At 41.8% G+C, this 70895-nt stretch overlaps 3 protein-coding genes, 1 long non-coding RNA gene and 1 other non-coding gene across 11 annotated transcripts in view; 1 reads left to right on the top strand and 4 right to left on the bottom strand.

Moving 5' to 3' along the window:
• Positions 1-523, bottom strand: part of Tex261 (testis expressed 261) — a 9437-nt gene extending 8914 nt beyond the window's left edge. The window contains exon 1 of the mRNA XM_005322131.5: positions 334-523. Coding sequence (XP_005322188.1) covers positions 334-403 — 70 coding nt within the window. The 5' untranslated portion in view covers positions 404-523. The remainder of the gene's footprint in view (positions 1-333) is intronic.
• Positions 524-14410: 13887 nt separating this feature from the next.
• LOC120885021 (uncharacterized) lies at positions 14411-16352 on the bottom strand. The gene is made up of 3 exons (XR_005727504.2): positions 16016-16352; positions 15023-15162; positions 14411-14853 (listed from the first exon to the last, which is right to left on the bottom strand). It is a non-coding gene; the product is annotated as an uncharacterized LOC120885021 (long non-coding RNA).
• A 3957-nt stretch (positions 16353-20309) lies between these two features.
• Nagk (N-acetylglucosamine kinase) lies at positions 20310-29598 on the top strand. Of its 5 annotated transcripts, none has more exons than XM_005322132.5 (10): positions 20310-20412; positions 22415-22499; positions 22651-22749; positions 23532-23673; positions 24457-24567; positions 25253-25365; positions 27003-27090; positions 27988-28085; positions 28519-28597; positions 29289-29598. In XM_005322132.5, exons 1-10 carry the CDS (start codon positions 20330-20332, stop codon positions 29477-29479), a joined length of 1089 nt encoding a protein of 362 aa, XP_005322189.1. In that variant the 5' UTR covers positions 20310-20329; the 3' UTR covers positions 29480-29598. The 5 variants fall into 5 exon arrangements, with proteins under 5 accessions (XP_005322189.1, XP_040126992.1, XP_013212673.1 ...); XM_040271058.2 differs by lacking the exon at positions 20310-20412 and adding an exon at positions 20435-20837; XM_013357219.4 differs by lacking the exon at positions 20310-20412 and adding an exon at positions 20435-21190.
• A 3963-nt stretch (positions 29599-33561) lies between these two features.
• Positions 33562-69870, bottom strand: Paip2b (poly(A) binding protein interacting protein 2B). Of its 3 annotated transcripts, XM_005322133.4 has the most exons (5): positions 69677-69870; positions 68932-69035; positions 44566-44714; positions 40657-40833; positions 33562-39387 (listed from the first exon to the last, which is right to left on the bottom strand). In XM_005322133.4, exons 3-5 carry the CDS (start codon positions 44701-44703, stop codon positions 39331-39333), a joined length of 372 nt encoding a protein of 123 aa, XP_005322190.1. In that variant the 5' UTR covers positions 44704-44714; positions 68932-69035; positions 69677-69870; the 3' UTR covers positions 33562-39330. The 3 variants fall into 3 exon arrangements, with proteins under 3 accessions (XP_005322190.1, XP_077885167.1, XP_077885168.1); XM_078029041.1 differs by lacking the exons at positions 68932-69035; positions 69677-69870 and adding an exon at positions 63187-63285; XM_078029042.1 differs by lacking the exons at positions 68932-69035; positions 69677-69870 and adding an exon at positions 48574-48649.
• Positions 47570-47780, bottom strand: LOC120885119 (small nucleolar RNA U3). Its single transcript, XR_005727634.1, has one exon. It is a non-coding gene; the product is annotated as a small nucleolar RNA U3 (small nucleolar RNA).
• Positions 69871-70895: the final 1025 nt, after the last annotated feature.

Here is a 70895-nt window from a genome sequence, read left to right as displayed (position 1 = left end):
GGAAACAAGGCAACAGCAAGTGTTGGGGAAAGTTGGGCAAGCTGGGCCCGCGAGGATGGGAGCGGTTAAGCGGCAAGCAGGCGCTAGGAGGGCACTTCAGTCAATCTGGCACTGCCAAGCGGACTTTGTGACACCTGGCAGGACGCGCGGTCAGGCCAACCGGCTGGGCTTAGCCGAGAGTGGCAGGACATGGAGGGCTGGGGGTGGGAAACGACGAAGGTCGGGGGCGCTGAGCAGGGACCCCCAACTCGCTCCAGACCCCCCGCGATGCGACCCCTGGCAAGTCCAATGCCGGGGCGGAAGCCCGCAAGGGCCAGGGTCGCGCACTCTCACCGACGGCCAGTGTGATGAAAGCCACCTGGATGAAGAGCGACAGCCAGCTCAGCATGTACATGAACCACATGGCGCCCCCACCCCGCCCGCCCCGCGGCCGCCGGGACGGGCCTGCGCGTTTGGGCTCCGGCAACACGGAGCCACCGCCACTGCCGCCGCGTCCCCGCCCCGCGGACGGCCTACGGCTGTGCGCGGCCGCCGAGAGGAGCCCGGCCCGAGCGCCGCCCCCGGCCAGGTCCGCACTAGCGCCGCCCGCCGGCTCGGAGGACCAAGCGCTGCTGCCGCCTCGGCGCCGCTCTTGCTCTCGGCTGTTTCTTTTTCCAGCTCCGCCGCCCAGCGGACGCTGAGCTGCCGCAAACCGCGGGACAGTCCCCAGGAGCTGAGAAGAGGAGGCACTCTTACAGCAGCTCAGAGTGCAAGTTGTCCACTAGGCCTTCTCTCGCTATCGCAGGTAACAAGGACGAAGTTATTGATTGCCTTACAAGTGCCGGGCGCTGTGCAAAAGGCCAGGCTCCATGTTGGTGACGGAAATTGATCCAATGATGCGAATCATTTTCTGCATGGAAGTTTGGGTTACCTTGCTCCAGGTCACACATCTATGAAGTCTCACAATCAGGAGTTGGAGTGCTTTTAATTGGTCACCCTCAGACCTAACTCGACCTTTATATAGAGGCTCAGTTCTTTGGGGGTCGATTCTTTCTGTACCTTTGTGTCGCTTGCACCTTGCTCAATGCTGAGAACGGAGGATGCTAACTGCATGGTCTGCGCTTACCAACCCTCTGGGAGAGTTGCTGAAGGAACAAGAAGAAGGAAGTTCTTGTTTAAAAGTTCCCCATCTAGTGGCGGAGACAGGCGTACAAAATAAAGTGTGTATAAAAGGATTCTGGTATGCTTTTTCCTATTAGCATCACATTTTGATGCATGAAAAAGTCAAAATTACCATAGGATCCAGCAACTCCACTTTGGGGTACATAAGCAAAAGAATTGAGAAAGTAGAGACTTTGTACACCACTGTTCATAGTGGCATTAGTCATAATAGGCAAAAAAGTGGAAACAACACAAATATTCACTGATAGATAAAAGGATAAAGAAAAGGTGGCATGTATATACAACTGAGTATTCTTTAGTCTTATAAATAAGTGAAATTCTGGGCTGGGGATGTGGCTCAAGCTGTAACATGCTCGCCTGGCATGCATGGGGCACTGGGTCCCATCCTCAGCACCACATAAAAATAAAATAAAGATGTTGTGTCCACCAAAAAGTAAATATTAAAAACTCTCTCTCTCTCTCTGTCTCTCTTTCTTTCTCTCCCTCCCTCCTTCCCTCTCTCTCTTTAAAAAAAATAAGTGAAATTCTGGCATATGCTACAACATATGTATGTGAAACTTGAAGATATTATGTTAAGTGAAAAAAAGCCAATTACTTGAGAAACAAACCTTGAAGATATTATTTTAAATAAATACACCAAGCATTGTATGGTTCACTCCTGTGAGATTCCTGTAGTAGACAAAATTATAAAGACAGAAAATAGAATGACAGTTTCCTGGGGTTGGGGACAGCGGCCAATAGGGACTTATTGTTTAGTGGGTAGAGTTTCCATTTGGGGAGGAAAATTTTCTGGAGATGAATAGTGGTGATAGCTGCAGAACAATAAATGCACACTTACTGTTACTGAACTGTATACTTTTAAAAAAAACATTAAATTGTAAGTTTTGCATCATGTATAGTTTACCATAATGAAAATACATACATTTTCCTATGAAGAGAAGGAGTGGAGTTCAAGAGTGGAAGAAAGCATTCCCACTGTATGTCTTTTTATATCCTTAAAACACTGAGCTATGTAAATATATCACCTATTCATAGTTTAAAAATTAAAAATGTCCACAGTATACTAGATCTACTAGGATGTCTCAAATTTTCTGTTGTTACCCAATCACTTTGTGAGAAAAACCAGTGTGGTACTTGAGAAGGAAGAGGGTTAACCCTGGATCATGTGACTTGATCGTTCCTGATTGGCCCAACAGGATAGCTTCATTCTCAGATCTTTTCTTCTAGACAGTTTATATTTGAGACACAGAAGCATCACAGAAGCATCAATGAATAGAGGCATGATAAATTCTTAATTGATCTTTAAATATCTCTCCAGAAAGGAAAAAATAGAAAAGCATCCTCCATCCCATTCCAGAAACTTGAGGTTCCAGAGGGTGGGAACATTTACCCTAGACTAAGCCAGCCAGCACTGTTACTCTAGATCTGGACACTTTCATTGTCCCACAGTTTTAAGATTGCAGACTGGCCATAGGAATCAGAACTAAGGAACCAAATTTTCTCTGAGACAGGAAGAGAGAGCCATAATTTCCTGAGAGCCACGAGAAGCAAGCAGTGAGAAGTAAAAGCAACTGGCTCCTATCTGTTCCATCCAGCCCAACAGGACAGAGCAGAGATTAGAAGGCTCCTTGGGACCATGCCTAGCAGGGAGTCAGGCTGGGGAGCAGCAAGCCCAGGCCTTGCTTAAAGGAGAGAAAGAGAAGAGAGCAGGAGGGACCCACACTCAATTCAAGGGACTTATTTCAACAATGACAGGATTTGTAGATTCAGAAGTCCTAACCAGATTGTTAATTCAATCTTTGACAGGGCCCTAGTAACTACACATATTCTTTTAATTTTTACTTACATTCATATGTTACCATGTAATATCTGCATGTGGGGACCAACTCCCAAAAAATCTCATGAGGGGGCCTGGGGAAAGCTAACTATGTCAACATCACACTTCTTGACCTTTTAACTAACATCAAGGACAGAAGATAAGATGTGCTAGCAGTCACAGTGCTCTGTGCCACCATTCCGATCTAGTATAGGAAATAGTACTGAGGCAGGCACATAGGGTTAAAAATTGGTGATAAGAGTCAAGTGACAATAAGCCCTGCAACTCCAGAAGCTAAAGTAAGAGAATCACAAGTTTGAGGCCAGCTTAGGCAACTTGGTTAGAACCTATCTCAAAATAAAAAATTGAAAGGGCTGGGGATGTATATCAGTGGTACACCACCCCTGGATTCAATCCCCAGTACCAGAAAAAAAAAATTGGTGATGATTAAAAGAAAGGCACTGCATGCTCTATGTATAAGATAAGTGGCAGAAACAGGAATAGAAGATTGAAGTTCAAGTCAGAGACAAAAGGAAAGGCCTGCATGCTTTATGCTTAAGCTGAATGGTAAACCCTACCCAACTACTTTCTTTGTTCAAGATAAACAACAGAAAACATCAAACATGATGCAAATATGTCTGATCACAACACCTTGACCTATCTAACTGTAATCCTCATTTAAATGAATTTCTGTGTTAAAAGATATGCCCAGGACGGTAGTTAGGGGAGACCTAACACAATTTTAGACACATTTTGAAACGTGTAAACATTTTTGATCAAGTTTAAATTGGACAGATACAATAAGAAATTGCCCCATAGCTTATGTATATCTTAATTTGTAGCCCCTAAATGTATAAATGCTATTCACCTCTTGATTTGTCTGCTATTCTGCCTGTGAGGATGGATGCTTGCCTATGAGGTAACCATCTTACTTAACTAATCAATGTAACAAATGATTCTTTCTAACCCTCTCCATGTAAAAGCCATGTTTGATTTCTATCCTGAGTGAGTTAAAAGCCAGTGACATTACTACTATTGTCTCCATCTTACAGATGAGAAATGGAGGCACAGAAAGGTTCAAAGTCACACACCTCGTGCTTAGAGGAGATTTGAATGTGGGAAGCCTGATTTCAGATAACATGTGATTTTCCTTTGTATCCTCAAGTCACCAGTCTTTGCGGTCAGGTGATTCTGCCTGTCTACACAACACGTGCCTTTTGGCTTGGTCCTGCCTTATCTCTATGCGTGCTGCCTGGACTCCTGAGCTCACCCTTTCCTCTTTCTTCTTTATCCTTGCAGGAACTAATGAATACACCAGAGGAGTCCAGTTTTAGTCACCTCTGGTTTGGTCTCCAATGTTTTCACTATTTTGTCTTCTCACATTCCCTCAAAATTCACTGCACTCAAAGCCTGGATGGGCATTTAGTTGGATCTGTGGTCCCATGGCTCAACCCAACAGGCCAGATCATCTCTGGGGTCTAGAACGACGTTTGTGTGGAATAAGACCAAGATCCCATGGTCAAAGTTCCCATCACCTGGCTGTGTTGGCTGCTGCCCTCTAGTGGCCATCAGAGGAGCTGGCGCAGACCACAGCTAGGGTAGAGTTAGTGGCCTCCTGGAAGAGTTTTGTAGAGATAATTGAGGCCTTACTGCCAGTCTTAAGAGTGAAGGCCAAGTAGGGAGGCCCTGAGAGCACACACACACACACACAAACACCCACATCACACCCATCACATACACATTACACACAGCTGTGGTCAGGATTCACCTCAGCTTCTGGGCCTGTGCTGCCTCTGACTGACCAGGTAATTGTTGTTGTTCAAGACTCCATGAAGTCAGACACAGGCACAAGACACCATGAAGTCACCAGGCATACAGGCTTGGAGATCCAGGCCCTTCTTTCCTTCTAACCCTTATTCTCCTTTTGTGATTCTTGCCTAGACCTGACCTGTCTCTGCCAGCTCCCAGCCTTCCTCACAGAAGTTGGGGGTTGGGCGGATTTCAGGAGACATGTTCCTGCCCATCCCACTCCACACCCAATACATACCACCATGTCACAAGATGTCCTCTTTTGATGTCCCCATATCCCAGGGGGTATTTTTTCCTGTAATGGTTCATGTAGTTAGCAGGTTGGTTTGGTATTCCACAGCAGGGTAGGATAGCCAGAACAAAATTGTAGTAAGAGACAAAGCTCAAACCATGAAAAGCAATGACGGCGGCTGTGTCCACATCATCTGTATGTCTTAATAGTCTGAGCTTCCCGACCCCGACCTTGTTTCTACACTATGTTTCTGCCCCCACTCAAGCAGCTGCTTCCCAGTCTGGGTACCCTCCCCCATCCTGATCACATGCTTGGGGCCCCAACTCAGGTGTCTGAGTTAAAGAGCTCTCCAGTGACAAGTCCTCAAAGGCTCTATTAATTGCCTCAGTTTTATCTTCAGCTAAGCTGCCAGGCCTGAGAGGAGACATGACGAGAAAGAATCTGATGGGGGATGTAAGACCCCAGCAAGTTGTTAAATCAAATTTCTAGACACCGAGAGATCTCTGAAATAAAAGGATTTATTGAGCTGTAACAAATGCTAGTCTGGAAGAAAGGAAGAGTCCTGGGACAAATTCCCTAAGCCAGGAGCAGCATGGCGAGGTAGCAGTTGGGAAAATATCCATGAGATCTAAACCAGAGTATTTTATAATGAAAATTTTGGGAAAAGAAAAAATCAATTGCTTACCCTGGAATTTCCTTGGCTATAGATAAAAAGGGCAGAACAACACGAAGCAGACAAAATTTTGGAGGCAGTAGTTTAATGTGTAAGGAGAACTTGTCATTCCTGGACAGGTCGGGGTTGTCAGCAAAGTGTGATGGCTCCTTGAAGGTTGTCCTCTTGGGGTTTTGTGTTAAGGGTTTCAAAATACTCTTGGGGATGTGGAGCAGGTTCTTTGTTTGACCTGAAGGGGTTAGCGAAATAGTTTCTCTTACCTCTTTTCTCTTACATTCTTAGCCTGTAACTGTATTTAGGACATGTCAGAATTTTTCTCTAACCAATATTCAGTCCTCCCCCCTACACACACACACACACACACACACACACACACACACACCAGAGCTCCTGAGCAGCACTGTCCAGGTCCTGCAGCCTGGTGGGGTGGGTTAGGGTGGGGGAGCAGCTGGCTGGTGGAAGTCCAGCTGGCCTGGGCTTGGAGGGCCTCTTGGAAACAGCCTTATTAGCCAGGACAGCAGAGAGGCATCACAGTCGCTTCTGTCATTAGCATAATGCAGACACTCCAGACCTGAGTGTCTCCTGGCCTATATGCAAGCAGCTCCAGGTGGTCTCCTCTGACAGGAACTTCTGATGAGAAGAAAAGGGAATACTCTTGCTGACCAACTGGCCTCCTTCCTAGGGGCACAAAGGGGAACAGTAGATCAAAGAAGTAAGAAGGTCCTGGACCAGGAAGTAGCCAGTGCTACCTTCCACTTCACAAATCAAACCCAAGGTCAATCTATATATGAACACCTAGCCCACTTCTCTGCCAGGAACTCTTACTCATTATTCAAAACCCAGTTCAAATATTGCCTAAGAAAGTCATGGGAATGTGTGTATCTCCATGTCCCCAGATCCCAGCATGGAGCCTGGCACAGAGAAGTGCATATATGATGGGCAAGAGCCATCCTGCCTATAAGGCTGGCCCCTGCAGCTGAACTTCCGCCAGGTCACACTATCCCCCTTGGAAGGGTGGATCCCTGACCCAAACTAGTGAAAGGGTCACTTGCTGGAGAGGGTCCCTGTGAGAAGCTGGATTGGCCTGTGTGCAGTGTGTGACATTCAGCCATCACAGTGGCAGTTGTGAGCTCCACAGCCACCACTTATGCCATGTGGGTAACAATAGCAGTTTGTGTTGAGAAAGCCTGAGCTGACGTGCGTGAGGAGGAAGTGGACATTGGGTGTGGTCTGCGCCTTCTGATCACAGTTCCAGGCCTTTCCTGTCCCAGCTGTCTCCCACTCTTGGCTTCTATGACACTGTTGAGGATCTGTTTCTTGCAAATTACTTGTCCTAACTTCCCCCAGAGAGGAGATTTCAGGGCTGAACAAATACCCCTAGTTATCTAAATCATGTCTAAGTGGAGCCTGGTGGTTCTCAGCCCTAACCATGAGCAGACTCCCTGGGATGAGGTTCAGTGTCAGCAGATTTCCAAGTCCCCACTTCCACAGGGTTCCCACAGGGCAACCAGGTGGAAACCACTACCCAGGGGAAAGAAGAACACAGGAGGCATGGATCCTCTGGAGTCCTGAGACCTACACCGACCAGGCCTCTCAGGTTGGGCTACAGAGTTTTTGGCAGTGGAGGGCCAGCATGTGTCCAGCCTGCCTGTCCTCATTTTCCTTCCAGCTCTTACCTTGCAAAAGCAAACCCTGGAGCTTTCCAGCCCTACTGCCCACACAAGATTCTCCAGATCATGACTCTGAAACCTAAAGAACCTTGCCTATCTTGTCCTCTGCCTCCTGAACAAATCTCTTCCACTCCTACCCTGGCGGCACTCAATGTGCCCTTCTCTTGGCCTAACCAGTTATTACAGTCTTTCAATACACAATTAACATCCTTGCCTCCAGGAAGCCTTCCTGGTTGCTCCATAACACTCTAACCCTTTTCCTCTCTGGCCTATGTCACTGAGAGTCAGCCTCCTGACTCTCTTGCTTCTTTAGTTAATTTTCCAGGCATTTCCGTCTTGCTTCACCAGCCAGCCTGCAAGGCCCTGTGGCCATTCATCCATAACCTTGCCAGACACCAGGCTTGGCACGAGGCAGGTGTTCAGAAATCTCTGGGCCCCTTTCTCATCTCCCTGCTCCAAAGAGTCAGCTGAGGATGCCAGGTGAAATAGGAGTAGGCTTTCTCTTATACACGCATGCAAATGTGGCCAGTGGGAGTTGCTAAATTGGGAGGGAGGGCAAGATCACCTTTTAATTTCATCCCAATCTGGAATCTCTGTGCCCAACACACCAGATGAGCTGCCCATCACAGACTTCCGTACATTCTCAGAGTGGACAATGGAGGGATGTGAGTCTGAAGCCACAGCCAGTGTAGGAGACCAAGATTGATGTGTGACTGGTTTTAGGGCCCTGACTGGCTAACTGCATGGCTGTGTGTGTGTGTGTGTGTGTGTGTGTGTGTGTGTTGGAGTGATGAGGACAAAGCTAAATGCAAACTTCTGCCAACCAATAGCACAGAATGGCATCTCCCAACAGCCACTGGAATCTCCTTGCTATGGCCTTCTGCAGCCTTGACGAGAGTTGAGCTAGCAGCTTCTCCTCCGAGAGCCTCTGGGTCAGCTGGGGTAGAGGCACAATAGACTTCAGAGACTGACAGGTATCCAACCTCCAGACTCTCACTTACCCACAACCATATACTCTGCCCCAGAAAGGCACTACACAGAGAGGCCCCCTGCAGCTGGCAGTGCAGAGGGCAGAGGTAGCCATGCAGGCAAAGAGGCACACAAGGACTTGCTCAGACATGGAAGCAATCAGGATGGAAGTGGAATAACTTGTACACAGATACACACAGATCAGGCAAACCCACAGACACAGGACCCAGCACAGATCTGGGCTTCACACCTGACATCCTCTGTAGACTTTGTCTGGATTAGTAAGGCAATGACAGTTTTTCCTCACCTCCCTTTTCTTACATCCACTCACCTTTTCTTGAGGCCTCCTGAAGTGAAGCCAGCCCAGGTCCCCCTCTCCTGGAACTCAGGGCTCTCTGTTCTGGGCTGTGCTTGGTAGATGAAAGTCAAAGTAGAAGATGGCCTTCCCTGCCAACGCTGGGTCTGGAGCCTCCACACACAGGAGGAGGCTCAAGGCAATCAGGGTAGGTCATCGACACCCCCACTGCTTTCCCAGGCCCAGCCTTGGTTACAGCATTTGCCTGGGACTGGCCCAGTCAGGACTCTGGCTCCTGAGGGGAAGTCTGGCCCGAGAGAACCCGGTCTGGGGTCTCCAGTGTCCCGCTCAGGATTCTGGTCAGCCTATCCCACCATCTGCCAGTGAGTCCTATAAGTCAGGGCACCCATGGATGGCCTTGCCTTTAGCCATTTGGAAGCAGCTTCAAGGCCAGTTTCAGGGTGGTCCCAGGGTGGGGCCTGGCTATAAGAATTGTTCTCTCTGGGCATCTCCTGGAGCTGGGCACCACATGCCACAGTTGGATCTGAATAACTGCAGGTACCCTGTGGGGACAGTCCAGGTGCTGAATGTGAGAGCAAGGCAAGCCCCTGTGTGCCGGGCTATGGGATTGGACTAAGGGAAGGAGTCAGAGCTGGATCTCAGAGCCAAGCCTGGCGAGGAGTTTCTTACTGAGGGCTGTTGCCCCAATCTGGGTTGTCAGGTGCCACACCAGATATGGCATCTCTTTTTTCCTCCTGTCCACACACTCCACCGGGTCCCTATAGTAGAATTCCAGCTCATCTCACTCTGGCCCTGCTCTCTGCTCTTGTCTACAGCTCTCCTCCTCCAGAGTCACCAGGCTGTCTCTCTCTCCATTATTCAGATCACCTCCTCAGAGGTTAACTCCTGACCAGACCAGCTTAGTAGCAACTCATCCCACTTCCGCTTAACCTTTCCTTTAGAACTTCTCACTGCCTGACAACACAGTAGATACTTCTGTCTGTCCCACCAGAATGCAAGCTCCACAAGAGCAGGGACTTTGGCCTACTTAGACCCAGATTTCCCAGTGCACACAGCAGGCATGCACTAAAATGTGCTAAAGGAACACGAGAAGGCACGCCAATGACAGGCAGGTCCTAAGTGACAAACGTGTGTGAATATACACTCAGCACACACCTGCACACACCACACCAGCACTGGCGAGCAGAGGCATGCGTATTCTCGTGTCTCACTAGGCTCAGCTCCCCAGAGCCCAGGGGAAGCGTTATCACCCATGTTCCCCCAACCAGGCAGCCTCCAGCTGGACTCCACTCAGCCCTCCTGGTGCTAACTTGGCCTGACACGCTGGCTGCACATGGGGCCTCCCGTGGAAGCTGTGGCAAGCCCACCACCATTGTGGTGGCTGCTAATTGGCTCTGTGTTGGGCCTTGGGTCACCGCTCGGTCAGCCATGGCTGATACCTTCTTCCCACTTGTCTCAGGAAAGGCGCGGCTGTCCCTTCTGCTTAGGCCTCAGCAGGCCATTGAACCGCACATGCCCAGCCACGTGGGACCGGCCTGGCCAGCTAGCTTCTCTGATGGTGGCTGGCCCCTACCCTATTCACTCTTGAGAGATAGCAGAAATAACCCAGTGGAGTGGGCAGTTGTCTTAGGGTAAGAGAGAGAGTCCAAGCCAGGTGTCTATTTGTCATCTGACTCAGCACCTGAGATTCCACTACTATAGGGACCACACTCCAGTCCATCCTTGCTCACCTTCAGGGTTTCTCTTAAAGTGCACATCCCCTACTTGGGTACAAGAGGAAAAGACACGGTCCTGGAGGGTAGGAAGAGGGAACACCATTAATTGGAATCTTATAATCAATTCTCACCTCCATTATATCCATCTGTCAGGTCCTGCACGTGATGCTGTTGTGCCCCTGACCTCTATGTCAAGGTATTTTCAGCAAACTATTTTCAGAGTAGAAGCAGCTGCCCTCACCCACCATCACACCCACCATCACACCCACCTCTGGGATGTTAGGGCTCTGGGGATCTCAGTGTGGTTATTCCTCAGCCAAGGCTCTGACCCTCAGTGGGTGCTGGCTTATCTGACTTTCTTCCCAGTAGGAGTTGAGAGTGGACAGTGCCTGGGATGTGAGAAAGCTTAAGGCCTTACTTGATACAGGGGGAGGCTCACTCCACTCCCTATTTTTCAGATCCCCAAGGTGTACCCCTTAACAATTTTATCAGGGCCCAGGCATATTTTTTTTTAATTGTTGGTGGTGGTAGTACTCAGTGACACTCAACCACTGAGCCACATCCCCAGCCCTATTTTGTATTTTATTTAGAGACAGGATCACACTAAGTTACTTAGCACTTCACTTTTGCTGAGGCTGGCTTTGAACTCACCATCCTCCTGTCTCAGCCTCCGGAGCTGCTGGGATTACAGGCATGCACCACCATGCCCTAATCTTCTCCTGGTTTGGTACTAGAATAAATACATCCCAGTCTTCAAACAATTCTCAAATCCTGCCTCCTCCACAAAGTCTCCCCTACTGCTGTCTTGCCTGACTTGCATCCTGTGGTTATATCTTTGCTCCGTCTGCCCTGATCAGGGGACTGCAGAGCTTAGGGCAGATCTGGGCTGTGGTGTGTCTCTCCTGCTTTTCCTCCTCTGGTGCTCCAGCTTGTGGGGCAGGTCATGACTGCAAAAAGCACTTCATCAAGTCAACAACTCCAATGGCCTCCTTCTTGTCTGCTGGGGAGGGCACACAGAAGCTGTTGAGTGATACTCCCGGGTCTGATCTAGCCCTTGCTCTGGATCTGGAGAGCTGAAAGCTACTTGGCTTTTCCTGCTTAAGGGCCAGAAAGGGATGGGGCAGGCCAAGGCCTTGCAGAAACAGCACCTGTGTTGATGCCAAACAGAATCCTGGCTGCTCCAGGGAAGAAATTAAGAGGAAGGAGTGGAGGGGTGCCAGCCTCATTCTACTCCCTGACAGGGCTCAGCTTGGGTCCAGCAGGGACAAGCTGCCTCGAGGGTATGGATCCCTTGCTTCAGGTGGTTCAGCCCAGAAGGAAACAAAAGTACACTCCTAGAGCTAAGTGTGAGGCTTCTGGGGAGTTAAAAAGTTTTATGGCCTTTGAGTAGGATTCAGCCATTTATAAATCAATGGATTATTAAAGAAAAAAAAGAGAGGTCTGGTGTACTGATTCACACCTGTAATCCTAGTGACTCTGGAGGCTGAGGCAAGAGGATTGCAAGTTCAAGGCCAGCCTCAGAAACTTAGTGAGACACTACCTGAACATAAAAAAATAAAAAGGCTAGGGATGAGGAGGGGGTTGTGGCTCAGTGGTAGAGCACTTGCCTAGCATGTATGAAGTACTGGGTTCTATTCTCAATACCGCATATAAATAAATAAAATAAAGGTCCATTGACAACTAAAATATATTTTTTAAAAAAGGCTGGAAATGTGGCTCAGTAGTTAAGCACCCCTGGATTCAAGTCCCAGTACAAAAAGAGATAGATAAGTAGATAGATAAATTGAAAAAGAATAAAAATTCTACTTCTATTTGGATTTCCTTGAAATCTGCCCAAGGGATCATTGAGTTGGGTATAGAGCCTTCAGGGCCATAAACTTGGGGATACCATCGATCTATTTCTCCCAGAGTTTTCCAAACTGGAATTTAGAGAGTCTGTGATATATATTTGGCTGGGGTGGTAGTGGTGTTGTTGGAAACTTCCCTGAGAGACAAGACCCTCTTGACTCACAACCTTGCTTCTCTAGTCAATAAACAAAATAGAACAGGAATGGGGTTCTCTCCTTTGGGAGTTTTTCTGAGCCTTAACCCTCTGATGGGCATCATGATTCTTTAAGATAAGTGTAGGGCAGATGGATTTTCAGTGTCCCCCCAGGATCATAAGAACCATTGCTGTGAAACTACCAATTATCTCCCAAGGGAACACTATTTGGGAAACACTCTTGAACTGTTCTGTGTAGTAATATCTCATTCTATTATTTGCAGTAGCATATAATTCCTGCCCTCCTAAATTATTGGAAGACAATTTTATGAAACCTAAAAACATGACAATGCGTGCAATCCCAGCTAATTACCCTAACCAGCAGGAAATGACAGATGCTCTTCAGAGTTGATGCCAAACATAGGCTTTATCTTCATTTTCCAGATTCTTCTGTGAGGCTCAAGGCCCACAGACAAGGAACCACAACTTTATGACCTTTATATACAGTGTACAGATTTTTGTTAAAAAAGATACTTCATCTATATCATGGAATACTACCCAGTAATTAAAAGGAATGACTTCAGAGACATGCAATCCTATTGATGAATCTCCAGGGAATTATGCTGGGTGAAAAAAGTCCACATTTCTAAACTGTGTGTGTGTGTGTTGAACCCAGTGGTGTTCAACCACTGAGCCACATCCCCAGACCTTTTTAAAAATATGTTATTTAGAGGGTCTCAGGGTCTCACTAAGTTGCTGAGGCTGGCTTTGAACTTGTAATCCTCCTGCCTCAGCCTCTGGAGTTGCTGGGAGTCCCAGGTGTATGTCACCACACATGGCAATTTCTAAACATTCTTAAAATGACAAAAATTTGAAACTGGAGAACAAATTAGTGGTTGGCAGGAAGGGAGGGAAGGGAGGAGTGTTGAGTATAAGAGGACAGCTGGAACGGTCCTGATCGGATTACTCTACGCATTGACTGTGGTAGTGGACACACAAACCTACATGTGATAAAACTGCATAGAATTAAGCACCCAAATTCACAATTATAGAAATGGATACAGACAAGAATGGAGAAATCTGAAAGATTGATGGGTTATGTATCTATGTCAACATCTGGGTTGAGGTTTTGTACTATAGTTGTACAAGATTTTACCATGGGAAAAACAGAAATCTCTGATATCTCTCACAACTGCTTGTGACTCTATAATTGTCTTAATAAAATTACAATTATTTACTTAAAAAAAAGAAATATAGACTGGGTGCCATGGTACCTACCTGCAGTCCTACTACTCAGGAGGCTGCAGTGGGAGGATACCTTGATCCCAGGGAGACCCCATATTAAAGAACAAACAAAAAAGAAACTCAAGGGCTGGGGGTGTGGCTCAGTAGTAGAGTGCTTACCCAGCATGTATGAGGCCTTGAGTTCCATTTCCAACACCACCAACAAGAAAGGAAGGGAGGAAGGAAAAAAAGAAAGGAAAGAAAGTCAATTTTTATAAAAGTAGGACCATGGGTTCCTCACATGTGTTAATGGACAAGCAAAAGCATGGGAGAAATGGCCTCCCTTTGCCCTCTCCCTCCTTGAGACCTCTTTCAGAAGAGATCTGTTCTAGGGGAGTCCACCTCACTTCCCTGAGATCTTCACTCCCTTTCCTGGGACACATAGTGTTCATGGCTCAGAGACCTCCATATTTAGCACTCCAACTAGGAACCAGGGAGCTGAATCCTGACAAAGGAATGGGACAGGCCAGCGAGTGGAGGTCAGTGCAGACAGAACAACTTAACTCATGCGGCCTAAGGAACCTCAGACGCCAGAAACTGGACACCAATGACCAAAGACCTGATGGGAAAAGAGCACATATCAGCCAATGCCTGTAGGAGCTATGGTACTGTTTAACCCTGAACTTCACATGGCACCCAGGGGACCCAAGAGGAGAAAGAGAGGTGTTGGATCTTAGTTGTGAGTGAAATGGCTGTAAATGATGAGATTAAGCTTTCCACTATTAGGGGGAAATGGAGAATTAAGACAGAAATCAAGTTTATTATAGGAAAATAGTTACATTTTTGTATCCCTGAATTTGTAGACTCTAAAAAATTGAACTCACTACCAGGTAGGCACTTTTATAACTGTACTTATACACAGATAGACACAGGTATAGATCACTGACATTCTCATGTGCATAAAACCTGTACCCAGTGGTATGCTGGTAAATGTTCAACAGGTGGTTCTTGAAAACAGTCATAGCCAATAACCTGATTTGTAGCAGCTATTGATTTCTGTGGTATAGACATTCCCACAATGGTGATTTCAAGCTACAGACATATCTCTTAATGGAGTTAGAGAGATGTACACAAAACTAGGTCTTTGTGAGTTGGTGTGAGCGTGCTCCGGTGCAACACCAGAGCTCTGACACAAGTCACATTTGCACATTGATGCATCTGCCCAAAGGTGCCTAGATGTGTAGGATTGCTCAGGTTTCCTGGAGGATGGAAATGCTAATTCTAATCCTGTAGAAAAATACATAGATGTTATCTCAAATACACGCGTCTGCAGACTCAGTCATTTACAACATATACAAAGACAAGTACAAATATTTAAGTAAATATGTGCCTGTCGACCTATAGATTCACACAGGCTGAGGCATGCACATAAAATCCTATGCAGACACCCACATACCCAGGAAGGAAGAAGGAATAGATCAGCGTGATGTGCTCAGGTTGCTGCCCCAGTCTGAGGTTCCACACCCTTCAGAACCACTTCAGATAGAGGCAGGTAAAGCCCTTCCTTCCCTTCTCTTCCTTCAATGGTTGAGGAACCTTGAGGGGAAGAATGTTTATGCCATTTAGTTACACATGCTTCTGCACTCTGGGGACCACATATGCCCTCCCCACCTGGATTGGCCTAGAAGAACCCTTCCTTACTTCCCCAGAGGCTCCTTCCTCCACTCTCTTTCCTTGTGAGATAGTGAAATCCAACCTTTCTTCCCTTCCTTGTCCTGGGTCAGAAGCAGGAGATGTCAGTATAATTCCACTCAGATCCCTCCCTGTGGTTCCTGCTTTCCTTACGCCCTTATCACTTCCCTGTTTATCTCTTGCCCAGGCCATTGCTTAGCCTTCTAAGTATCTGTCTCCACGCTCCAAACTCTCTGCTCCCGTTTGGCCCATTATAAGGAATCTGCCAGTAAATCAGCACAGTGCTGAGGTCACATATGTATTGGCAACTCTTAGGGCTAGATCCCATTGAGGCGTCCCTGATTAAGACAGTTAGGGACCACCACAGGGACAAAAGGCAGATGTACTCCCAAGGCCTTAACTCATGATCTACTGCTCATTAAAAGTATTACAAAAACGGAATGAGTCTGAGCCCTCAATTATAACAGGGACTTAGAGAGGCAGCCTTTGCTAATAAGCACTGACTTCACTTGGACCTGCTGATGACTGATGGGTAACTAAAAAAGGATCAAGCTTGGCATCTCTGCCTTCATTTTGTATCTAACTCCTTTATTACCTTAAACTGTAGGTCAGATTTCTGCTCACCTTTGTACACAGGCGTGGTAAGCATTTAAGGAGGGTTCATTTAAAGCTGGTAATTGCCTCCTTCAAGGCTGAAGACACCAAGATAACAGTAAGTGGGTATTTTTGAGATTTGCAGGGACATTCTACTACTCACTTTTACAACTTCCTTCTGCAGCAGCACCTGGAAGTCTTCAGACAGTGTCGTAAACCTTCCAGGAACAGTGGAGCCTTGCAGAGAGGTCACCCCATTAGAAGAATGACAGTAAGCAGAAACAGTCATCTCATGGGAACCAAATTGCCCCTTTCCAGGTTCACAGGTCTGTTAATCATCCTGCAAAACAAATGGAGATTGCTCCCTCAAATGATAAGGATTTCTCCTTTCTCTGGAGCCACAGACAACTCACCCCCAGCAACCCAATAAAAGGAAGGTCTGTCCTTCCTGATTACCCACCCCCCAGTGCTCTCTCCCTTTTCCTTGAGGTACAGCCCCCCCCCCAACGAATTTTGCCTATGTATTCATATTCCCAACTGATTCAGTTTCATTTCTATTGTTACTGGGTCAGCAGTTCTCATCTCCAACATCATGCTCCAACATCATGACCACATGACCAATTCTTGCTTCCTTAGTTCACAATTTCACTTCTCTTTATTTTTTTCAATGTCTTTCTCTCCCTAGTGTTCTGCAAATTGTGCCATGGAACTTGCTTGTTCTTTCCTTCAGTTCATAGTAGGGCATTTACTATACCACATGTTTATGGCACAGTACTTTATAGTTTACCAGCATTCTTTTTTCCCCTGCCTTATTTATTACATTAGAAATAAATTACCTTAAAATATTTAGACTCCTACCCCCACATGTAAGCTATTTCAATTTTCTGTGTGTGTGTGGTACTGGGGATTGAACCTAAGGCCTTGTGCATGTGAGGCAAGTATTCTACCAACCAAGTTATACCCCCAGCCCTATTTCAAAACTAAATGGCACACTTATAAATAGCTCAAGGTCAAGGAAGAAATCACAATAAAAGTAAATAAAAAGTGCTTTGAACTAAGTGATAATAAAAGCTTAAAATATCAGGATCTCTGGGATGAAGCAGTACTCAGATGAACATCTATAACTTAAAGTACTTTATTAGAAAGAAGCTAGAATAACAATAAGTGATTTTCAAATTATATAGTGGGAAGAAAAAAATAAGAGTAAGACCAGAAATATATGAAATAGAGAAAAAATAATACAGCTAAAATTTGATAAAAAAATAAGCAAGTCTATTCAAGAAAAAAGCAAGAACATAAAAATTAATATCAATGGAAAAGGAGCTATCAAAATAACACTACAGATGCTAAAAATATATTAAGGTCATATTATAATTGTATGCCAACATATGTGATAGCTTACATATCATCTACCAGCATTCTTGAAACAATTTTTGGAGCTCCTGTCATGTGCAAGGTACCGGAGGTTAGCCCTGGAAATACAGTGTTGAGCAAAGAGAAGTGTTTCATGAGCTGTCAGAAGGATCTGTTAAGACCTTTGGGGCTAAAAGTCCTCTGTTCCAAAATAAGTGGATTTGGCATGAAAGATATGTTTCCACTGTCCTTCTTAACACCTCTGACCTGCCTCCCCTGAAACTATGGTCTTCTAGCATCACACGGACAAAGTAGGGAAGATAGAGAACAAGACTGTGGCTTATGGATGTCTAAAGGAAATTACCGACCTCGTGAGTATCATAGGAGCCACTGCTGGGATGCTGCAAGCCCAGTGCAAAGGAGCTTTAAGCTTTTATAAAGCTATTTAGAGTTAATGAACACCTTCCTGTACTGCAACACCTTTATTTCTTTCTTGTTATAGTAACTAACCACACCCATAATAAACACTATTATTTTTGTAAGTTTAGGCTAATTTGATTTCAGAGCCTCAGTTTTCACTGATAACGTGTGGCTGGAAATCTCTTCCTTGTCATAAAATTTTAGGATGAAAACAAATTAAGGTATATAAAGAACTTTAAGGATTATAATGTGCAACACAAATGTATAGCATTATTAGTCTTTTATTAAATGCTACTTTCTTCAAACCAATCACATGACCAATACTTATTTCAGAAACAAGCAGTCAGTGACTTTGAACTTGTGTGATCTCCTGACATCATGCCCAACCAGGAGAGGTGACTGAAATACTCTGGTCTGGATGGATAGGAAACAAGACATATAACACAGTTGCATAACAGAATGCACTGCACGCTATAAATATGAGCCACACATGTAATTTAAAATTCTCAACCCGTATTTAAAAAGATAAAGACACTGACAAATTTGAATAATATAAAGATTTAACCTACTATATCCAAAATGTTATCATTTTGATATGTAATTCACATAGAAATGATTTGTGAGATATTTTTACATTCCCCTTTGACTGTTTGATCATGTGTGTATTTTATACTGACAACATATCCCATTTTGGACTAGCCACAATTCCAGTGATCAACAGTCACATGGATACTGTGTAGGGCAACAAATATAAATATAAATGTTAAGATCAAGTGGTAGTGCTCTCGCCTGGCTGGCATGTGTGAGACACTGGGTTCGAGCCTCAGCACCACATTAAAAAAAAAAAAAAAAAGATCTGTGCAACACTTTAGTGTTTTCCAAAAAGTTTTTGACATTTAAACCTCACGTATCCAGGGTAGGTGTAGGTTTACCATTTTCATTCTGTATATATGAGAAGCAGCAGAAAATTATGTGTAATTCTTTCAAACATCCAGCTACTAAATGATGAACTCAATCCTTGTCTTCAAACCTGGGCATTTTCCTCTTTGCTTTCTTTTCTAAACAAGCAAACCAAGAGCAAATTGGAATATTATCACAAATGTAGGTTCCAAGACTCATTGCAATGGTACAGAAAAGGAATCCATTTTTCTTTTTTTTTGTATGCGGAATTGAATACAGGGGTACTTTACCACTGAGTTATATTCCCAGGCCTCTTTTATTTTTTCTTTTGAGTCAGTGTCTCATTAAGTTGCTGATAGTCTCATTAAATTACTAAGGTTGTCCTCAAATTTGCAATCCTCCTATCTCAGCCTCCCAAATCACTGGGATTACAAGTATGCACCACCACGCAATATTAGAAAAAAAATATTTTTTCAAAATTCACCAACAATTTTGCGTCGTGTCTCTGCTCAAACTCCTGCCCAGTTTGAAACTCACCAGAATCTATTAGCTGTTATTCTAAAAATGTGTGTGCTGGATTAAATACTTCGCAGCTACGAATGAAAATGTCACAGGGCAAGAATTTTAAAACCTTTATATTCTCTATCATGTAGTGATTTACTTTTTATTCGTTACTTAGTTCTTCAGCATCCTGAATGTAGGAAATGAAGATTCTTCTCTTCCAGTTTATAAAGCACAAGTATGCCAAATATTCATGTCAAAGGATAACCAGACTCAGCCATCTGGCTATCAGGTAGAGAGTCCTGTTCAAGATTACAAAGATGGCAAGCACGTAAAGGTCAGGGGCTGGACAGGGATAGGCTAGCTCTAGAATTGTGCCTTAAGAAGTACCCATTCCTAGACTGATGTTCCCGAAGAGACTGTGCTAAGGGGTGCCCTACTGGAAGACAGAGTTGGGCGTCGGGGACACAGAACCACTCTTAGGAGCCCAAAGGGCCCGGCAGTGGCCAGCTTCTCTCTCAGACCTGGCCAACACTTCCTCCTTCGGGCTACCAGTCCCTTTCCTGACGCTGTGGGAGAACCGGTGCGGAGTGGTGGATGGAAAGTAATAAAAGGCCTTTAAAACTTTATCTGCTCTTCTGCGTCCTCGTAAATACCCTCCACGGATAACTAAATTAGGTCGGCAGTAAGAGCTGACTGTTTCCTTCTCAGGACAGCCTGGAGGGTTTTTCTTGTTTTGCAAAAGGCTTCTACTTCCTCCTGGTTTCGAATATTCACACAAGCGCAGCTGAAGATCTAAGCAGGTGTTTTGTGCACGCGTGTGATTTTCGCCATCGCCAGGGTCCCACATTAATTTCCTTAGGACGCCCCGGGACCCCAGGTTTGTGCGCGGAGCTCCCGGAGCCCTGCCGTGTGTGTGCGTCACCGTCAGCGTAACCCTGCACACAGCCGACGGGAGCATTGCGCACGCGCAACGCGGAGCTGCCAGCAACTTCCGGACGTCCAGGGCCGGGGAGGGGAGTGACGAGTGGGGCCAATTCGCGACGCCACTTTCTGACTCCAGCACTGGGGATCCAGTACCCATCCTCGGAAGCAGGGTCCGGGAGGAGGGAGGCCCGGCCGGGACCGGGAAGAGTCGCTGAGGAGCACAGAAGCCCAGTCCGAGGAGTTGCCCTGCCCGGGCCAACCAGGGACCAGGGGCGGTTCCCAGAGCCACGCCCCCTCGCGCGCCCCGCGAGCCAGCTAGACTGCGCAGACGAATACGTGACGCGGGGCGGCGCCGAGCAGGAGGGAGGGAGGGAAGATGAAGGAGGGAGGGGGAGCAATCGGCGGGACCAGCGGCGGCGGTAGCAGCAGCATGGCCGCTCTCTATGGGGGTGTAGAGGGGTGAGTGCGGCCCGACGCCGGGAGCACGGGAGGGGCGGCCTCGGACATTCCAGGCTGGAGGGCGGGGCGGAAGGTCGTGGCCAGCAGGGTGTGCAGGTAGCCTCGCACCTCAGGATCCGGCCACTGTGGGCTTCTGGGTTGCAGGGCCTTACGGAGAAAGGGTGTGTCACGTGCAGGGCCAATCTTAAGTGCGAGGCGTTGTCCCTTGCAGGGTCTCGGTGAGTGCCAAGGCCACACCCCAGGGGGTCCTTTGTATTTTACAGTGGAACCACGCCCCTTTCGTCCACAGACAACTCACTGGACAGCCCACTCGGCGGCGTATTCCCTCTGGGAAAGCAGCTTTTTCCTCATTCCCAGCTCCAGAAGGAGTTTTTGCAGAACAGGTGTCAGGTGTGAAGTTTCTGGGTTGGAGATAGCAAGCTGGAGTGAGTGGAAGCTGGAACAAAGATCTTTGCCTGAGGGTATCTGGGAGCTGGAACAGTTGCGGACACAGTGTTCACATGTTCTGGTGCCCATGCCCCAAAGCTTTCATTTCTCTTGGCACCACAGGCACCTCATGCTGGTTTGAATCTTCTGTTACTCTATTTTTCTGCTAAGAATCTTGTCTGTAGGACTTTCTGTAGTAGCTCTGCCCTGGGTATAACTTTGGGTAATACCTCTGCCCTCTCTGAGCTTCAGTTACTGAGGACAAAAAGGAACAAGATGATTGATTACCAAATTTCCTGCCAGTGACAAGATTATGTGAATCAGAATGTGTTGACTCAGGATATAATAGAAGGTGACTTATTTCAGAGCTTTTGAATCTGATTGAATTCACTTCAGTGTATGCCATATCTCACTGCTGACTTACCCAAAAGTCTTTTCACATGAATTGTGAAGGTTGATCTCCCCCATCCTGTACCATCCTGTATTTGTAGCACTTTTTTTTTTAAAACCTCAGTCAGTGTAGCAGTTTGCATTCATCCCTGTAACATTCATCTATAAGCTATAACCCATTTTTTTCAGTTTGTCAAGAGATTGTTTTGGATGTTGAATCTACCACTCCACATGCATTGACTACTGTTTGAAACCTCGTGTCTTCTTTGAATCCGATGAGAAGGTCTTCAGTGTCCTCTCCTAAGATATTCCTAAAAGTACTGATCCATAAGGAAACACACATCCCATCACCACAGATCTGCCTCTAAACTACCATTTTCCCCAGTAATCAGCATTAGAGGGTTTAATTGATTGTATGTAAATTCTCCCTGCCATCTGGTGATCATTTCTTATAAAGATGTCTTGAAGACCTTGGCAGGTGGAGCTGGGTCTTTTTTTTTTTTTAAAGAGAGAGTGAGAGAGGAGAGAGAGAATTTTTAATATTTATTTTTTAGTTCTCGGCGGACACAACATTTTTGTTGGTATGTGGTGCTGAGGATCGAACCCGGGCCACACGCATGCCAGGCGAGCGCGCTACCGCTTGAGCCACATCCCCAGCCCTGGAGCTGGGTCTTGAAAGGCAGCCTTTAGTAGTTATGAGAGGAACAGAGAGATGTGCACATTTCTTTAGCTTTTTTTTTTTTTTTGTTAACTAAATGTTGTCTGTGCCAAGCTGTGTGCTAGTTATGAGGCTAGATAAATGATCCAGAGCTTGGGCCAGTGGAGCTGTTAAATCTATTTAGAAGTAGTCACAAGCAACTGAACACATGCTTGATGCAGAGGAACATTTTAATAGTTATGGGGACACTGTGAGGGTTTAACTAACATAGCCTTAACTAAGTGGGGTGGGCCACACATCAGAAAATTTCAAGGCCCAGATGATGGATATTCAAAGGGAAGCTGAGGGAGAACTGTGTTTCAGTTTCAAGACAAACACCAAACCACAGAGGTGGGTTTGAAAGTGGTGATTGGGATTACTGAAGCTATCTCTATCACACTGGGCTTTGCCTGCAACAGGGACTGCACTGGCTTAGCTCTACTGCAGGTTTTTTCTAAGCAGAACTAAGTGCCCTCTTGTGTTCTGTAGGGGAGGCACACGGTCCAAGGTCCTTTTACTTTCCGAGGATGGGCAGATCCTGGCAGAAGCAGATGGACTGAGCACAAACCACTGGGTAAAAAGCCACACTGAGGGGACCAGAGGGCTTGGTTCTGATTTTATTCTCTAATTCCAACTGAGGTGGTGTCTGGGATTCATAGAGCAACTGATAGGGATGACATAGGTCCTGCAAGCCTTTGTAACTCCTCTTCCCTTGATTGGGCCAGCTAATCGGGACAGAAAAATGTGTGGAGAGGATCAACGAGATGGTGAACAGGGCCAAACAGAAAGCAGGGGTGGATCCTCTGGTACCTCTGCGAAGCTTGGTGAGTCTGGGGTAGAGCCTTGGAATTAAGCCAACAGGAACACTAAGACAGGTAGCAAGTTTAGATTGGATGAACTTGATGACCATGGATGAGAAGGCCTCCAAGGTCTAGTCCCTGGTGTTGAAACTCGTGATCTTACTCATTCTCATGGTTTCAGCTGCCACCTTCAACCACAAGTATATTGAAAGAGAAGGATTGGGGAGAGCCACTGAAACCTTGGTTTAAATCCCAGCTTTACCACTCAGTATCTGTTTGATCCTTAAGAAGTGGGTCTTACTTTCTCAGCCCGTTTCCTCACTTGGAAAACATTGCTAGCAGTAGCTAGAGTTATTGGGAAAAGTACAGTGATACATCCCAAAAGGGTTATCACAGAACTGACCCATATGCACTCATTATGTGTTAGCTATTCTTACTCTCAGCTTAGATCTTCCTCCCAAGTTGATGCAGCTCTGGCTACTCCTTGTACACATAAGTGAGATGTTGTTTGGACACAGCCAAACCATCACCCCTTACCTTGTTTCTCTGCCTGATTTTTCTAAGAGCATTTTCTAAGCTCTAAACATAGCATTGTTAAATTCCTCTTTCCTCTGTTCATCCGCAGTCTGGGCTGTTCTTGGAGCCAGGGCCTTCTGAGGGGTGGTGGTGTGGGATGGAGGGACTGAGGCTGGATGAGCAGGGTATAGCCAGACATAGAGAGCAGGAGGCAGGCATCAGGAGGGTCGGGATGAGAAAGGCACTGTGTCTGGAGCTCTGCTTGCTTGCTCATCTCCCATGTGGCCCAGGGCCTATCCTTGAGTGGTGGGGAGCAGGAGGATGCACTGAGGATGCTGACGGAGGAGCTGAGGGACCGATTTCCCTACCTGAGTGAGAACTACTTTATCACCACGGATGCTGCAGGCTCCATCGCTACAGCTACGCCAGATGGTGAGGAGGTGGATGGAGGGGTGAGGTTGAGAACTGGTTTTTTCTTGGGAAAGCCCCTTAGAGGTAGCTGGCAAAACTAGTATTGCAGTATCTGGAAGGAAGTCTCTGTGTCACCGCTCTTCACCCAAATCCTTTCATGATCAGTTTAAGCCTCTGCCAAAGCAAAACTTGGAAGATAGAAGTAAAGTGGGCAAGAAATGTAATCATGATGGTAAGCAAATCAAACATAAGACTTCATTGCAAAGGAGGGAACCCTTGGTGGCAGCCAGTGAGAAGCAGGCTGAGGGTATCCTAGAGCACAGAGAAGAAAGTTGGGGAGCTCTGTGATTTTGTAGTGCTAGATCACAGGATTGGCATTTGCTAGCTCTACCATCCTGGAGAAGTCATGGAACTTTTATATTTGTAACTTTTATATTTAAAGTGCTAACTAAATATTACTATAAGAACAATGTCTAGCACAATCTATGGCACATAGTAGGAACTCAGTAAAGCAGGTAGACTCACCTGAAGACTGGCTTGGCAAGGAGCCACATTCCCTTAAGGAGATGTAGACCATGTTCCTCAGTCCCTAGAGACAGGCTCTATGATTGCAGTTTCTCCGAGGCCCAGGCCCTCCCCTTTAGGCAGGAAACCTACTGGGCTCAGTTTTCTCCCCTGTAGGACTGGGTGGTAACCCTTTTGCCTGGGATATGTGTAGTTTCTGTCCTATCTTCTTCCACAGTCGGAAGCTGTTGCTCTGTACAGAGCCTTGGCCACACTGAGCCTTCCCTGCCCCTTCCCCAGGTGGGATCGTGCTCATCTCTGGGACAGGCTCCAACTGCAGGCTCATCAACCCTGATGGCTCTGAGAGTGGCTGCGGCGGCTGGGGCCACATGATAGGAGACGAGGGCTCAGGTGAGCTCACACTGGGCCTGGACCCTTTCCTTCCTGCAGCTCCCCATCTTCTCCCCTGCTCTTGGCCTACTAATCCCTGGGGTTTTTCTGGGGATAGCCATTCCAAGTGCAGGGTAATGGCTGACAGATCATAGAGTTGCAATTGCTGGACTAACTGCTGACATTGCTCTTCACTAGTGATTTTGCTCCAGGGTTCAGATTCACATCTCAGCACAATGGCTGTGGCCTACCTGTGTTGACTTTTGGAGATCTTAGGGAAGAATTGAGATTATGAAAGATCATAGATGCCATACCAATCCACTTCTGGGATAGAGATAGAAACTCCTCCCACCATGGCCTCTTTACGGGTAGCATGTGTACATTTTCTCAGGGGTCCTTGGGGCCCAGCTCGAGTTGTGACTCTGGCACAATTGTGAGATCTGATTGACCCTGTCTTTGTGTAGGAGATGCTGTGATACAGATTCACCTGTTCTGTCTTCCAGCTCCAGCTTGCTTTTTTCTGGGTCAGTCAGATACAATTTCATTCAAAGCACCTCCTTCTCCCCAGCATCCCCACCCCCAGGAATCAGGAAATGTAATTTTCTATAAAACCCAAGCAGATCACTAACCCTGTCTGGGTCTGAGTTTCCTTCCTGGTGAGCTCCAAGAGATTGCCCATCTTCTTAGCACTCTCTGCTCTCTGCAGCCTACTGGATTGCACACCAAGCAGTGAAAATAGTGTTTGACTCCATCGACAACCTAGAGGCGGCTCCTCATGATATTGGTTATGTCAAGCAGGCCATGTTCAACTATTTCCAGGTACTTCCCTGGCCCCAGTGAATGTGTCCACCTAGGGTAGGGCAGTGGGGGACTCTGAGACAGAGCAGTTGCAGGAGAGGGATTGGGTGGGCCAAAGTGGGTCAGAGCTGCAAGGTGAAGTATAGGTAAGAACAGAATTTAGAATGCTGAAGACAGTGCATTCCAAAGGTATCATGAGAAAGCTGTGGTTTGAGAACAAGTGGTTAGCCAGGCTTCATTCTTGGGCAGCTAAAACCCACTGAAACAGCTTTCTAGGCTAACATGAAAATTGCAAGTGAGGTCAGGAAGGAGAAATAGCAGGTAGAGTCTGAGCAAGATCCTTGAATGCTGATCTGCTCTCTGGCCTTTATGGGTCAGGAAAGCCTATTAAGAAGGGAGCAGAGGAATTTCAGAGGGAGGCACAGCCACCTACCCAGCACACTGGGGACTGACTCCTCATCTATGCTGGGCTCAGTTGTGGGTTGAGAGAAACAACTGCCTTTAATGGAGCCAGAGATGAAAGGTGGGAGGATGTGGAAGGAAGAGGAGAAGGAAGACAAATTTATTTAATATCTCATCTATCTGCATGAGGGCCAGTCTGTCTTTTGGGGGTCACTTAGGCAAGCTGGACCTAAAGCTGAGGAAGGCGATTAGAGATATTGGAAGGTAGGGCATGTCTTCTTAAGGCTGAGGGATTGGTGATTAAAGAGTAACCCTGTCCTGTGCCACAGTGAGGAATAGGGAGGGACCAGGAGAAAACACCTCCTTAGCAGTTTAGTTGTCTCACCCAGTCGATTGTGTCTCCACTCCACCAGCACGTCTGCTGCTCCCTCTTATATTTTTTCGGTCATTCTTAGAAAGTTGTTACCAAGGTTTGCTGTGAGCTCTGGCACATGCTTGTAGGCATAAGAGGCTGAGGCAGGAGGATCATGAGTTAAAAGCCAGCCTCAGCAACTTAGTGACGCCCTGAGCAACTTAGCAAGATTCTGTTCCAAAAAATAAAAAAAGGGTTGGGGATGTGGCTCAGTGGTTGTGGTTAAGTGCCTCTGGATTCAAAAAAAAAAAAAAAAAAAAAAAGAAGAAGAAAAGAAAAGGAAGTTGTTACTAAGGTTAAATAAGACTGTGTATAAAATATATATGTAGGTACTCAAATTTCAGCACTGCTTCCCTTTACTAAAATGTGTCTGGGAAATCACTTGAGATGTTAGGGGTAGGCAAGTTTGTTGGGGAAGAAGGACCTTCTGTGGTCACATAAGTTTGGGAGAAGCAGATGAATTTCTTTTTTGCAGTACCTCTTGGAGCCTCTGCTAACGTATGTTGTAACTCTCCCAGGGACAGTTGCAATATATGGTATTACTTAGATTCCTTTGACCAAAGAAACCTTTCCAAGAGCACTTTAAGGAACTATAGAACATGCTGTGGTGATTACATATCTGTATTCTATACTTCCTGTAAGTTAATTGGTAACAATGAAGTTCATGCTAGGAAAACACTTTTCTCAAATGAGAAATCTCACATCCTTATACTTTCTAGAGCTAAAACATGCTCCCAGAATTATTCTAGCTCTTCAAATAGTATAAATTAGGAAGGGCAACTTAGGCGGGCAAATGGGATTTTCTTTTACATCTCATAGCCGTCTTGTGGTGTTTGTCTTTCAGGTGCCAGATCGGCTAGGAATCCTTACCCACCTGTACAGGGAGTTTGACAAAAGCAGGTTTGCTGGGTTTTGCCGGAAAATTGCCGAAGGTACTGAGGTGGGGTAGGGTTTTGTCGGGCTTTGTTTCCCTCAGACCTGCCTAATTAGGGGTGAAACTCATATGGGGGCTAGACACCAATTTCCCTCTCACCAAGTGACCTCCCTGTTTTGCCACCTCTGTCCTTGGTGATGGCAGGCAGAGGGCTTGGGGTGGAGGCAGAAGGGCTAGATAGTTGTACTGACTGTTGTTTTGTATTGTCAGTGTTTCTCCTTGACAGCTGGCAAGCTATATGCCAGTTTCTGAGAAATGTATGAAACCATTTTCATTTAGACAAATCTATAACATTTTTTTTAACCAGTTACATCCAAAGAACTAGGGGATTAAGGAAACCTTGGGCATATTTTGTTGGGTGTCAGAAGCTCAAAATATGGCTTGCTTATTTAGATTTTGCTTTCTGCTCTGTTAATTTGGATTCCATAGCCTCGGGGTACTCTTGGGCTCTTTTAGAGCCTGCTAGACTGAGCTCCTTCTCCCCAGTAACAAGGAAGGGGCTAATCAGTGGTAGACTGCTGGAAGCAGGGTGGGGCACTGACCAGATGTCAGCCAGCTTCTTAGCTGAGTTCCTGGGTCCCCAGAGCTGAGATATTTATAGGGATAGACTCAAAATAACTCAGTGTAACTAGTAATCTGGTGGTAGGGTGCTTTGGGGCAGAGGGCTGTCCTTCCCAGTGCCTGGTAAAGCATTTCCTATAGGGTACCCTTCAAAGGTGCAGTGGGGAAGTGGAGAGTGCTGCCATGAGACTTGCTTGCCCCCATGCCAGTGGTGGGGCATCTGTCCTAATTCAGACTTCAGCCAGCTAGAGGTGCTGCCCTGTGATGGGGAGAGTAACCGGGACAAGCTGTCCCTAGGTGTTCACCAACCCCCCTTTCCCTTCTCCTATCCCAGGTGCCGAGCAGGGAGACCCCCTTTCTCGCTACATCTTCAGGAAGGCTGGGGAAATGCTGGGCAGACACATCGTAGCAGTGCTGCCCGAGATTGACCCGGTGAGTGGAGGTGCTGCTTCCCTTTTGGTGATGGAACTGCCCCATCAAACCCTGCATCAATTAGAAACTATTTTAGATGAAGTTATGAGGTGAGAAAAATTTGCTTATAACATAAGAAAATCCTATGGTCAAGTGCTTCCCTCTGTAACTGGTGTGTTACTACCTGTATTTACATGTAGTAAATGGGTTTAATGTCTGTCTGTCCCCTTTCTATCCATTCCCCTTCCTTTTCTCTTTCCTATTTCTGTAGTTGTTTGCCCCTTTTCTCTTCCCTCCCCTGCCTGCTCTTCCTGTTTCTCTTTCCTTGAGTTCACCTTATTCTGTTATTGACTAGAGGGAAAGTCTGGGATTTGGGGTTGGTCTTAGGAAACCACCCAGCAGCTCCAGAGATGCTTGTTCAATCCACAGCATCCATTTTTGGCCCTCTACCCAGGTCTTGTTCCAAGGGAAGATTGGCCTCCCCATCCTGTGTGTGGGCTCTGTGTGGAAGAGCTGGGAGCTACTGAAGGAAGGTAAGTCTCGGGGCAAGGGGAAGGGAAGGGCAAAGGCAGAGAATGGGTCTGGAGTGGAAGTCCAAGGAAGCTGCCTGTTTTAGGAAAAACTGATACCTGTGCCCTGAGGCCAAGACAGGCCACTGATGCCTCAGGTTAAGGCCCTCAGCCTTCACTTTGCCTCTGTCCCATCCGACTTCCACAAACTAACTATATATTTATGCTGGGGATTAAACTTCGGGCCTCAGACTTGCTGTGCATGTGCTTTACCACTGAGCTGCAGTCCCAGTTCCTTGAGGTCCTGAAAACGTGTTATATTCCAATGATTTATTAAATAACCTCTTTTTAAAAGTTAAAGTGAAAACTCAGAATCAGAGCTCCAGCATATGATAAACGAGGTAACATCCCTAATCAGCTTAATCCTGGCCAGAAGAAAGAAACTTCTTTCCAGGCAGCCTCCTTTCAGGAAGTTGCTCAGCTCCCATTAGATATTCTGCAGGGCTCAAGGGCCCCTATTGGAGTTCCCAGCATTGGAGCTGAGAGGAGGGCAGGCCTTTGAGGCTGCTGGCTGCATGTGCCCTGGGATCCACTGTGTCCTGGGGACTTGGCCTGTTGGCCCCTTCAGCATCTTCACAGAAAGACCTTAGCATCTTTGACCCCTTCCCCTCCTCCTGGTCTCTTCTCATTTCTGTCCTTGCATTCTTCCTTGCAGGTTTCCTTTTGGCGCTGACCCAGGGTAGAGAGATCCAGGCTCAGAACTCCTTCTCCAGCTTCACCTTGATGAAGCTGAGGCACTCCTCCGCCCTGGGTGGGGCCAGCCTAGGGGCCAGGCACATTGGGCATCTCCTCCCCATGGACTACAACGTCAATGCCATTGCCTTCTACTCCTACACCTTCTCCTAGGGGACTGGTCCAAGCTCCTCCCATTCTAAGCCTAGTGGACATTGGGTGCTAGAAAGGAGGTCTTTTCTTTTTTAAAAACACATATAGAAGAAAATAAATGCACTCTGCCCATTCCCCAATTGGATTGTGTGTTCAAGCACCCTTGCTGTTATATCCTCAGTGCACCACTAGCAGGTGTCCCAGAGGGCTTAGGAATGGTTTTGTCCATAGTTGAAAGCCCCACCTCCAGGGACTTGGTCTGTGATCTGCATCCATTCACCATGTTCTTGGACAGATAATTTATCTGTGCCACCTCAAACACATCCCCCTTGCCTTACCATACACATTAACCTGTGACTTAAGTTTTCTCCTGTCAAAAGTAGGTAATGATTCCTGCCTAACCCCTATTGGAACTAAGTAATCTTCCCCTGAAGTAACCACAGGCATATTACACCCTCTCCTGAGATTCTCAGTAGGATTTAGGGACAATACAATTCTAGTTCAAAAAATTTTTTACCTCACTGGATTTGGTAGTTGTAAGTAAGCAGTGCATTTTTCAGTTTCTTGTGTGAATGAATTCTTGAGTTTATGAAGATTGCTGAGGTCCAAGAAGGCCAACTAGGGATAGCCTACCTGCCTGTTCCTGTTACTAGCCTGGCTCTGGTTATGGCATGACATTTTGTTTGTTGTGTGGCCCTGGGAATAATGAGCATCTGTGAAGAGCAGACATGGTTCCTGTCCTCTGGATTCTGTAGTTGGACTAGTGAAGACAAACCTAAAGCTTCCTGTGCTGCTGCCTGTGCTACAGTCTTGATCCATAGTGGCTGCCTCTACAAGTGTCCAGAGTGTACACTATTAGAAGACATCGATCACCTCCTGGATATCAGTTCTCAAACTTACATGCCTCAGTTCTAGAGTTTATTTTAAAATCAGGTTTCAGTCTTTTTCCCTCCTCCTACATACCCCCTACCTCAAGAGGTCTGACTCAATATGTCAGAGATGAGTGCGTGAGGAATTTTTTTTTTTTTTAATAGTCTCATTATGTTGCCCAGAGTGACCTCAACCAAGATCTCAAGCATTCCTCCTTCCCCAGCCTCTCAAGGAGCTGGTCATATACCACCATGCCAACCTAGGAATTTTCATTCCTACTCAATTGTCTGGGTGGTTTTTGCCAGAGGTCCAGCACTGTACTTGCTTATTGCTTCTGAGTTCCATTTACACTCTCAGGGGATCTTAAATCTTACCTGTTTGTTCACAGTACGTCATTCATGTGGAACAGAATGGCCACAGCTCTCTTCTCTTGCCCAATGTAGCAAGCTGGTGCTTTGAGCAATAAGAACTCAAGCCAAGTCCCTTCAAGGGACAGAGCACAACTTCACATCCAGCTGCCACCCAATTCTTTGGGTCTAGCACTTGGCAAATTGCTAGTACCTCACCTTGTAAAAAGTCTGCAGAGAACAAGGATATAACAGAAGTATCTTTGCTATATCCCACAGTCCTAAAAATAGCTGAGTTATTGAGTGGTGAGCTTGATTGTATTATTATTTTAGTAGTAGGGACTAAATCCAGAACCTCACATGTTAGGCTCACTGAGTTGTATCCACAGCCCTTTTTTTTTTTTTTTTTTTTTTTTTTTTGAAGACCGGGTCTTGATAAATTATTCAGGGCCTCATTAAATTGCTGAAGGCTAACCTTAAATTTGGAATTCTCCCGTCTCAGCCTCCTGTTGCAATTACAGGCATGAGCCACCATGCCCAGATTTTTTTTTTTTTTGGTACCCAGGGACACTTTACCACTGGGCCACATCCCCAGCTCTTTTTTTGAGACAGGGTCTCAGTAAGTTTTTTAGGACCTCAGTAAATTGCTGGGCTGGCCTCAAACTTGTGATCCTACTTCCCGAGTCTCTGGAATTAAGGGCATGTGCCACTCACCTGGCTTGTTTTTTTGTTTTGTTTTAATGTGTTCTTAGGATTAGGTTCAAGCAGTGTTTTGGTAAAAAATTTATAAATAATGAGACCTACTTATGTTCTTCAAATATGACCATCACTCTACTTGTGTAGACTCTATATAATTCCAGTTGGACAGTGGAGGTTTTAGAAAGGAGTAGCAGCATATCTTGACTTTCTTAGTCCAAGAACATGATTATTGAGTAAATGTTAGTTGAAAAAATGAAGCCAGATACACTAGTGTCCACCTGTAATCCCAGCAATTCCTATTGAGAGAAGAGAATTGAAAATTGGAGACCAACCTCGGCAACTTAGCAAGACTCTGTCTCAAAGTGGAAAGGGCTGGGGATGAAGCCAGTGGTAGAGTGCCCTGCATTCAATTCCCAGTATTATACAAAAAACAAATGAAAATCTCTCCCATCCCCCAAGTACTGGGGGTTGAACCAAGGGCCTCAAACACGCCCAACAAGTGATTTACCACTGAACTATATCTCCAGTCTCTCTACCCCATGAAGATAATCTTAAAGTACCTAAGGTCAGATATGCTCCTAGATTCTATTCACATTTAGTAGATGTGATAAGGTTTCAAGCAGGGTGTGGTCACATACCTATAATCCCCTTGGGAGGCCGAGGCAGGAGGTCACAAGTTTGAAGACTCAAAAAATAAAGAGCCGAGGATGTGGCTTAGTGGTATAGTATGTTTATCTAGTATAACAACAAAACTACACAAATGTGATAAGGTTGTTTATTCTCATTAGTAAGACACTATTACACTAGTTGCGGTACAGGAGCTTATTTTTGTGTGAGTTTCCTCCCCTTTAAACATATGCTTCCAACAAGATACCGGGAGCAATTCATGGGATTTTGCACTACCAAGGCATCCAAGCCTATAACAGCCTCATGACAAGGCAAGAAAGCAATGACCACTGGACTTAAATAAGGCTGGCACTGCCTTCATCTGTCTGATGTTAGCACAGCTCATCATCCAGACCAGTCAGCTAACACTCATGTCTTCCAGGTGTGATGAAGTGCTCTGAGTGCTAAAAATGACTCGGCCATTTTTTAGTTAGCACAATTCAGAGCTGTACATGTAAAATATATCCACACTTTAGTACACTACACTTACAATTAAGTTTAGTGCAATTTAAAAAATGAATATACCATCCACATCTTCAAAGATGTTACAATCTAATATATCAGCCCTATACTTATAACTTAGAAACTAAGTTATAAATAGGCAAGGCAACTCAGATTTTTCTCCCTAGCTTTGGCAAGAAATCAGGGCTCAAAGCAAAACCCATGGGCTCATAATCTTTTTAGCACCTAAATTAATCTTTGAAAGAAAAAAGTACAAAACACCAATCATCTCAATAGTCGTCCCCACTAACCCTGTAGCCCCAGTGCCTAAGATGAAGCTTTGAATGTAGTAGGCGCTCAAACTTGTTTAGTAGTTGAAAGAGAGATAACAGAATCTTTTCACTTTTTTTAAGGTAGGAGTTACCTTTGGCTCAAACAGAAGTCAACTCTTGTTTCCTTTCTAGCCCAAGAAGTCCCTTTCACCACCTGTTCAAAGTGTACTTACTGCCACTACTGGCTGAGATGTATTAAGAGCTTTCACTCACTTTTTTTTTTCTTTTCTTGGTATCAGGGATTGAACCCAGGGGTACTTAACCACTGAGACACATCCCCAGACCTTTTTGTATTTTGTTGGAGACAGGGTCTTTCTAAGTTGCTTAGGGTTTTGCTAAATTGCTGAGGCTGGCTTTGAATTTGTGGTCCTCCTGCCTCAGCCTCCCAAGCTCCTGGGATTATAGATGTGTGCATCCACACCCAACAATATTAAGAGCTTTCAATGTGCTAGTCAATATTATAAAATTCTAATTTTCAAAATAGACTCAGGGTAGGTGTCATACCTTTACCAATAAACAGGTTCAGGCCTAAGGGCACTAAGAAAGTGGTGAAGGTGGGAGTTCACTCAGGTCTGAATCCAAGCCCATGCTTTTACTGTTTTGTAATCTCATTTGGAAGGAATATTATTCAATTGAAACTGATGTCTTTAGACATTAAAAAAAATAACTCACATACCACACACATACCCCCCTACATTATGATACATAGTGAACCATCCCTAGGAAAAAAAGTACTAAGGCCAGCAAATGCACTTTATTCTCATTTATTGAGATTTTCAACAGCTGCCATTTGGTTTGTATAGCAAACTTTTAAAAGTGACTTCTATTTTTTATATTTTCATGAAAATTATTTTCTTCAATTTTAAAGCACTATCCCTCCTCCAAAGTAGTATTAATAACTGCCATGTAACGTTTATTTAGAAGGTGAGGGGAAGCAACAATAGCTTTTAAAACATTTATGAAACAGCGACAAAGTTCCAAAGTCTCAACCTGGGCCAGCCGGGGGTGCTATGCTGTCCCCAGTACCATCAGTACTTTACTTGCCATCCATACCAACAGGGGTGCCACACACACACCCTCTGACCTTCTGGGGCTTCTTGTTCCACAAGCTCCACTCTCTCTACTTCTGCCGTCAGCCCTCCCTCCCTCTCTCCCTCCCTCCCTCCTAATGTGTCCAACAAAGGCAGTACAACTTTTAATACACGTTCAGCTTTGTAACTGGAGACATGCTACTTATTTAGGAAGTTCACAGATTCCCCCATCCATTCTGGAGGAGGAAAAACATCCAGCACAGCATAGATGGTTTCACTTTCTTCTCCACTGAGACACATGCTCATACTTATTAAATGGATTTATTAGATGCTTCAAAAGTCCCGATGTGTAGTAGACAGCACAAAAGTTTCTTATAAAAAAATGTTGCAAAATTATAAAAATTTCTGCAGCACTCAAGGCCCCTTCTGTGGAGCTTCTTAGTGACAAAGCTGGTTCTGAAAAGTAATTCCTTTGACACGCACAGTAGCTTCACCTATGAGTCCTATATATCTATGTTCAAAGAGTTCCATTTAGACCACAGGAATCTGAAATCCAAGTTCGTCAGGCTGTCTGGCTAACAAAATGTACATACCCATCAATGGGATACTACTCAGTAGTAAAAAGAACAAGCCACCAAAACATGTTCTATGTAGTGGATGAGCCTCACAAACATTATGTTAAGTGAAAAAACGCCTGATACCAGAGACCACATGCAGGACTCCATTGATGTGAAATGTCAAGAAAAGGCAAATTTATACATGGAAGTGGTTACCTGGAGTAGGAACAAGAACTAACGAACATGAAGATCTTACTGGGAGTGATGAAAATGTTCCAGAACCAAGTAATGGTTATGGCTGCACCACTGAGGAAAGTTATTAAAACCACTGACTTGTACAACATTTGAAATGGGTGAATTTTATGATATGTAAAATAGGCATCATTAAAGTTGTTTTTTTAAAAGACTCCCTACCTCCCAACTACCCTTCAAGCATTAAACAATTTTGAAGAGCTCACAATCAAAAGAACAGGATTATCACTTACACAGTAAAACATTTTACTATTTTATAGAAAAAAATAGTAATTGTAAAATAGTAAAATGTTTTTAAATTTTATTATCTTAATAGTATGTGTTTGCCCAACAATGAGGAAGGCCCTGAATTTGAGCCCCAGCAATATAAAACAGAAAAAAAAATTTCAATTTTCTGTAGAAATAAATAATCTAAAACATTTATTATTTAAAAAAAAAAAGCCAGTGAGAAGGTAGATTTGAGGAAGTAAGTAAGCTCAGCAAATTTTGCAAATGAGACTTAAAAACAAAAGCAGCCTTTTAAAAATAATTTCCCCCCGCCAAATAAAGATGGTGTCTCTGTTCTTTTAGATTTCTCTCACATCCCCTGGAAGCAGGAAGTACAAATCTCTTGGCTAACACCCTACAGAGATCAGTAAATCCAGCTGTCTTTTTCTCATGACTTCCCTAAAAATGAAACTGACTGGGAACAGCAATGGGGGTTTAGAAAGTGAGAGGAGAAGGCCAAGTAATATGCAAGACACTTGAGTATTTCCTTGGGTAGATTTCCTGCTCCCCTGTCCCTGTCACCAGTAGCATGTTCAGTATGGGAGATTAAAACAAGGGAGAAAGAAACTCTAAAACCTCTCTTTCCAAACTGTGACCAAGTCTGTGGATGAAATTCACAAGACAGCAAATCAGGGTCAATCCTGTTCTCTCTGCCCATTTGCCAGTATCCTAGAGGAGATGCACAATCTTTACAAATGGGTGAATATCTCCAAATCTTGATCAAAAATTTTCAGATCTCTAGTTCTCATATCTCAGTTATCACCTAAACCAAGAGATCATTAGCCTGTAATGCTGAGTTGCTCACTGAAGAAGGCCTGCTTCTTCCAGCCACCAGAGGGTGGATGTGGGAATGCTGTTTCTGTGGGCTACCTCTTCTCTCAACTTTGCTTTCTAACCTGTTAATTACCAGCATATTCATGTGACCTCACTATGGCTCAGCCTCTCTTAAATCAAGATAAAACTTTTCGACATTATAGCAAAAAAACAATTTGGAAAATGCTTAGTATTTCACTAAAACATTTATTGTAAGCTACTGTTAGCAGGGTAAATTTAAAGACATCCCAACTGTTTTGACTTTGCAAATTAAAGGTGCTACAAAAATCCATCCTTATCTTTATGATCTTTCCAGGTCTGTCCTTATATGATTCCCAAAAGTAAACTAATGTACACAGAAACTGGCCCGAGGCTCAGAACTGCCATGTACCCAGGTCTAGGCTATATCCTTGAATTTTCTGTTGCAGTTCAAATACCTTGAGAAACTCGAAAGATGTTCCTTTATTGTTTTTTCCCATGAAGAAAAAGAGGAATTATCTCCTTGTAGTTTTAGAGTCAAATAAATAATAACAGTAATCTAATAAATTAACACTGGGACCAGCCAGATTGGCAACTGTTAAAAATACTCCATTTCTATAAACTGTCAAACTTCTAGTTGCCAATTTTAAAAGTAAGAAGACAACAGTGGCTTAAATTCAACATCAAAACTATCACTCATAAACACAAGCTTTGCCTTGCTTGCACTCAGACCTCTTCTGGGGGAAAAATCTGAGATGGAGGCTCTCAGCACTTCCCCAGGGAAGGGCCTACAAGATCCACATGAATTTTCTGCTAAGAAATTGGCAAATTAGGGCTGAGCCTGTGGCCCAGGGGATAATCCCTTCCTACAACCCCAACACATTTGAGAACATGAAATAAATGATAAAAAGTGTTGGGCCACAGGAGGAACCAGTGGAAGCACAAGTCCTATATATTACATAAGGGATCACCTTGCACGCTGCTTCCTGATCTGGAGGGCAGCACATTCTGCATCTGAGGGGGGCTGAAAAATCCTGCCCTTAGGTTCCAGACTCATCTGGTTGAGTTTCCTTAGTCCAGACCCAATATACCTTGTGACACTGTGCTGAAGACAGACATTCAAAACAGCCAGCACAGCAGAAGAAAAATGAGCCTCTTGGACCATGCCTAGTAGTTCAGTCTACCTGACATCAAAAGAACAAACCTTCAGGATGAAGAAATGGTTACTCTGGATCCCTACAGAGCTTTCCTGATGGGTAGCCAAAGGAGAGTCCATTGTCCTCTTTGTGAAGATACAAGGATCTTGAAAAAGGGTCTTCCTACAATGCCAACACATTCCAACAGCCTTCAGCATTTTTGAGTTTAGATGGGCTAATGGAGACTAGAACAAGCACAGTAGCCCCAGGAGAGAGATTTCCCCTATTTATGTACTTCCAATGCCTTCTCTTTATTAGAGGCAACATCCTGGCTGAAAACTAAAGCTGGAATAAACAAGGTTTTTTATTCAGAGTCCTCCCTAAAATAAAATTAACAATTTCATTCTCTTGAGGTAGAAGCTTTGGGAATATGCATGTTTGGCAATACATGTTCCCGAAGCTACTCATAGTCCTATGACATGTGAGAAAGACCATTTTTCAAATGATTCCACCCTATAAACTTAAATGAGGAAAGATATGGGTTTGTATTTTAAATCTGGTATTAGTGTAAACCCAACAATTTATGAGGCTGAGGAAAGAGGATTCCAAGTTCAAGGCCAGCCTCAGCAAGTAAAGAAACCCTGTCTCAAAATAAAAAATAAAGGACTGGGGATGGTAGCCCAGTGGTAGAGTACCACTGGGTTCAACCCCTTAGTACTGGAGGAAAAAACCCTGGCATTTGCCTGTGGATCTTCAAAAAATCAACAAGGGAGGCTGGGATACAGCACAATGGCAAAGTGCCAGCCCAGCATGCATAAAGCCCTAGGTTTGATCCCTGGCACCCTCCCCGCCCCCCCCCCAAAAAAGTCAACAAGTGAGCTCATAAGAAAATGGAGAATTTCTTCAGCTTTCCAGACCTAGTCCTTTTCTTCCAAACTCTGTCCCACATCCACATACTGAATCTCTACCGACTTTATTTCAAGTTATGTGATCTTGCCCTTATAGGCCTATCACTCAGCAAGCAACAGTTATACAAAATCCACTGCATCCTCAGATCTCTGTCAGTACTCATCCTGGGAGAAGAGCCAGCACTAGACATGCTCTTTCACACACACTACTACCTCCTACGTTCTCTGTACACAAAAAGCAGCTCCTGGTGCCCACTTTAGTCCTTAGATGTATCAACAAAAACCCTCAGTGAGTTATAGGTAGGAAAGACAACAGGAGCATACCCAGAAAGGTCAACCTAGAAAACTCAAAAGATTTGGTGTATGGGAACAGTAAAATGTGAAACAGCTTTAACTATCCTGGAGGGTTGTGGACACAGTCATATGGGTCTAGCAGGACTCCTAGGTCATTTTTCAATTCCTCTGCATACTTTTATAAGGTAGGAGAAGCATCCAATCTGTGAGCTGAGCTTCTTACTCATGTCCTGAAAAATATACTTCCTTGAAAAGGTGCATAAACTTTTCTGAGGGAATTAAGATACTAGGAGAACAATGTTGATGGGACTGGAGAAAAAATTAAAAAACTGTCTGAATAAACTTTAAGACACAAACAACCCAAGATGCTACAGTAAACAAAAACCAGGATTTAAGGTTGAGTCTCCAAACTCGAGCTAATGGCCAAAACAGAAGGCTTCTCACATGTTTTGGTAACATAACTTTTCCTAAAAACAAAGTAGGGCTGGGATGGAAAGCAGTTATGGGCAGAGACAGCTGAGGGCTGAGGTCGCGAATCAGCCCTGAGTGCCCTTTCACCTGTGAATGATGAGACTGATGGTAGCTGTAAACAAAGGCTTAAGAAGAGGACAACAGCAACCACAGGACTCTAGTGACAATCGCCATCATAGTCCACTCCTTCTATGTACAACTTTCATCAGAATGAAGAGTTACTGTAAACTAAGAACTTTAAGTCTGTTTTTACTTGAATGGGGTTCAGAGCAGAAAGACATGGCTCCACAGGCCATTGGTACTCCCAGTTCACTGCAGAAACACCAGGGAACAGGAGAGCTGGGCTCCAGATTCTGGTTTGCACCATGTGTCTCCTCTGCTTGTCCCTTTTCCCATCCAGCAAGACTTCGCAACAGTCTTTGCAAGTAGCTCTGTGGGTATTTCTTGCTCCTGGTAGGTACACAGCAGGATGAGAAGGGTATTTCTTAAAAACTCAATATTCCTTGGTCAGCTTATTTTGTTTAAACACAGACAGTAGAACATTCCTGATAAAGGAAAAAATAAAATGCGATTTCCTTAATTCAAAAAGAGCTAATTAACAACAAAACAGGAAACTGCTCCAAAGTCAGTAGAACCAAAAGGAAATACTCAGAGGCTTGTAGAGTCACAGTATCCAGTTAAACCGAGGTTCCCCTTCCCGGCTGTACTCCCCTTGCCCACCCCACCCGCCTCTAGACAGCTCTGCCTTTTTGTGCATCACTATCCCCAAATGTGGGGACAGGCAAGTCCTCCTCAAAGATTCTGTTGGCTCAGTACTTCACTCCTGGAATAAACTCCTTGGCATCTGGGTTCAGGTTACTTTTGCTCTGAAATAAGAACAAGAGATAATAAAATCCTAAGGCAAGCTGTACTTTAAAACTTATTTTCTTCCTACTTAATTTTTTTTTTTTTTTTTTTTTTTTTTAGTACTAGGTATTGAACTCAGGGCCTCATTCATGCTAAGAAGTGTTCTACCACTAAGATACACCCTCAGCCCCTCCACTTCCACTAATACCATTACCTTCCCCTTAGCCTTTATGACAAAAAGAAAGAAAATTCCTTGTAACTCTATTGTTGTTTGGCTGCTCTCAATGGCTCCTGACATACTTAGCCCATACTTAGCTCATTTTCTCCTTCCTGTTTGAGATTCTGTTCCCTTCCTGATGCTTCTCACAATTTCTCAGAGGCCTTTCAGTTCAACTCTAAAAAGAATTTTCATTTCACAAGTATCTCAACTTCGTGAAAATCAGAACTCCATGAAACCGGTCTTGGTTACCATAATTTCCACTTTTCTTCATTTTTATTTCTTTGGTTATAAATATATTCACACCTCTGTTGTGAATACCCCAAAACTCAGCAAACTTCAGGGCATAATCATTTGAGACACAAGTTGGGTGAAAAACATAATGCATACAGAATTCTGACGTTACATAAACATGGAAGGCAAGACATTTATTTATCTGGTCTAATTATAAGTGGCAAATGACCTCTCAGGAATATACTCCTTCTAAAATGAACAGGCAATTTTTATGATACAAACATTCAGAACTTAGGTTTATTAAATACAGACTTGGGCGACAGTAAAGAGGAAGATATCAGCAAGTGATCATTTCAGAGCCTGTTTGGAGGTTCTAGCAGGGAAGCACAGCTACTCTAAATTCTTGACCAGAGAACGGGCTTCCTCTACTGGGGAAGATCATCCTCAGTTTGCAGCTTCAGGCAAGACACACATAGAGTAGTGAAGGAGGAAGGGACACCATCTAGTCAGATCAGCAGAAACAACCCTGGTGATAAATGAGGTGACATGTCACAGCCAGACGGCCCTCAACAGATCATGTGAAACCAAACCTGATCTTGAGTATTCAAATTTATCCTTCGTCTGAATAGTTTTATGAAAGCCCACTGGCAGGGCAGGGGAATGAAAGTTGGCATCATGTCTTCACTGCACCCTCTCATCAATGCCCATCTAAGTGGTGAAGAAACAGCAGCTCAGAGGGCTCCAGACACTTGCAAAAGATTGAGGGCCAGAAAAAGTCTGTGACTCCAAATTCTACATTCTTTTTACTATCTTGTGTGGAAATACACATGGTTCTTACCAAAATATCTTCAGAATTATGGTCATCCCCGACGGACAGTCCATTTAACTGCTGCTGCAACTGTCCCATGGCCTGCGGCAGGTCTCGTGCTGGAATAAACCAGTCTTGGTCTTCCTCATCCAGCATCTCCTGGAAGCAGCGGTCCAAGAAGTCTTGCTCCTGCAGCTCCTCCTCCACCTGGCATGCAAAGGGAGCACCTCAGATATCCTATTCAGGGGACACATCCCTACCAGGAAGCCCCCAATCCTTCTCTTCAAAGGTTATTGCTCTGAAGCTAAGATGAATTTGTATGAGATTTAAGAATTAAGATGCTTGTTATGATTGGTTAGGAAAAACACGATTTTTAATTTTTAGCTGAATTTCATCAACAATAAAAAAGAGAAATAGTTATTAAAAATTTTAGGTCTTTGGGCTGGGGATATAGCTCAGTTGGTAGAGTTGCTTTTCTTGCATGTACAAGGCCCTGGGTTCAATCTCCAGCACCACAAAAATAAATAAATAAAATAAAGGTATTGTGTCTACCTACAACCAAAAAAGATATTTAAAAAAAAAAAATTTCAGGTCTTCACACATCTTGTAAGACCTACAATATGTACCAGGTATTTTCCACTTCTATGGCCTTGTGGAAAATCATTTTACAGCTTAAAATTCTTTTCTCAGTCTTGTTAAGAAAGAAATTCTTAAATTTCCCATTTTATAGGAAATATGTAAAAGATACAGAAAGTATATAATTATTGTACTACTTGGATAGTAGAGATTAAATCAAAACTAATTCTTAGCTCCTGGCCCACTTTTCTAGTAATGAGATCCTCAAGGCAGAAAAGTAATTTCAGAACCTCAGAAAGACACAAAAGATACTTTGTGGCTGGGTACAGTGGTGTTTACCTGTAATCCCAGCAACTCAGGAGGCTGAGGCAGGAGGATTTTGCAAGTTCAAAGCCAGCCTCAGCAAAGGTGAGGCACAAAGCAACTCAGTGAGACCCTGTCTCTAAATAAAATACTAAATAGGGCTGGGGGTGTGGCTCAGTGCCCCTGGGTTCAATCCCTGGTACCCCCATTCAAAAAAAATATACTTCGTGGCATATCACTAGAAAACCAACCATGTCATCAATATAGTATTCTCTCAAAGCAAGAAGAAATGCATGAATATTTAAACAACTCCATATTTCTTAAACTCTGCCCCAAACTAAAGCAATAAATACATCTAGAATATTTTACACTTCTTTGCAAACACTGTTACTCATAGTAAGCTCTGCAGATTTTCCAGTGACTTTAACAGGCTTCCTGCCTCACATCTGGCAAATTCCTCGCCTGTATCCTGATGACGAACTCACAGCTCACTAGCGCCACCACTAGAATGAACATCAAGCAAAAAATGATTTTTCAAATTAGCCTATACAACTCACAAGTCACTGGTGGTAAGATTTAAGGAAAGGATTTTAACTTTGTAATTAGTCACATTTTTAAAAAATGTCAAGTGAATTACATAGTTATGAAGTTATTAAAATAACCACAACAAAATATTTCCAAGCCACAAGATTTAACATGACTTTGTGTTTGAAATTTCCTGGAATTTTCTTGCTCCATTTTTTATATATTCCCTTTCTGAAGCATTTTACTTCATATATTTCTCTTTCTGGGGCTTACTATGTAAAACTATTTCCTGAATTGTAGCAGTAAGCTGTTTTCTTTGTATAAGAGTTGGGAAATTAGGGCTGGGGTTGTAGCATTGCCTAGCACATGTGAGGCACTGGTTTTGATCCTCAGTACTACATAAAAATAAATAAATAAAATAAAGGCACTGTGTCCATCTACTTATAAAAAAAAAAAAAGAAAAAAGAAACAAAAACAGATGAGAAAGTAATACCAAATAAGTAATACCAAGACTTAATACCAAATATGAAGAATACCAAACAAGAAGAAAAAAGCACCTTAATTCAACACTCAGACCTGAATGGAGATTACTGACATTTTGGAATGTACCTATCCTACTCTTACTAGACACCATGGGAAAACAGCAGGAGCTTAGAGTAAAAAGTCCCCTGATAATTAGAAATGTACCTACAAAAGAATCATAAGATTTAAAAATTCAATAAGCATTCTTCATCTCTTTCCACAATGTAGACAGGGAGTAAAAGCACATTTTATACACTACATATAACTGGTTTTTTGCCTCCTCCAACCCTTAACAATAGGCGCCTTTTCTTCTTAAAAATTCCATGGAAGCCAGGCAGAGGGTATAAACAAGCCATTTACAATAAACTGGTATGTTTAATCTTACTTCTTCCCTTCTTTTCTCAGTTATACTTTCTGAAGATGACTGATACTATTTTTATTGGAACTTAATTCTTTCTCCTCTCACAGCTACATTTCAAATTCTTTCAGCATCAAATTCAATGAGTTATCAAAAGATCAATGTCTCATTCCTAGTTTTGGGAGCTTGTATGGTGTTCTGCATACAATGAATCTTGAGTTGAACCTCAAGTGAGAAGACATTGGATTCTATAGCTGGTAACCCAGATATAATATCTTCTAGCATATGTGAGGCACTTTCCAATAAGAAATCTGAGAAAACAGAATAAGATGAAAACAACTTGACTGTGCTTAAAAACTGTATAGTTCACCATGGTCAAACACCCTATAGGGGTGTAAGCAGAAATTACATCAATCAGATCTGAGATCCTAAATCTTCCTGCCCTCGAGGAGTTCCCAAGTTTCTCTTAAATACTCAATCCCCTGGCTTGACATCACATACCAATTGGAAAATAATGTTACAAAACTAGTATTTCCTGTAAAATATTAGGGTTGGGAGAATTCAAGCAAACAATTGTTTACCTGCTTAGCCTTTCTAAGGGCCTGGCAGGATATAACTGTCACTGCTTTCCTAGTTCTGAAACAAGTTATAATTTTTAAAGTTTCTAAACTATCTTTCCTCAACCTCTTTGGGTGTGTGTGCATGTTTCTGTAAGCTGCTAGGTTTCCAGTACTTTTCCAAGTACCCTGCCTCAGTTTGCTATATTCTTAGATACAGAAGCCCACATCTGGCCTACAGTGTAAACATCTGGCTCTTAAGTCCCAGTCCTAATCAGCAGGGTTAAGAGCATGTCAACAAGTATTATCAAAGCCAGGACAAATTGTTTATGCTTTCAGCAAATTTTTTTCCAGTCAGAGGCTAGTTAAAGGCAGAGTCATACAGGTCAACACAAAAGCTAAATGCAACTATTCCAAAATCCCATAGAAAATATATTTATTTTCGCTTAGAGTTCTTAAACATCTATTATGTCTGCATTTATTTTCAAAATGAAGCACATTTCACATTTCCAATAAGAAAATAATAAAATCAATGAACTTCAAAGTACAGAAAAGCAAGCTCATTACCATTCTATTTCTTATTGTTCCATAGTATAAGCACTTAATTTCAAGATAAAAGACCTTAGCTAGCTGGGTGGGATAGTACAAGCTTGCCATTCCAGGTACTCAGTAATCCCATCTGCTTAGGGAGGTTGAGGCAGAGGATCACAAATTCAAGGCCAGCCAGGGCAACTTAAAGAGATCCTGTCTCAAAAAAAACAAAAATGCTGGGAATGTGGCTCAGTAGTAAAGCATTCATGGGTTCAATCCTCCATACAGGTGTGCAAGGGAACCAGTGACACCTTCCCCTTTTTTGGTGGTACTGCGTATTTGACCCAGGGGTGCTCTCTACTGAACTGTATCCCCTGCCTTTTTCCCCCTTGAGACAGGATCTTGCTACGTTGATGAGGCTGGCCTCAAACTTTCAATCTTCCTGCTTCAGCCACCTTGAGTCATTGGGATTATGTGTGCTCCTCCACACCCAGCCATTTTTATTTTTACAGAAAATATTACAGCTATTGAGTTTCATGTATCATTAGCTTCTATTTCTTTCTTTACCTGTCTGTCGAAGTCCTCTTCATTCTCCATCCACATATATTCTGCAAATGGGTTTTCTTTTTCATCATGCCCATTTAGTCCCTGGTCCTCTTTGGATTTTACACTGGGTGGTGTATTTGCCACATTTGATCCATTCATTATGACAGACTCTATAGGAGCAAAAGAAAGGATAAAATGAATACAAGGATCAAGAAAATGTAAACCCACAACATTTAAGTTCTTTTAGAAGTTTCTGAAGTTCTGAGCCAAAGACTTAAATGAACAGAGACTGTTAAGACTATAACTGTGGGGCTGGAGTTGTGGCTCAGTGGTAGAGCACTTGCCTGGTATATGTGAGGCCCTGGATTTGATTCTCAGCACCACATACAAATAAATAAAACAGCACCACATATAAATAAAATAAAAGAGCCATTAAAAAAAGACTTATTGTTATCAAGCCAATCATATCCTGCAGTTACCAACTATACAGATGTACAATTCTTTTTTTTTTTACATATTTTTTTTGAGAGAATGAGAGAGGAGAGAGAGAGAATTTTTAATATTTATTTTTTAGTTCTCGGCAGATACAACATCTTTGTTGGTATGTGATGCTGAGGATCGAACCGGGGCCGCACGTATGCCAGGCAGGTGCACTACCGCTTGAGCCACATCCCCAGCCCCAGATGTACAATTCTTAAAGAGTTAAGGAAAAAAAAGGGTCTAGGCTTATTTTTTTTTTCCCCTAGGCAAGAGGCATAGGATAGGGTGGGGGTAAGGAATCTTCCCATGCCAAATTCCTGAAGGTCCTAGAACCTAATCCAGATCCGCTTCCTTAATGATTAAACAGGAAAAGAGAATGTATTCTTTTTCTATTTCTTAATTCTTTTTGTAGTCCTGGGGATTAATCCCAGGGCTTCACACATGCTAGGCAAGTGTGCTACTACTAACCTTCATCCCCAGCCCGAGTATGCATTCTTAATGAACACTGTAAGCACCTGCTCCTTATTCTGATTCTCAAACTTTGTGTTTCATTAAATGTATTTCAAAAAAATAATACGTGTTCATTGTATGATAAGCAAAAAGTAGAAAAAAAATCACCAGTTGTCCAACCATCTAAAGTTAATAATAATTAACAATGTGGTGGTGCACAGAAACTTCCTGACACCCTGGCATGTATGTAGATACAGACATACACATGTTCCCCAAATTTCCATTCTCAGCAGTAACAGGATCATGATGCATTAAGCCCCACCATTTTTTTCTCATTTGTGTTAATATAGCCATAGGTCTTTTGGAGTATGTCCAATGTTTCTGTATTGTAAAGTTTGGATGAACTTCTGGTATTTATTTTTTTCTTATGATTTCTTTAAAACTGCTACATTGAAGAGTATGTTCCTTAAATGTTTAAGTATCTTGAGTTATTGCCACCCTCCCAAAAGAATTTAAATCCCCCCAGTAGTGTGTAAGTGCCTGTTTTTCACATTCATGAATACTATTATTTTTAAACCATTCCTAGTCTCATAAGAGAAAACCTGCATTTTATTGTTTACACTTGTTTAATTTTTACTGAGGCTATGTATTGTGAAATGTTTACTGGCCATTTTTCTATTAAGATTTATGGATTTTCCTTATCTTTGGTAAGAATACATATTAGTTTAATTTTTTTAAAATTAAAAAATATTTTATAAAAACAAGTAAAATAATTACTACATTTGTTTATTACTATTATTTTTTGCAGTACTGGGGATTGAACCCAGTGGCTCTCTACCACTAAATTATATCCCTAGCCCTTTATTTATTTATTTATTGTGGTGCTGGGAATTGAACCAAAGACCTTGCACGTTAGGCAAGAACTCTACCACTGAGCTATACCCCAACTCTTATTTTTTATATTTAAAACAGTCTTCCTAAGTTGCTGAGGCTGGCCTAAAACTTGAAATCCTCCCACATCAACTTCCCAGGTCGCTAGAATCACAGACATGCAACACCATGCTTAGCTATATTTGCTTCATTATTTTTGGTGGCCATATTTGCTAGCCTTCATCTTTGCTTACAGCTTGTGTGTGTATGTCAGTCTACGACTCTTAAAGGTGCATATGTATGGAAAAAAAAGAGTTTGCTTTGGCTTGTAATCCATTTTGGTGTTTTGTTATCACTGAGAATGTGTCTTTTTTCTACTCTTTATCTTAATATTAACCATTCTTCAAAAAACATTGCAGTCTTCACTCACTTTTCTTCTCTATCCTACTGTACCTAAGGAGTACCATGTTAAAATTCTTTCAGTTTTTTCTGTTTCATGTGCATAACCTTTCTTGTTCCAATTAGATCTCAATTCCTGAAAAATAAGACTTGAGGTGCATATATTTTGTAACTTACCACAACATTAAAGACTCCATAAATACTTGTGGCTTAATTGTGCTTTGGCAACTTTCTCTCTCTATCCCATCTTGCTTCCACCTAATTCCTTGGGGCTTCTTTATAGTTTCTTAACAAATTATTTCCCTCTTGTCTCCATCTTGGCAACACACCTAAAAGCCTTTCTTTGCATCTGAGTATACTAAAAATTTCTTACTTAATCTTCTTTAGTTTCTGCAAAATTTCTAAACTGTTATGAACATTAGAAATCTACTCTTGTAGTTGGACATGGTGGCATACCCCTGTTAATCCCAGCAACTAGGAAAGTTGAGGCAGCAGGATTGCCAAATTCAAGGCCAGCCTGGGCAACTTATCAAGAATCTGCCCATAGAATAAAAAGTAAAAAGGGAATGTAGCTCAGTGATAGACTGCCCCTGGGTTCAGTTCCTAGAACCACTAAAAGAAAAAGAAAAACAAATAAAGCCCTAATCTTGTAAAAAGGCAAGTAGAACTGTGAATAGTAATGAATACATGGAAAAACAATTCACTGATCCTTCTGAAAGAATTCATTTAAAGCAGAACCCATTAAATTTACTATAGGTTTAAATAGGGGACCTGGTAAGAAATATATCCGTTTAACATATTTATTTATTTATTTATTTAAATGGAAACCACTCAGATTGCATTCCCTCCCTCTTGTTCTCCAAAAACGAGAGAAGAACGATCATCAATGGCAATAGGCAGCTGCAGTAAAGCAAAACCAAAAGCCAGCTTCACGCTCAGAAGGGAACGCTACGCCTCCTCCTCAAGATATATTTTAGATAGTTAGAGACAAAATAAGACAATATTTATTTCAATACAGGATCTTAAAAACAATTCTACAGGGCTAAAGGAGGAATCCTGTTCTTTATTTTTACTACTTCCATTTGCAGCATAGAAATGACAGAAGCAAGTCAGCTTTAAATGCCAGAGCAACTGCATAAGTAAGTGTGGTATTCCTAAACACAGACTCTTACAGGTTCTCTACTTTTCTGAGTAGCAGGTTATCCTGTATTGTATTTCCAAAGATTTATTTGGCTGTTGTTTACAATCAGCATTTCTCCCCATCCATGTGGAAATTGTCCACAGAGAATCAGAGTTCAGTTTTCTAAAACATCTGCCTTTATCAAAAAAATAAATACTAAGTGCATATGATCATAAGGAAAAAGGGAAGGCAAAAAAAGAACAGAATACCCCTTCTGATTTAAGAGCAAGGTAGAACACAGAGCAAATTACACAATGTACTTGTTCATGAGAAAGGCAATGGTAATTACCATAAACTCAACATGGAGGTGTTACTTGTGATTTTATAATGTATGTATATTTGGGGTTTCATCCATAGTTCCATAATTCCATAATTCCATCCATCTATCTATCCATTTACTCAGTGCAGTGCTAGGGATGGAATCTAGGGCCTCATGTATGCTAGGCAAGCACTGAGCTACATTTCCAGTCCTAGATAGTTATAAAAGGTACTTTAGGCTTCAGAAACCAGAATCCCTGTCTCTCTTTAACCTTGTGTCCTCCTTTCACCTGATCCTTTTTGTCCCCAAGGCATACCACAGATACCAGAACTTCTCTTCCTCAAGGCAGGTCATAGAAATTAAAAATATAGCTGGGCTCAGTGGTGCACACCTGTAATCCCAGCCACTTGGGAGGCTGAGGCAGGACAACTGCAAGTTCAAGGCCAGCCTCGGCAATTTAGTGAGACCCTGTAGCAAAATAAACAGGGGTGGGGATATAGCTCAGTGGTAGAGAATCTCTGGGTTCAAGCCCAGTACAGCAGAAAAAAGAAACTAAACTTATACTCTAATCTTCCCCCTACCTTTCTATCTCTCAGCTAGTCATAAAGAAATTCTCTGACACATCTTGTCTGACACTAGATCATAAGCCTTTTTTAAAAAGGGTCCTGTCTCATAGTTTAGAGCAAGGAAATTTGCACAGAGAGGCCAAGAAGAATCTTGAACAGACAGGCTTTGCTGGTTTTCCCCACTCATTTATTAGCATTAGATCATACCTTTTTTGTCTAATTACATTGTTACACAGTTGCCTATGTTTCAGTCATGTTTATGCAATAAAACCTTCATTTAAAAAAAATTAAAAAGGGTTCTGAAAGCTTCTGGACAGCTGAATGTGTGGAGGCTGACAGGAAGGTAAAAAAACGACTCATCCACATCCTAGCAAGATGGTGAAGCCAACTTCTGGGGATGGATACTCCTGGGCTCAGGATCCTTCCAAATCTCACCCTATATCTCTCTTCATCTGGCCATTTATTTGTATTCTTTAAAATATCTTGTATAATAAACTAGTAAACATAAATGTTTCCCTGAGTTCTGTGAACTGCTCTAACAAATTAACTGTACCTAAGGATGGGGTTGTGGAAATCTCAATTAGAAGCCAGCTGGTCAGAAGTTCTGGCGGTCTGGATTTTTTTAAATTAATTTTTTAAAATTTATATATGACAGCGAAATGCATGACAATTCTTATTACACATATACTATATTTTTTCATATCTCTAGTTGTATACAAAGTATATCCATACCAGTTCATGTCTTCAAACCTGTACTTTGGATAATAATGATCATCACATCCCACCATCATTAATAACTCCATGCCCCTTCCCTTCCCCTCCAACCCCTCTGCCCTATTTAGAATTCGTCTGTTCCTCCCATGCTCCCTCTCCGCATCCCACTATGAATCAGCCTCTTACATCAAAGAAAACATTCAGCATTTGGTTTTGGGGATTAGCTAACTTCACTTCGCATTATCTTTTCTAACTCCATCCATTTACCTGCAAATGCCATGATTTTATTTTCTTTTATTGCTGAGTAATATTCCATTGTGTATTTATGCTACATTTTTTTTTAATCCCCTCATCTACTGAGTGACAACTAGGTTGGTCCCACAGTTTAGCTATTGTGAATTGTGCCGCTATAAACATTGATGTGGCTGTGTCCCTGTAGTATGCTGGGTCCCTGTAGTATGCTGTTTTTAAGTCCTCTGGGTATAGACAGATGGATGAGAGGGGTAGCTGAGTCAAATGGTGGTTCCATTCCCAATTTTCCAAGAAATCTCCATACTGCTTTCCATATTGGCTGCACTAACTTTCAGTCCCACCAGCAGTGTATGAGTGTAGCATTTTCCCCACATCCTTGCCAACGCTTATTGTTGTGTGTATTCATAATAGCTGCCATTCTGACTAGAAGGATAGATATACCTAGGGGCACTTAACCACTAAGCCACATCTCCAGCCCCTTTTATTTTTTATTTTGAGACAGGGCCCACTAAGTTGCTGAATCTAGCTTTGAACTTGTTATCCTCCTACCTCAGCCTCCTGAGCTGCTGGGATTACAAGCGTGTACCACCACATATAGCAAGAGATCTGGAACTTTGGAGTCTGCAGTGGGTGACAGTCTGGTGGGACTAAGCTCTCAATCTGTGGGTTAGTATAAGAATAACACTGGCTTGTGGGCCTACTGGGTGAGAGTGAACTGGTGCTTCAAGTGCCCCATTTCTTTAGTAACAGGGTAGGAATTTTGCTGGACACTGGTAGCTCCTAGGGAAGCAAATGGATGTTTCCAACTTGGGGAAGAAACAGTATGATAAGATTATCATCATTAAATTTCCCATTTCCAGTTCTTCACTTTTATCCAATAGGTATTTGGCATTAAGAAATCTAAGAACACTTTGAAACTTATCGCTCCCCCACCCTACCTTCCCTCTCATGTTCTGAGTATGTACAGGGGTACTAAACCCTGCAGAGCATTTGCTTTAGTACTTTACCATGGTCAAGGGCTTATGTCTAAAATATCTGACTTAAAATAGGGGCCTTAGTTACCAGCCATAATGAACACCTACACCTTTCAGATCCAATATACTCTTACCAAAAATAGCTGTTCTTTGGATCTATATGAGATATTTCATAAGCTATAAAATCTGAATTATGCCCATAATAACAGTTTGGGGTGTGTAGGTGGTACCAGGGAATGAACCTAGGGGCACCCTATAACTGAGCTACATCTCCAGCCCCTTTTTTTTAAATTTTAAATTGAGATACAGTCTTGCTCAGGCTGGCCTCAAATTTGTGATCCTCCTCTCTCAGCCTCCCAAGTCACTGGGATTATAGGCATGCAATACCATGACTGGCTATATTTGGGATTTTTGACTGGATTAAAAAGTCATCTCTGCCAGGCACAGTGGAACATGCCTGTAATTCCAGAAACTCAGGAGCCTGAGGCAGGAGGATTGTAAGTTCAAGGCCAGCTTTGGAAACTTGGCAAGATTATCTCAAAATAAAAAGTAAAAAGGACTAGGGAGATAGTTCAATGGTGAAGTGTCTCTGGGTTCAATCCCCAGTACCTAAAATTAATAATTAATTAATTAAAAAAAATAAAACTAGCCTCTGCTATTCTGTTTTCAACAGTTTCATTATTCCATCCAGCCTGTTTAATACTATTTTTAAAATTAAATATTGTGGATAATAGTCTTTAATTCTATTTACTTCAAATATGCTGCCACTGGATACAGGTTTTACCTTTCCTCATTATATCTTAAAAATGCAAACCCTTGGCTCAATCTACTCATTTATTAAAATCTGAGTGCCATTTTACATTAGGCACTGATGCTTTGGCAGCAGAATATACAGTTCTTGCCCTGGTGGTATTTACATTCTCTTAGGAGAAAAACAAACAAATAATTAAGAGTAACTATGATTTATACTGTAAAGTGAGAAGTAAATGAGACTATTAGAAAAATATAGGGGAAACCAATCTAATTCAGGTGTGGGCAACATTTTCACTGATACCTGAAAAATATAAATCGGCAATAAGGAGAGGAAAGAAGCATGTGCAAAGCCTCAGGCAAAAGAGACCTTTTCAGGACACAAAGAAGGTAGATGGGCATCTAGTAGAAGGACAAGGAAGAGATGAGGCTGAAGAAGCAGATAGGCTGGATCATAAGGGGCTTCTGGATTTTATCCTAAAAGTGATGAAAGCCATTATAAGGAGTTCTCAGCAATATAATGACTTGATTCAAATTATGTTTTGCACTCACTCAGGCTGCTATGTGGAAAATGGACTGGAGAGACCCAGAGCGGATAATGAGACTAGTAGGGCAGCTAATGCTCTTAATCCAGATGAAAATATGGCGGTTGCTTGGTTCATGATGGTGGCAGTGAGAAGAAAAGTAGGCCAACTCCAAAACTATTTCAGGAAGTTCTGGGTGATGAAGGCGATGTGGGGAATCAGGGTGAGGGAAATATCAAAGATAATTTTGGTACAAAGAACTGGGCAGACGGTAATGTCATTGTCTGAGCTGAGGAATTCTGTGGGAAGAGCAAAATTTTTCCTGGGTGGCGATGGTGGGGTGGGCTAAGAAGGGTGATGAGTTCTATTTTGGACATGTTAAATTTGCAACGCCTCAGAAACACTCAAATGGTGATGTTAAGTAGGTTGGCTATATGCATCAAGAATAGAAGATGTGTGGCTAAAAAGAGAAAGTTGGAGTAGTCATTTATATAAATGGTAACTGAAGTCATGGGACTAGAAAACACTGCCTAGAAAGAAAGAGCAAAGTGAGATGAAAAGATGGTCCAAGGCTCAGCTCTGATGTGTGTGAAGATTTTAAAAAGACAGGCAGAGAAGGAGAATATGAAAGGAGGTTAGGTAGAATCTAGAAATGAGAAGGAAATCAGAAGAATTTGACAATACAGAAATCAAGGAAGGCAGAATTCCAGTGTAATAGATTAAATGGAAGTTCACCAAAAGATATGTATGGCCTGCAGCCACCAGAATTTAGAAGAGGCAAAGAACAGATCCTCCCCTAAAGCCTTCAGAGGGAGTGCAGTTCTACTGATTTGGTATACTGGCTGATTTTGGAATACTGGCCTCCAGAATTGAGAAAGAATTAATTTTGTGTTTTAAGCCATTAGTTTATGGGTAATTTGTTACAGTAACCACAGAAAATCAACACATTTCCAGTGAAGTGGGAATGCTGAAGACTGCTAAAAGGTCAAAGAAGAAGAGCATCCACAGAATTAGGAAATTGGAGATTTCTGATTACCTTAATAAGAGCAGTTTCCATGTAGAAAAATAAGGGGGAAAGTCAAATGGAAGTGAGCTGAAATGCAGGTGACAGCATGTGTGAAGTAACTCTTTCAAGGAGTCCAGCTGCCAAAGGAAGCATGGGCAGAAACTGGAGGAGTGAGAAGTCCACAGAAACTAACACTGAAAAGGTCAGTGGTAAGTTTAAGCATTCACAGAAAGGGTCTAGTAGAGACAGAGAGGCTATGAACACAAAAGAGAATACACAACCATGCTCCAAAATACAAATGGCTAGGATTCTTAGTGATAGATGACTGCAGGGTGAGCATTAAATCAGAGCAGCAGGAAAAAGAGCATGGGGAGAGGGATTTGAACCATACAAAGTCACAGGAAACATCGCTAGCCTATGGCAGGTGATTTCACTTGCCTGGAGGCAGATATGCTGTCTCCCAAGCATGTTTCCCTAACTGGACAGTTGCTGAATTAACCTGTCAAACTCTAATTCTCCAACTTTCTAGTTAGCCTTTCATTTCCTCTTGTAATTTTTTGCAGGGTCATATCCCTTCCCCCGCCACACATTTTTTCTTGGGTGGCAATGGTGTTGGGGGGTGGGACCTATATAAAGCTACTTAGGCAATACAAGAAATAACTTTATAAAGCCTTTAAAATCATGTGGAACATATTTTTATATGCCATGTTATACTTGGCACTAAATTGTCTCTTTATTTGAGAATTGTTCTTTTACTAAGTAAATAAACTCATCAGATTTTATCCATCATTTGGTGGAGGATTCAAGGAAGACAGAAGGCAGGGAGAGTAGTGCAACTGTCATAAGGGTGAGGGAATATAAGTGAGATATGTATAGAGATTAAAAATCAAGTTCCAAATTAATCTCTAATTAGAATGATTTTGTCACTGGGTGTGGTGACACATGCCTATAATCCCAGCAACTCAGGAGACTGAGGCAGAAGAATATTAAATTCCAGCCAGCCTGGGTTACTTAGCAAGAAGGAGGAAAGGAAGGGAGAGAGGGAGGGAGAGAGGGAGGGACGGAGGGAGGGAGGGAGAGAGAAAGGAAGGAAGGAAGGAAGGAAGGAAGAAAGCTGGAGATAAAGCTCATTGGTAAAGCACCTCTATCTCCAATCTCCAGTAGTACTGTTAAAAAGAAAAAGATTTTTGTTCCTGGTATTCCCATTTCACTCATTCATGGAGCAGCAGCTGCCAAATTTTTAATAGAAAACAAGTAGGTAATCACCCTGCTAAGCTTTTCTATGTTGACCTCAGTGCACAAATGCTATATTACTTATCTTCATATGATACAAAAAGAGTGCTTACAAATAAAATGTCAGTGAGTGTTAAACACACAGAAAACTGAATTTACCTGCAATAAGAAGTTGACAAGAAGATTCTGAAAACAGATCAGTTGACAATAAAGTCAAGAAAAAGAGAAACAGCCAAGCACAGTGGTGCACACCTGTAATCCCAGGGGCTTGGGAGGCTGAGGCAGGAGGATCATGAGTTCAAAGGCAGTCTCAGCAACTTGGGGAGACTCTAAGCAACTCAGCAAGACCCTGTCTCTAAGGGGATGGGGCTAAGCTCAGTGTTTCAAAAAAAGAGAGAGAAAGATAGAGAAATAATTTATGTGATCCCTAATAACAAAAAATATAAAAACAAGGGTAAATTACAAATAGAGGCATCATTTAAATTAAACTTGGCCTGGTGGGGTGGCTCATGCCTATAATCCCAGTGGCTCCAGAGGCTGAGGCAGGAGGATCACAAGTTCAAAGTCAGCCTCAGCAAAATGAGGGTGCTAAGGAACTCAGTGAGACCCTGTCTTTAAATAAAACACAAAATAGGGCTGGGGATGTGGCTCAGTGATCGAGTGTCCCTGAGTTCAATCCGGGGTACCACTCCCCCAAAATTAAACTCAGTGCTGCCAGATTCGAAAGACAATAGCAATTTGATAAATCTCTTTTCTATTAATGGTATGATGTATCCTGTACTATTCAAGGGCTAAGGACATAGCTCAGTTGGTAAAGTGCTTGCCTTGCATGTACAAGTCCCTGGGTTCAATCCCAGCACCACAAAATCCAAGCAATAACAAAAATAAAACAAAAAAAGACTCTGTCTTATACTATTTGATAAATTTGCCCCATTGATGAAATGAAATCTGAAAATCTGATACAGACATTCTGAGAAGAACGACAACAATGAACTTTATTAAGGCTAAGAACTTCATTAAGCTGGTTCCCTGGACCAAAGCCAAGAAAACAAAACAAGCATTTTCAAATAGGATTAAAACACATAACGGCAAATGGCGAGAAGGCATATTCTAATTCAGTGATTTTCAGTCTCACAAATACATCAGATCGCTTGGAAGCTTTTCCACAACCATACCTGTCACTTGTTCTGAATTGTTAGGCCAGAGTCAAGGCCCAACATTCGTATTTTTGCTCAATAATTTGCTATAGGTAATTCTGATGGGTAGAAAAACTAAAAATGACTAAAAACAATTCTTCCAATAAAGTGGCAGACTGTGTGGAATAGTACAAATTCTAATTACTCTAATTTCTACATCAGCAGTTCCCAATTTGGTGTTCTACTAATCTGTATATTCTCTTTGAAACAAACACAATCCACATATACATGGCTATGTAAATTCAGTGCTCTGAGAAGTCCTTTTAAAGCATTTCCTAGTTTTATTTATCCAACTTATTACATTTATTTATTTATTATCTATTGATGTGCTGTGACGGTATCCCATCCAAAATTAAGGTTTTGAAACTTAAAGCCAAAGTGATAATATCAAGAGCTGAGCCATGAGGAGGTGATTAGGCTCCACCCTCTTGAATGGAATTAAGGTCATTATAAAAGTAGCTTCACACAGAATTTGACTCTTTTGCCCTTCTGCTGACACAGGGATTCACTACTCCAGAGGATACAAAACACCATCTTGGAGGCAGAGAGCAGCCCTCACCAGAATACTGGACCTGCTGGTACCTTGATCTTGAACTTCCCAGCCTCCAGAACTGTTTTTAAAAAAACAAAACAAAACAAAAAAAAAAAACACTTCTATTCTCTATAAATTGCGCCCTCCCAGTATTTTGTTATATGAGCACAAATCAATGAAGACAACTATTTGTTACACTTTTAACCTAGTATCTATTAACTCACAAACTTTTAGAAACAATGTCCTACGGATATTCTGTGATGTTAGCATTACACTATGAGAGATGTACACAAAAAGTCATAAAATAGACTCCATAAAGCATTTAATGGCACTTCCAAAGGTAGAATCAACAGATTTGCCAACACTTGGTGACTCTGTACCCAGACCTTCCTTCAAACTCTACTCCTCCCACTGAAAGGCAATCCATCTTCCTTCCAGAACAGCAAATGGCAGTCAGCACAGTATCCTTAACTTCTCCAGATCTAGCTCTAAAGAATTATTACATACTATTAACAGGGGGAAATACTTGAAGTTTTTAAAGATAATATTAATCAAAACATTTATATGGGAAAATTATTACATATAAAATATGTATAACTTTCCTCATCAATAAGTGTATAAGTGTCTTAAGACTGACTATGACAATTTCAACTTGTTTGATCAGAAATGCCACAATAGGAGGTCTCTGTGCCTAAGTTTCCCCTAGTTTGGCCTCCACTTTATATTTGATTGATTACACATACATTTGAGACAACATTACTCATTATTCAGTTTGGGAATAGTCTATTTATCATCTTGAAAGCTTCTTGAGGGCAAGAAAGAAGCTGGCACCCACCTGTCCCCAGTAAATAATTTGTTGATTAACTGCTGTTTCTAGAATTCTGTATTCTAAATCTCATTATTCAGGTAGGAAGCCCTACCCTTAGGGGCAAGGATCTGTAGCTGAGTACTCTTCATGGGGTATGAACAGCTATTCCCCATGGCCAGTGGCAACCCCATTCTGGAATCTGTTTTTGACAGGTTGTTATTCAAGGTGGAAAATCCCCCACTTCCAGGAAATTCTGAGATAGTCTTATTCACTATTAGCACTTAATAACACCAGGTGGCTATCACATTCTCATGAGTTGTGGGTTAGGCATAATAGTTTGCCACAGTGGAACTATCTAAACTGGAAGAAAACCAGTGATTCCTACAAAAAAAAAAAAAACAAAAAACAGGGAACCGTTTTCATTTTATTTGATATACTTTTGGTTAAAAAAAAAAAAGAATTGTTTGCCATAGCAAAGTGGGAAGAGGGGAGCCAATCAGCCTAAATACCTATGTAATGAGACAGAGAAAACAGCATGTACTACAAGTCTATTCAGGAAGAGCAATAATTTGGGGTGGGAGAAATTTTTTGTAAGTTAAGTTGGCTGAGTGAAGTAGCACACACCTGTAATCCTTCATGGGAGGCTAAGGCAAGAGGATTCCAAGTTTGAGGTCATCCTGGGCAACTTATTGAGATCTTGTCTCAAAATAAAAAATACAGTGGCAGAGAGTTTGCCTAGCATGTATAAGGCCCTAGGTTCAATCCTCTGCACAGGTTGGGGAAAAGGTAATTTGCTGGAGAAATGTGAGACCAAGAAAGACAGAACTGTTCCGGGAGAAAAGGGAATATTTCTCTGGCTAACAGGAGCACAATGCTGGAGCACAATGAAGAAGAAAAGTCAAGAGCAATATGTTTTAGAGAGCAAAAGGCTTCACACTATGTAATAATAACTACACTTGAAGACTTTCTACTTGCCCATACAGAGCTTAGGAACCCATGGATTTTTTTTTTTTTTTTTTTTGGTGTGGAGGTTTGAAGAAACAGAATTTTACATCTAAGTTGTACAGAGGGAGCTAAAATAGCTCATGAGTTGAGAAAGCATTCAAGGCAAACTCCCCCAGACCTCTAAGCAAAAGAGAAGACCCACTAAATAGTCAAATTACATAGAGCAAAAGAGTGATCTACTCAAAAGCAAGGAGAAAGAACAAAAATAAAATAATAACTCTTCTAAGAAATTCACTAACTATTCTTTTAATCTTTACAACAATCCTATAAGGCAATGGCTGTTATTGTCTCATTTTTTCCCCAATGAATTGTCTATTGTTCAGAGATGCATTAAATACCTTGTGTAAAGTACAACATTGTAAATGTCACAATTGGGGCTTAACCTTACATCTTTCTGAGCCAACCCCCAAACCCAAGCTCAGAACCACGACCCACTTCAATTCCAAAATGCCTTTTTTTTTCAAAATGCTAAGTTTCACTTTTTTAAAGAAAAATATTACAAATGCAGGTGGTAGAAGCAGGCTGAAGAAAAATTATATTCAACAAAAATACTGAGGTCTTTGGAAGAAAAAGGTGAACAAGGTCATATAACCTGCTAGTATGTTTAAATCAAAATAAATAATATTCCCTACCATACACAAATAAAGTCCATTTAATTTGAAGCTTGCTGGTACATTTAGGAAGAGAAAGCAGACCCCCAAAAGGTCTATAATCCCTTATGCACAATTTCAATATCCAAAGCTCTAAAAACTAAAAAAATTCATAATTCATGTGAAAACTTAGCCGACAGTAAAACTTGAAGTGAACTGATATGAAGCTATGTACAGACTTTTTTTTTTTTTTTTTAAAGAACCGCTTATAGGGCTGGGGCTGGGGCTGAGCGGTAGAGTACTTGCCTAGCGTATGTGAGGTCCTGGGTTTGATCCCCAGCACCACATAAAAATAAGTAAAATAAAGGCATTGTGTCCAACTACAACTAAAAAATAAATATTAAAAAAAGAAACGTTTATAAACCAGGGTTGATTTATTTATTTATTTATTTGGTACAGTGCTGGGGATTGAACCCAGGGCTTTGTGCATGAGAGGGAAGCACTCTACCAACTGAGCTATATCCCTAGCCCCCATATACAGTCTTTATTTATCCCACTTAGTATGAACACTTTTGCTTTGCTTGAATGAATTAATGTGTGTGGAAAAAAGTGTTGCCCCAGACCCATGCAGCACTATACAACAGAGAGAAAGTGTCTTTCTAAAACCTAGAAATTTCTCAATTCTGAATCTCACCTGGTCAAGGGGTTCAGACTCTCTATGGATCAGTATTCAAAAGCATTTAAAAAATAATTTCCAAGAATGATTAAATCAGAGGCATTCAATCTCCATGATTTCATAAACCAGTATGTTTTTTGATACTATTTGGAGGGCAAGACATAGTGGCACATGCCTGTAATCCCAGCAATTTAGGATGCTGAGGCAGGAGGATCACAAATTCAATGCTAGCCTTAGAAACTCAGTTAGGCCCTGTTTCAAAATAAAAAATAAATAAATAAAAGGGTTGGAAATGTAGCTCAGCATAAAGTGCCCCTGGGTACAACCCCCAGTACTGGGGGCGGGGGAAAAGAAGAAAATATTTTGAGGGAAACAAGATTAGAACTTTTCACAAACTAGGTCAAGAGAGTAAAAGCATCCTATCAACATCATTTTATAAAATACTATTTTAACAATAAAATACATAAAGTCTTAATTCAGTGCAAATGACAATTCATTAAATTAAATAAATTTTACAAAAACACTATGTGGTCCTTATTTCTTATTTCAGGGCTGCTAAAAATTCACCTGAGACCAACACTGGTCTGATCTGAGGCATAGTGCCCAGCTACAAAATTGTCTGGAGAAGTTGTTACAATGCAGATAACCAGGCATCTCTAACCTAGGAGGTAATAATTCAGATGGTTTGGGATAGAGCCTCCCCCATACACATCTAGATTACTTTTTAGAAAACTCCAGGGTTGTTTATGATGTGCAGACAAGCTTCAGAACCACTGGTCTAGTCTCTAGTCTCCTTTTCCTCATCTAAGGAATACCTTCTCTAAGGGTATAAAGGGAACCAAACAGGAATGTTTCTAGGTAGGGAATCTGCCCCACCCAGTGTTTGCCATACAGTTATTCCTCTGAACAGTCCAGGCTGGACCAGCTGGTCAATTTAAAAACTGAAGCTATTAGCAGTGGAACAACAGGAATTAGAGAGTTGACAAGCAAGAAAAACTTGTTAAAGCACATTGCCTCTATAAAAAGGTGTTGCTCCCAAAGTTTTCTCTCTTCAACACAAAGATTTTACAACATATAATGCCTAAATTCAGCACAGATGTCTTTGTCTTGAGCTAAAGAAAAGTAAACAAGTAATTTTTTAAAATATGTGCATTGTATCTACACCTCCATGTATGTATGTATATGTGTATTTGTACATATATTCGTATATACTCATCTATTCCTTAATAACTGCTTCTAGTTTGTAATTTTTATGCCAGGTTTATAATTTGGGCCTTCATTTTTCATCTTCAAAAAGATGATCAGAATTATTAGTATTAGCTCAAACAATACAAAGGACAAATCACAAAAATATGAAAAATCCACAGCACACTTGATGTTTTGTGAAGCAGACTACATTCTCCAACAATCCAGGAAGGTAATTCCAGTGATTTGTCTCTTTCTGAAAACGTTTCTCTTATTATCTCAAATTAGTACTAAAATCCCTAAAACCTAACAATAAACATAGCTAGTATCTTTAAAAACACATAAAGCTTTGAATTTAACAAGCACTCGAAGCCTTTTACCAGTTTAAAAAAAAAAAAAAAATCAGGCCTTTCTAAACTAGCTTAAATGCTAAATGATGGAGGACACAGAAGGGACATCTAACTCCTATTCCCATGAGGTTATATCACTAAATCCTATTTACTAGAGTCCACTGTTCTGTCTAAATCAAACACAGCACTACGCTGGCAGCGAGGGTTGAATCTTTCATTATTTGCCCCATAACCTGTGTGTTCCCAGAAACTAAGCTTTCTTTTAGAACTAGATTTTTATGATTCATATTTAGTAAATGGTGGTGATTCTTAAAAATTTAGTATGTGAACCAGTGGCATCAGCAAAAACTTGTTAGAAGCAAATTCTCAGGCCCCACCCTAGGCCTGCAACTCTGGGGTGGGGCCTAACAACGTGTATTGTAACAAGCCCTGCAGGTGATTCTGATGCACGCTCAAATTTGAGAACCTCAGGTATGCAACAGATAGAAAAATACCTTCCTTCTCTAGGTCAAAAGCCAAGCATTCTCTGTATTCTATTTTGATATCGAATAAAGATTTCCAATTAAAATACATAATCTCCTTATTACTCCCAGCCTCCTTTCATTGAAAGTGTTTTATTTTCATGAGTTAAATAAGCAAACAAACTGCTACCAGAGATTTTCCCGGGAAAGGGTACTTTTCCCATCCAGACTTATCTTACACAGCAGTACTGTTTCATCCTCTTACATCTAAAGTTCTAAACAAGTATCTTCATCATGTGAATCTCAGACATTAGAAATTCTATAACGAAACATTAACTAGGTCTGAACATACCAAATTTACTAGAGAAGAAAAATGGAATCATTTGCTATATTTCAGAACTGCATTCAACAGGAAGTTAAGATTTCAAAATTTATATATTATTTCACAATTATATTACTTCCAAGTTAACAGAATTAAACCAGAATACCGTATTCTTAAAAACTTCTAGTCCAGCAAAGTTTTACTGCATTACTTCTTGCTTTCAGTGGGGATAAAGCAGAGCCCTCACAGGCACATTGTAGTTCTGTAGTCTTGCAAACAGTTACATGTGTTCAATATTAAACCAAAGGTCCTCTAAGCCTTCAGATGGTGTTAATAACTCAACACCAGCACCAAAGCCTAACAACAAAGAGACATGAAGAACACTGCTAGCAAATAAAAGTAGATTCACTAGAAAACCACATTCTGTTCTGCCAAAATTATCACATAAAAACTTTACTTCCCTGAGGTAACTGCATTTTAAAGAGTAGGCAAGACAAGTCTATATCTCACATTGCACCTAGTTTCCAAAAACAGGCAACTGTTTCAAAGCACACACACAAAAATGAAGAGAACATTCTTTATTTGTATATAGGTAGCTCAACACACTAAACTGAACAAACATTAGCACAAAATAAAACTACAATTACAGAATGATTTCCATGCTACAAACGTGACTGCAAATAAAACATGAGCAAATAAAATCAAGCAATTTATTTAAAAATAAAACCACTTTAAGTTCAGCCCAGAAATTCAACAATAGCCATTAACAGTTAATTTTTAAAAATAAATAGTATCATATTAACAAGAAAAAAACAAATACAAACACGATCATCTCAGTAGTTGCCAGAAATGTGTTTAATAAAATTCAATGGGCTGGGGGTGTGGCTTAGTGTGACAAGGCCCTGGGTTAGATCACCAGCACCACAAAAACAAACAAACAAAACAGAGCCAAGCCTGCGGTGCACGCCTATACTTGCAACTCTAGGGAGGCTGAGGCACAATGATCATAAGTTCAAAGCCAGCCTAAGCAATTTAGCAAGGCCCTAATCAACTTATCGAGGCTCTGACTCTAAATAAAATACAAAAAGGGCTGGGGATGTGGCTCAGTGGTTGGGTGCCCCTAGTACCAGTACCAAAACAAAAACCAAAGAACTCCCCAAAACCCAGGAATAAGTAAAATCATGCTCTTTGATGTAATCAATTTATACACATGTAACCATCCCTATTTCAAATTTTTAGTGCACTTCCATTAAAGACAGGAAAAAGATTAAAAATATCAACTATTATAACCACTAATTAATTCTAGTCAAATGGTCCATCCAATGCAACTAGTCAAGAACACAAGATAATAGGTATCACTATTGGAAAGAAAGAGGCAAGATTATCCTTATATGCAAATATGATTTTGATTTTTCAGCAAGACTAAGAATCAACTGGTAAACTATTAGAAATAATAGAAGCTTAGTAACAAGACTGGCTATAAAATAAACACAAAAATATATAAGGCACTTAGTTCAATTTATTTTATAAATAAAAATAAATCCAAAAAATTAATTGTATTCATATAAACCAATAACAACCAATTAGAAGAGATAAAAGAATAAAACAAAAGCATTCTTTTTCCCTAAACTGAAACAATTTTTGCTGTAGGATAACTTAAAAATTTATATTAAAAGCCCTAGAGTTGTTTTATAGTCTTTTCCTACAGACATTCTATGTCTGAGAATTCAACCCAAAAATACTTTCTCAAGTCTGCTAAAATGTACAATGAAATTCCCCATGGTGGCGATGGGGGGCAATGGTGAACATAATATAAATCCAGCTATTAGAATGAGGCAGGCTTAGTATGATGGTGCACACCTGTAATCCCAGCAGCTTGGGAGGCTAAGGCAGGAGGATTGCAAGTTTGAATCCAGCCTCAGAAATTTAGCAAGGTCTTCAGCAACTCAGTGAGACCCTGTCTCAAAAAAAAAAAAAAAAAAGGTTGGAGATGTGGCCCAGTGGTGGAGTGCCTCTGGATTCAATCCCCAGTACCCCACACAAATGATGATGTTAGGGTATAGATACCACCATTAAATTATAACCAAACTATAGTGAGAAAAAGACTACACATCATGATCCTCCTTGTTAAAAATGTTTACATGCATAGAAAAGATCTAAAAAACAAAACAAAAAAGTCATTTGGGTGGCAAAATTATTAAAGATTATATTTCTTTATATTTTATCTTAAATTATTCAAGGAGAATATTGCTTTCTTTTTAATCATGGAAAAATGCTATTTTCATTTATATGTGTGTGTATGTAGATATTTAAATCTCCTTTTTCTTATTTTTTTCTCATGTATGTGTCACATGTAGGCTCCGGGGCTTGGATTCCCTCCTCTTGAGGTAGATCAGCCCACTTTTGAAATGTATACTACACAAAGTTGCCTTAGCTTCATTTTTTTTTTTTTTAATTTTTTTTAGTTGTCAATGGACCTTTTATTTATTGATATGTGGTGCTGAGGATCGAACCTGGTGCCTCACACATGCTAGGCAAGCACTCTGCCACTGAGCTACCACCCCAGTCCCATTAGCTTCATTTTTTAAATAAAGGTCCTATGGTAGTACCACAGAGAAAACACAATTAGGTAAATTTAAATTGATTAAAAGTGTGATTGAAGTAGAATATTAAATGGAAATATATAAAAATACTACAACTGAATATGAAAAATAAAGTCACTATTAAAATAATGCAGACTACAGTCTGGAAACATTTGTTTTATTTTATTGCTCTCAAAAATATTTTAAAAGTATACAAAACTGAGGGAAAGAAGTAAAAAAGACTGTCTCCCCATTTCCTGGGGTGAATATTCCCATCTTTGCTGTTTCTGCTATGTATTCACTGATACCAAAAAGACTAGCAGCCCCCAGATCCTTTCTTCTGATTTCTAATAACTTCATGTCATTCACTCACTCACTTACTTTTAAAAGGTAATACAAACACATAATTCCAAAAAATTAAAATATATGCCTCCATAAACACATAATGGCAAAATCTCATTTCTACTCTTATTCTCCTTCCACAGATAAACACTTCAATTGGTTCCTTATGTCTTCAGAATTTTTTTTTTTGCAAATATGCATGTATATTGTACTGTTCTCTCTCAACACAAAAAAGTAATATACTAAAAACAATATATATTAGAGGTCTTCTATATCAGTACATAGGTCTTTTTCACTCTTCTTTAAAAGTACACAATATTCCATGGTTTGGATTTTCCAATTTACTTAACTAGTTCCCTCTGATGGATACTGAAGTAATCTCTACCATATAAACAATAATGCCAAGTATAACCACCTACACACATCTAATTCATTTCTAATGTCTTTGATGAAGCCTCTAAAATGGTTCAGGAGATGAAATCATCATAAGGTTACAGGTTCACTAGGCTGAAAAGTGCCCCTTTTCTATTTCTCATTATGTACAGTAATATGTAGTAATTATACCCTTAGGGGATTTAGCTCATAAAAGTGAAATGACTAAATAAAACACACAGAATAAACCCATTTCCATTAAAAATACATATGTATTTATGTATACACATGAATATGCATGTAAAGTATAAAATATATCCATCAAAACATTAACCATTGATTCAGGATGACAATATCTAGGAATTACTTTGTAGTCCCCCCCACACTTTTGCCGTTCAGTGATTTCTATTTACAACAATAAGAACAGACTACTTCTGTTTAAAACAAAATAAAATGTTAATTCAAATTAAGCTGGATATATTTCTTTTATCTGCCTTATATTTGTATAGTGCTTCAGAGGGTTCAGTATCATCTCATTCCAGTGATTTATCCTCAGCACTTTATATATTATTAACTGCTCCTTTTTCTTGATTTAGATAGCATTTTATTAAAATCTCTATTATCTCACTTGCCATAAAACAAATCAGTTGTTCATTCATCTCTTTTGCTTGCCTGTGAACTCCATGAGTAAGTCTCACTATATTTTCAGCACCTTGAATAGTACATGTCCCACAAGAGATTCATACATGGTAAAGAAGTCAATTATTTCACTACAATATAGTAGTTCCAAGAATTCAACATCTGTATTACTAAATCCTTTCAGATACCATGCCAACAATCTGAGAAAAACTAGCACCAGTTACTAAGCAGCACCACGGTTTACTCAGTTGTGACATACCCTCTGATCAAGTTTTTTCAGCCTACCAGTAGTGTTCTGTAAACTTCATCTTTTTCTATCTGTGCCTTTGCATCTGCTGATCTCTCTATGGAATGCTATCTTAAGGTTTCATTTACCTAGAGAATATTCCCACTCATTCCTTAAGAATGAGTTCAAGGGCTAGGGATGTAGCTCTGTGGTAAAGCCCAGGCTTAGCAACATGCAAAACCTGTGCTTCAATACCACCATGGGGGCAGGGGAGGACTGAATCAGCTTAAACAATACCTTCTCTGGATAGAAAGACAAGGCTGTGGATCCTGCCCTTATGAAGCTCATAGTCTAGAAGACAGCCATATGAATAATCACATTATAAGATATTAAATGCAACACCAAGAAGATATATTGCATATCTGTCGATTACTTTTTTAGTAGATGCCTTATTATCTTTGATCATGTTAGAAGACATTTGAATTGGAAAGAAGATTGAAACTCTAAGACTGCTGCCCCTAGATAGGGTCTGAAGAACTCTAAGGAGTTTTATATATCCTATAGTTGTCAGACAAATAATATATGAAAGCAACCCTGCTTCTTGGGCTGTAAGAAAGAAAAAAAGGGCGCAACACTTCAACTTAGGACATAATACAGGTTGAACTTGAGGAAGATCAATAACCAAGAATATGGCTTGGCTCAAAATTCTGCCTGTAGGGTCCTCCATTTTAGGAAGTTTCATTTTATCTAGTCAGACAAATCCAATCAGATTATTTTCTTTTGGAAAATACAAATATTGGGTGAACAAAGTAAAAAAAAAAAAAAAAAAAAGCAGGTGCTAGAGCTCAAATCCTATCCTAAATACTGTTGAGTTAGTGTTCTATGAGGTTTTAAAAGCTCTAGAACCGAGAGACAACATGGATGCTTGAAATTATTTCCCATTCAAATTTACATTTACTACTCAGCACCAAAGGTAATATGTGTGAGCCTCTTCCTTGAAATCTAAAAAGCGTTTAACATGTAATACATATACATATGAAATCAGGCTCAAAATTCCAAGAACTTGATCAAATTCACCCACCTGATAGACAGCAGAAACAGAATTCAAAGACCATGATTCTACAATATCCCACCAGTTACATGGGCAAATGATCTCAAAATCAACAAATGACAAGTACAGACTGACACAGGTCAATGGAGAGAGGCTCAAAGGGAAAAGTTTATTCATAAGAGTAGAACAGATATATTCTGGAAGTATACTTGGGAAGGTAACATGAGAACGAGCACACCAGGTGTCACCTTGGTCAAGGTAATTGATAATTTCAACCTGGACCTCCATCTCCAGATTTAGCTGTCTTTCTAACTCAAATATAAGATCCACATAGCAAGAATTTAATCTCTACCTTGGCTTATAGTAAGTACTTACTAAATATATGTTGAATGAATAAATAAGTGAACAAATTATCAAAGAAGCTAAAGGAACATTCCACAGAGAATCTGGGGAGGGTACCATGAAATGGTCTCTAAGGATCACTTAGAAGCATGGTTGATCCTCACTATTTGTGGATCTCATATTTGCAAATTCATTTACTTACTAAAATTTATGTATAACCCCAAAATTAACAAGTGGTGCTCTTGAGGTCTTTCCTGGATAAGTATACAGTGGTGAAAAATCTACTGCCTCTTGCATACATCTCAAGCTGAAGTCCAATAGGTGACACAGCTCAAAGATTCAGCTCTCATATAGAGATGACCAGAGGACAGACAGTAGGGGGCAGTGCAGTGCAAGAAGCCCTAGCTATAGGGCCAACTGGGATAAGGTTTGAATCAACTTTGGCACCTGTTAGTGAGGAGGCCCCAGGCAAATCCATGAACACTTTTGAACCCCATTTTATAAAAGTCTATTTTGTAAAATAAAGAAATTAGAATCTATCAGGATGGGTTGTTTTTAGGTTTAAGATTATAAACCTATGGGAGATAAGTAGGTTCAGGAAATGGCACTGTGGGAAGTCTAGAGCAGTGATAGATGAGGCCAGAACACAGTGCCACAGTGCTTCTCTGCATTCTGTACACACCCTGAACTGCAGAACCTCTCTCTGCATTTAATTCTTGATTTATAGGTTTATCCTCCACCAAACTGAGCACCTCAAGGTCAAGGTCTCTAGGAAGAAACATAGCTATAGTCCTCTGAAATTTGCAAAGGAATAACTATTAAGCACAAACATACCTGAAAAGACTTTACAAAAATAATGTCGTTTTCCACCTGCAGTCTTATATTAACTCACAATAGTGATCAACTCAGAGATCTGCAACTTATCCGGGGGTTTTCTTTGATGGCTGTTATAACTCTGACATAAATTATTCGAAATACCTGGACATTTGTTAGTTTTAAGACCTTGCTCTACTGAGTGTAATTTATTAACAAGACTCAAACATATGATCCATTAGACAACTTATCACCTCAGAGTAAAGATTGCTTTGAATTCACTCTTATCTTTCTTTATACAAGATAAAATCTTACCATAAGTAAAACATAGGGAAGCATATTTATATATCTTACAAGCAGAATAAGAAAAAAAAAATTTCTTTTCACAAAAGCTTTACAAAATCCTGGCCCAAACACAGTGAACACGATGTTAAACTCACAGCTTATATTTCTTCACTGAGATCTGGGAAAAACAATTCCATTTTATGTAAAATCATAAAACTAAGAATTATGGAAATGAATAGGGTTTTGTACATGTGTATATGCTCGATCTCTCATACACAAATAGCCTAAGAGGCCTATCAGTCTTAACCCAATATACTCTCATTTCCTCCAAATCCTCACAGCTCAATATCTAAATTAATATTTTCAAACTTCTAAAATTTAAATCAAAATTAAGAGTGGTTAGTTTTTCCCTATAAAACTCTGGGCATAATTTTATTTAGGGGGTTGGAATGTAACTCGGTGGTAGAGCACTTGCCTAGCATACTCACCTGGGTTCAAATGCCAGCACTGCTAAAATAAATAGTACAAGACAGTGTGAAGTATAATCTATAAACATATGGCTAGAACCAACACCAAGCAGCTATTCTATGAAGGTGAATACAAAGGTGAAAAGAGACTATGGAATGTTGTTTTTAAACAGATTCAATGCTGTTATTATCCATTCATAGGTTGGGTGTGATCAAATCCCATCGTGCAGTACAACTAAAGTATGTCCCGTATTTTATGATAGGATAGCCAGGCCCTTAACTGGAAACGCTGACGCTTTAGTTAAGCTCTTTAAAGTATAATCCAATTCCATCTACTGAAAAATATTGCATTTTAGGTCTGTTGCTGCCATAAGCCCCTTTCACCTGCATTTTCAACAATTATCATCAAAAGAACTGTATCGGGACAATGATCCTAAAAGGTTATAATGATCAAATGCCATCTTAAAGGAGGCAAAAATAATTTACCTTTAACAAAGCGATTAAAGTTCCCAACCTTGCCAAGTTCCCTGTTCAGTGTATTCCGCCTCTTTCCAGTTCTTCTGTCTCTCTTGCGTTTACCTTCCAGCTGCCTGGAAGAAGCAAGTGGAAAATGTTAGTTTCCAAGAAAAATGAGAATGAAATTTAGGGGGTGAGAGGGCGATGGACTCACTCTCAGAAGACAAAGCATAAGAGAAGCAGCCAGGGTTTCTAAGTTAAATTAGGTATGAAGAATGAGGGCTGGGGTAAAGGTGGAGGGAGTAGAAGATAGGCAGAAAATGCGCGGGGTCCAGCCAATGGGGGAGGGGGAAACGCGCAACTCCTCGCTCTCCCCGGGGAGAACGGGCGGGGGATGCAGCAAGGGTCAATTTGCGCTACTAGCAGTAGTGCACCGGGATAGTGAGCGGGCCCACATGTCCGAGAATTCGGTCCGAGTGTTAGAAAGGGACTGAGGAGACTCAGGAACTTGGATGGGAGAGAACAGAGCACCTGCGCGGAGAAAAAAAAAAAAGGTCTAAAACCCTCTACTGCTCCCCAGAGATACAGGGTGACCCAAGCGGACGTCCCTTCTTGCCGAAAGGTGCAACGTGGGACCCCGCGGGCTTTCCCTCCCCACAGGTGTTCGGGTAGGCGCGCGCCGCCCCTTACAGCTCCCACGGCGGTCTAAAAGGGGGCGCAGGACGCCCCTAGATCCAAGGGTCCTTTCCCTTGTAGCTCCGGCACTCGAGCCCACCTGTGCTAACCAGAAGTCCCTCCTCCAGACCGTATTCTGCCACTCCTTGGGGAGCCTAAGCCGTCGCCGCAATGGTCGCAGTCGCCAGGACAGTCTCGGCCTCTAGTACCAAAACGTGAGCCACAGCACGGGAGAAGCGCCACTAACACTCGCCCGGTTACCTCTTACTGCACACTGGCTTCTCACCCCGCCCCCGAATCCAAGCCATTGGTTGCCGGGCACCGCCCCATTCGTCTATTGGACCGAGGAAGATGCCGCTCATTCACCTAGAAGGGCATATGTAGCTTTTATTGGTCTAAGTGTGAAGCTGTGCCCGCCTATTCCCTCAGAAGTTTAAGCTTGTGATTGGTCTTAACGTCTGTCCGTTTACTCCCTTAGTTCTTTCCCTCGCGGTGGGGGTTTGGAACGCCCCCCTTGCCGGAGACCCTCCCCCGCACCGCCGACTGATTGACTAAAAGGACGCTGAGCTAATCCGGAATAGGCTTTGGGCCAAGGACGCGTCTGGCCTCCACGTGGGGGAGGAGCCCAAGGCTCAGCTCCTCTGGGTTTGTTTACACGAGCTTTAGCTTTTGCTTTTTGCATTGGCTGAGCCGAAAGCCATTCCCACCGGGTTTAGCCAATCAGTTTAGCATACAGGAGGCTGGAGGCGGGCTTCAATGGGATTTCCCCTGCTGTCAGTTGCCGCGGGAGGAGCTTTGAGCAAGGGTGGCTCCGACTTGGCGCAGTGTTTTGTCGCGGAAAATTTAGGAGCTAGGCTCCTTGGAAGACTAGAAGGAATTAGAAGCACGCTTCCATATTTTTAAAAACAAACCTGAGTTATTCAGGTTTTTTTTTTAAGGCTAACTTATTTTCTCCCTTGGATTTAGGGCTTCCAATCTTAAAGGATTTTGAATTTTATTCTTCAAGAAATAGGAATATCTTTATGGTATATGAGTTTACAGCATATATCTTTGTCACCCTCTTATGCTGACTAAAGAACTTGACACAAGTAGAGGCTTGGTGAATGAGTGGATAAATGATAATAAAGAGGAGAATTAAATTCAGATTAAATACCATAACTAAATATATTAAATACATATTTAACATTAAATAATACAATAAAGTAAATAAATCCATTTATTTATTCATCAAATGTCGTTGAACATCTTCTAAAATGTTCCAGACTCAGATCTACGCTCTGGGTATATAAAATGGATAAAACAATGAAGATGCCCCCCTA

The sequence above is a fragment of the Ictidomys tridecemlineatus genome, chromosome 12 (genome assembly GCF_052094955.1).
Source record: "Ictidomys tridecemlineatus isolate mIctTri1 chromosome 12, mIctTri1.hap1, whole genome shotgun sequence".
Lineage (NCBI taxonomy): Eukaryota > Metazoa > Chordata > Mammalia > Rodentia > Sciuridae > Ictidomys > Ictidomys tridecemlineatus.
Note: the sequence above shows the minus strand (reverse complement) of the source record. Positions and strands in the feature narration are given on the sequence as shown.

Coding starts and splice junctions, on each gene's coding strand:
- Nagk (XM_005322132.5), top strand. CDS start 20,330: ATGAAGGAGGGAGGGGGAGCAATCGGCGGGACCAGCGGCGGCGGTAGC. Junction 24,568..25,252: donor GATAGGAGACGAGGGCTCAG/GTGAGCTCACAC, acceptor TGCTCTCTGCAG/CCTACTGGATTGCACACCAA. Junction 28,598..29,288: donor CTGGGAGCTACTGAAGGAAG/GTAAGTCTCGGG, acceptor TCTTCCTTGCAG/GTTTCCTTTTGGCGCTGACC.
- Paip2b (XM_005322133.4), bottom strand. CDS start 44,703: ATGAATGGATCAAATGTGGCAAATACACCACCCAGTGTAAAATCCAAA. Junction 40,834..44,565: donor AAGAGGACTTCGACAGACAG/GTAAAGAAAGAA, acceptor TTTGCATGCCAG/GTGGAGGAGGAGCTGCAGGA. Junction 39,388..40,656: donor ATAATTCTGAAGATATTTTG/GTAAGAACCATG, acceptor TTCTTATTTCAG/AGCAAAAGTAACCTGAACCC.